Source organism: Patiria miniata, unplaced genomic scaffold, assembly GCF_015706575.1.
Source record: "Patiria miniata isolate m_02_andy unplaced genomic scaffold, ASM1570657v1 HiC_scaffold_22, whole genome shotgun sequence".
NCBI classification, from domain to species: Eukaryota; Metazoa; Echinodermata; class Asteroidea; order Valvatida; family Asterinidae; genus Patiria; species Patiria miniata.
The window spans coordinates 447,268-506,997 of NW_024037061.1; the positions used below are offsets into that span (position 1 = coordinate 447,268).

At 40.0% G+C, this 59,730-nt stretch overlaps 3 protein-coding genes across 3 annotated transcripts; 1 reads left to right on the top strand and 2 right to left on the bottom strand.

Annotated features, from left to right (window-relative positions):
* Positions 1–6,963: 6,963 nt before the first annotated feature.
* LOC119729980 (transient receptor potential cation channel subfamily A member 1 homolog) lies at positions 6,964–31,609 on the bottom strand. The gene is given in 25 exon segments (XM_038202769.1): positions 6,964–7,308; positions 7,930–8,115; positions 8,965–9,033; positions 9,518–9,742; positions 10,386–10,477; positions 11,301–11,409; positions 11,869–12,048; positions 12,735–12,919; positions 13,093–13,228; positions 13,971–14,104; positions 17,191–17,322; positions 17,826–17,947; positions 18,713–18,849; positions 19,846–19,957; positions 21,086–21,232; positions 22,201–22,289; positions 22,736–22,849; positions 23,556–23,739; positions 23,860–24,055; positions 24,590–24,683; positions 25,106–25,315; positions 25,543–25,820; positions 26,062–26,230; positions 30,816–30,880; positions 30,883–31,609. Coding segments are annotated over 25 exon segments (4,179 nt in total). The 5' UTR covers positions 31,514–31,609; the 3' UTR covers positions 6,964–7,125.
* A 3,852-nt stretch (positions 31,610–35,461) lies between these two features.
* On the bottom strand, positions 35,462–40,184 carry LOC119730251. Its single transcript, XM_038203058.1, has 6 exons — positions 40,074–40,184; positions 38,785–39,000; positions 38,388–38,579; positions 37,844–37,914; positions 37,545–37,675; positions 35,462–36,658 (listed from the first exon to the last, which is right to left on the bottom strand). The coding sequence occupies exons 1-6, from the start codon at positions 40,108–40,110 to the stop codon at positions 36,430–36,432; spliced, it is 876 nt and encodes a 291-aa protein (XP_038058986.1). The 5' UTR covers positions 40,111–40,184; the 3' UTR covers positions 35,462–36,429.
* On the top strand, positions 40,185–58,416 carry LOC119730250 (translocation protein SEC63 homolog). Its single transcript, XM_038203057.1, has 22 exons — positions 40,185–40,350; positions 40,924–41,029; positions 42,065–42,179; positions 42,589–42,701; positions 43,256–43,317; positions 44,254–44,312; positions 44,715–44,765; positions 45,052–45,160; positions 45,473–45,567; positions 46,076–46,214; positions 47,271–47,363; positions 47,731–47,861; positions 48,283–48,335; positions 48,913–49,007; positions 49,344–49,426; positions 49,770–49,841; positions 51,119–51,340; positions 51,722–51,813; positions 52,675–52,816; positions 54,307–54,405; positions 55,117–55,218; positions 56,114–58,416. Exons 1-22 carry the CDS (start codon positions 40,230–40,232, stop codon positions 56,246–56,248), a joined length of 2,289 nt encoding a protein of 762 aa, XP_038058985.1. The 5' UTR covers positions 40,185–40,229; the 3' UTR covers positions 56,249–58,416.
* Positions 58,417–59,730: the final 1,314 nt, after the last annotated feature.

The following is a 59,730-nucleotide window of genomic DNA, read 5'->3' on the forward strand; positions in this document are numbered from 1 at the left end:
CAAAAGAGACATAACAATTTCATAGATGTTACTAATATATATAATGTCATCATTTATTGGACATATTCATCATACCATAGCAAAGATATATCATATCGTTTCAGCCAACTATCAGCCACAATTGATGAAAATACATGTAATCTGCAATTATACACATTAGAAAGATATAAGAAATACAATGAACAACCTGAAAAGTGTTATACAGAAAACATAAAAGATTAGAAATCGCTCGGGTATAGTTCACCAAATATCGGCCCATTGAATCCGAAATTACGATATACGTTTTCAATGAACGTCTTAATGTTTTAAAATCGTGAAAGTCATCATCAATTGTTCACGTTTGGCCCATAATTACGAGAAAAAAAAAGAATACCACATCTAAAATCTGCAGCAATTTGTGTTTTCTCCAAATTCTATATGTTTATCCCGGCATCATAATACAACATCTGGGTTCCAACTCTTACAAGGAGATGGATCTCAAGATGCCAAAAAGTGGACAAGAATTTCTACAAAATAATCAACATATATATACACAAATTAACTTGACAAATATGTTATGTATAGATAGATACAGACTTTGATTTAAAGAATACATAGGATTTGCAATTATCCCAAAAGTAACCCACCGAACAAAAAGCTTACTTGGATTGAAGATCGTACGGGTACTAAATGCCCCATGGAATAATTCCGTCTGGCTTGCAGTCATTTAGAAAAAAAAACAAGAAATGTTGGTCGTCTTCCAACGATTAATCAATGTTGTTGTTTTTTCAATAAAGGGTGCTATCGACAAAGTCGCGTTTTGTGATCAAAAGGTTGCGAATGATTTTTTTTTTTTTACGGTTTTCTCAAAATAGTTTAATATCCACTGAGCTGAAACGCCAACAGATTAGGTTCTGAACATTCTTCTTTGGATTTTAGGTGGTGTAAGGCCTAGTATTGGAAACAACAAAAATGCACGAATAGCAAATGATCCTATACGCTTCAGTTAAGATGCAATAAACATTACATGTGTTTACATTTGAAAAGCATTGATATCGCATCATGTTTGTATTATTCAAGGAGTAGTCTCATCATTAGGAGTATCAATACTACATGTATTTACTAAGGCATGCTTCATGCTCGGTTGCTTGCAATCCCCAATACATGTACTATTTTATTTTTAACTTGGAGAAGAGCGTAACACTTTCTTTGAGTTTCAACGTACAAAATTGGCTATAATAACTTCCCGAAAAAAATAATTCCGAAAAGCTTTCCTATGCACAGCCTGTAGACTCAACTTTCAAAGTCTTTGAAAAATCTCTTTAAAACCAATTATTTAAAACTGAGAGCCCTTTGACATGCCCGTAAACAGCGCTATACAAATCTAATTAACTGTCATTATTGCTATAATAATAATTAGCAATTGTTGGCTGCTGTAATGTGGGATATATGACGTTCTGTATCTGTTTCTGTATCCCGTCGGGAAAAACATCACACTAACGAAGTTAGACTTAGAGCGAAGACGATGAGAAGTTTTAGAGGTGGGAGGAAAAGCCCAGCAGATATTCTGGGGAAAGCCCACGGAACCAGGTAGGGGCTGAAAACCCAATCCACATATTGACACGGTCAGGCGGGATTCGAACCCGGGTCACAGCGATGGAAGGCGAGGAAAGTACCGCTACGCCAACCACACCAATCAACCTGACATGCCTGACGTTATTAACAGCGTGCCATTTTGTTTTTATCATACGGTCACTTTCTTTTTGACTCGCCATGTATTCATCTTTTCATCTGTGATAAACACAAATTGAGCTACTGCCATGGTCACACAAAAATAGAGTCTAATTACCTGCCTCGTCTCCTTCCTAAATGTCAATTGCATTTGCATGAGTCGAGAAGAATTGTGTTCCATTAATCGCCATATGCTGTTAATGGCCATCACAATACTATTAATATATTGGCACTATGTCGTACGATGGCACGGTACAAAACACAGAGAGGCGTGCGCACTGAGCCATGAATCCTAAAAGTACATCTCGCCCACCACATTCAGTTTGTGACAGCGCCCTTCTATTGTGTCGGCCATATTCTCAAATAGGCTAATGGCGATGATGACGGCGGGCAGATTAACAGAAGATAGATCAGGCAAATATGTTCATCAATCTTCTATAGTATATGTAACGTTAGGCCAAAAAAAAGTCTCCGGTTTCTGGTATGGAGCTTGTCCAAAAAGTGGTGCGGCGACGCGGCTTTTTTTTTTTTTTACCTGACTTTTTTGCTTCAAATGTCGGCTGATGACTGCAAATGGTGCCCGACTAAACTTAGTGCAAATATATGGGAGTCCAGAGAGGCCACATAAAGCTTATTCTCGATCATAACCCCATCTAAAAAACACGTTAAAATTGTGCAGCAGCAGGATTCCGGTCAAACCAGAGAGTTTGGCGGTTTTGAGACATCATATTTCATTGAAAAAAAAACTTTTTCATTTTGCCGACGCGCATGGCTACGGCGACGCGCGCGCATACCAGAAACCGGAGACTTTTTTTTTTGGCCTTACGTACCTTTTTTTTTTTTACAAACTTAATTCATGATCGTTCTAGGCCACTGAAAATACAGTATTCAAGACAGAGGTATAACAAAAAATGATACTAAATTGCTGTCATGCTGATATACGTGTACATGTATATATATCTAGAAAATATCATGTTACATGTATTATGAAGATATACCAAAGCTTAAGTATACACCATATAAACTATATTTTTGGTTGATATTTCCAAGTAATTTACAATTATATGTATCAATATTACTTCTGGTATTGTCATAAATTTTCCGAACCAGAGATGTACCCCTTAAGTTGTCCAAATTTGAAAAATGAATAACACAACTATAATTTTCTTGAACAAACAAAACAAATTAAGTAAAGAATATTGAATTTAAGTAAAGAAAGTGGCGGTATACATTCCAACATAGTCACTGACCAAAAAGATATACAATTAAAATCACAGTCGATAGAAGTATGTACAAAACACTCACAAGGTTTACACAATTCGTTTAAAAAGTTCGAAATTGCATACATTTGTTATAAAAGTGATGTTAAAATATATCACTTCGCTCCATTTTCTACAAATTTACCAATTTTGGCCAAATACACAAACATTTGAAAAAAAATACATTAGTCTGATGGGCAGTTTACCAATGGTTTTAGATATGTTTTAGGCAAATTAATTAAGTTGATTATTAAATGGAATGGCCGTTAAGTAATCCTTAAGAATGAAAGCCTTTCAGGTATTAACAATGATGTTTCTCAAATCTTGAACGAATCTTTTGAATTTCTCAGTATTATTAAACGTCACAGCTTCCTCACTTAAGACGTGGCAGCACAAGAGATAGGAATGTTGTAGCCAGAGAAGGAATTAAAGCAGCATACCTAGACTGGAAATTTTTTTTGGAATACAAATTATTTGAAGGGTGATGCAGCAACAGAAACCCCAGCCCAATCCAGTCCAACGCATTCAAATCCAATCCACCCAACCCAGCCCAGCCCAGAACCCAGCCCAGCTCAACCCAACCCAGCTCAACACAGCCCAGCCCAACCCAACACAACCCAACCCAGCCCAGTCCAGCCCAGCCCAGCCCAGCCCAGCCCAACCTAGCCCTGCCCAGCCCAGCTCAACACAACCCAGCCCAGCCCAGACCAACCCAACCCAACCCAACACAACCCAGACCAACCCAACCCAGCCCAGCCCAACCCAACCCACCCAGCCCAACCAAGCCCAGTCCAGCCCAGCCCAGTCCAGCCCAGCCCAACCCAGCCAAACCCAACCCAGCCAAACCCAGCCAAACCAAACCCAGCCAAAACCAGCCCAGCCCAGCCCAGCCCAGCCCAACCCATACAATCGGATATTTACAATGATAATTCGCATTATAACCTGAAGCCCAGGAATGTATGACAGCTTGATCCATAATAGTTACCGACAGGACAAGGAGGATCCTTGATCCTTACAAAATGAAGCTGTTGTAGAATTTCTTGAGGTGCATTTATGTACCCTCATCAATATGGATAAAATCAGTTTCATGTTTCTAAATGTACAGACTTTTGGCGATTCTGCCTTTATAATTGAATAATCATATTAAAATATATTTGGTATTGATTGGAAGATATTGTTCACATGATGTCGGATGATGCATGGAACTATTGGTGATGTAAGAAAATAGATTATGCATGTACATTTCATAGAAATATATCACTGTATCATTAGTTAGTTGTCTCATGACTGCAATAAATATTTTAACAAAATTAAATCAGCTTTGGTAGAGTAGATCATTTGCAGCTATCCAAAAAGTAACTGACAAAATTATTGTCCAAAAAGCTTACTTGGTTTTAAGATAGTAATGGCACTAAATTCCCTGTGAAATTATTCTTTCTGGCATGCTGTCGTTTTGAAGAAAACAATAAAAGAGGGCCATTTCTTAAGATGCGTCAAGTGATGCATTTTTAGGAATCTCCGTGAGTAGTTGGTTTGCGAAATTTGGTGAATCCGTGAATGGGTGCGCGCAAGCATTGACATGACGCACACATGCGCGCGATTGTTATTATTCATCAGTTCAGCGCGTGACATCACGTAGCTGCAATTGGCTGAAAACGTGTTCTGTATGCTGATTTCGGGCGCAATTCAAAACATGACTTGGCAATTTTTGAATTGTTAAACACCCATCTTTAGATTTTGAGCACTTTTGTTGCTTCAAACAAACAAAATCATAAACAACAAACGATCTACCCTACCTTTCAAAACTTGAACAATATGACAATCCTCTGACAATCCTCAATTAATTAGAATTATTTGTGCTTACATGATTACTGTCTTTATAAAAAAATATTCCACTGTTGATAAAAGAAAGAATCATTTGTGCATTTTGGTCTTTTTACATCTCCACTTATACTTGTTGAATTGAAATAATCAACTTCATCTCGCTACACAATCTTGTCCGATTTTATTTCATACTCCCACTTGAGATTTTCATAAACTGCAACGTAAGCCGTACTGCTTGTTAAAGGCATAAGGATCATTCCCATTTATCCAAAAAGTGCCTTACCGAATTATTATCTAAAAACTTGCTTAGATTAAAGATCGTTCAGGTACTAAACACACGGTGAAATCATCCTGTCTGTCTTGCTGTCATTTAGAAGAAATATAAACAAGTCAGGTGTGTTTACAAACACAAATGCCCCGCAACCGTGACTGATCCCATGACATAACACCACTCTTTTAACATCAACTTACATGTACCTTGGTCACATGGAATGTTCATTGACAGCATTAGTGTCTTCTGTAGGTTTTATATGAATTAATCCCTAATCCCTATGATCTCAGAATAAATACAAGATTTCGATTGTTTTAGCCACTGTGCCCTTGACCCTTGACCCCAAATGCAAAAGGCTTCTTAGGATTACCAAGGACAATCCACAAACCAAATTTGAAGTTCATATGTAAAGTATTTCTCAAGTTATCGCGCTGACAAAATTTCTATTGTTTCAGCCACTGTGACCTTGACCCTTGACCTTTCGGCCCCAAATGCAATAGGCTTCTTAGGATTACCAAGAACAATACACAAACCAAATTTGAAATTCATATGTAAAGTATTTCTCAAGTTATCGCGCTGACAAAATTTCTTTTGTTTTAGCCACTGTGACCTTGACCCTTGACCTTTCGGCCCCAAATGCAATAGGCTTCTTAGGATTGCCAAGGACAATCCACAAACCAAATTTGAAGTTCATATGTAAAGTATATCTCAAGTTATCACGCTGACAAAATTTCTTTTGTTTTAGCCACTGTGACCTTGACCCTTGACCTTTCGGCCCCAAATGCAATAGGCTTCTCAGGATTGCCAAGGACAATCCACAAACCAAATTTGAAGTTCATATGTAAAGTATTTCTCAAGTTATCGCGTTGACAAAATTTCTATTGTTTCAGCCACTGTGACCTTGACCCTTGACCTTTCGGCCCCAAATGCAATAGGCCTCTTAGGATTGCCAAGGACAATCCACAAACCAAATTTGAAGTTCATATGTAAAGTATATCTCAAGTTATCACGCTGACAAAATTTCTTTTGTTTTAGCCACTGTGACCTTGAACCTTGACCTTTCGGCCCCAAATGCAAAAGGCTTCTCAGGATTGCCAAGGACAATCCACAAACCAAATTTGAAGTTCATATGTAAAGTATTTCTCAAGTTATCGCGCTGACAAAATTTCTATTGTTTCAGCCACTGTGACCTTGACCCTTGACCTTTCGGCCCCAAATGCAATAGGCCTCTTAGGATTACCAAGAACAATACACAGACCAAATTTGAAGTTCATATGTTAAGTATTTCTCAAGTTATCGTGCTGACAAGATTTGTCCGGACACACACACCCACCCACCCATACTTGTTTCACATGACTAGTGTGGACTTTCCATTGCTTTCGTGTAGTTAAGAAAAACCAGTGAAAAAACTCATTTTTCTCAAACTGTGAAAACTCTTTCAACCCAATTTTTTTTCTATGATTCCCTTTAGTGTTTCTCTTCATTCTGCTACAGATAAACCTAACCCAAAAATGCCTCTAAACCTGTTTTCCAGAAATGGGGAAACACTGTGTGGACGTGGGGTAAGTCCACACAACGTCGGTGCTACCTACATTATGTGGACGTCTTTTGTTCGGAAGTCCACACTGCGTATGTAAGACAAACTCACCCACACACACACCCACACACCCACCCACCCACCCACCCACGGAAGGACAAGGCGGAAACAGTATGCCCCTTCGGCTTCGCCGCGGGGCATAAAAATTTGGTGGTGTCCAACGATCAGTAAATTGACAGATTTTTAAAAAATAAAGAGTGCTATAGAAAATTGGTGCTTTGTGATCAAATTTTGTGCATGTTTTTTCACTGTTTTCTCAAAAAAGTGTAATATCCACTGAGCTGAAAATTCCCAAGTTAGGTTGAACATTCTTCTTTGGATTATGAGTGGTTTTATTATTGAAAACGAATTAAATGCTTGAAAAGCAAATGATCCTATATGCCTTTAAATACTGAATATCATCAATTGCTCCGTCATTAACACAGACTCAGTTGTTATGCACTGATGTACGTGACCTTTGACCTTTACTCTCCCACTTCTTCGGATGCCTCTCCTTCTTCAAAGTCCACCTCCGTCTTCTTGATCAGTGCTTCCATCATGGCTTCAATCCGATCATTCTGAGTCCTCATCATCTTCAGTCTGTACTTCACGTTCTTCAAGGTGCTGGCCAGTTCATCTTGTTGGTCCTTGATCTCCTCCAGCTCAGTCTAAAATTTGTGAAAATATCACTTTTTTAATAACAAATAAATATACAATTTTGGAGGGCTAATCATCCTTACTCGCAGCTGAGAAGCTGAACTGCGAAAGACACGGCTACACCGTGGTCGAGCCGGAGGCATGTAAAGGCGCCTTAGGCTGCCGCCGTACGACCCATGTCTGACCACGGAGCACAGCCAGAGATCAAGAGTGTTTGATTTTTGTAGAGGTAGGAAAAGCGGAGAACCAAGAGAAAAACTCTCGTGGCACAGGAGAGAATCAACGAATAACTCTTCTCACATATGACGAATTGGATACAGGATACAATGAACATGACTGAAATGGTGGCAGCATAGTAAAGGTCTATACGAGTCTAACACGCTGACCAACTGTGTCGCGTGGCCAATTTTCTAACTGGCTCATGAGCGACAAACAAACAATACGTAACAGATAATATTAGCTATTAAAATAATGAGATGTAGAAGTATTTTCTCCGTGCACGCAACACATCGATTTCTTTTTCTGGCCTACAAAAGGATGGAAACCTGCTTTTTTTAATCTCCAAAAATGAGCAAGTCGGAATTCCAGATTTTGGATTTTCTTCCAAACTCAATGCTAAAAGGATCACAAACCTTCGGTGGATTCAGAGCGGTCATGATTGTATCGCTCAGAAGCTCCTCACGTCCCGAGTACCAACGGTAAAATTGAGCGAATATGGTCCGACTCTGCTGGTTAGGATGCACGGAGATCGTCTTCCTAATGGAAAGCTTCCATAAGAATGACGGCAAAGCCTCTTGTACTTCCATTGCCAGATTGACCTAGTCATCCAACGAAAAAAAAAATATCATTACAAACAGATCATACAACAGAACTGAAATTTGTTATGAATTATAAAGTTGAACAAAGACATTGACTGGAGGGGGTTTGAACCTGCGACCTCCGGATTGCCACACCGATGCTCTACCAATTGAGCTAACCAGCTCTAGGTTGGCGGTTCCCATTTTGTCAATGTCTTTGTTTTTGTTGGTCCTGGGCTTTTGCTAGCCTAGTGACCTCTTTATACCAATCTCACTGCCTGACTCTCTAGTGACTTCTTCTTAAAATCTTCAGACTTTTAACTTCACAACCTATGGGCTCCGTGCACAAGTACCCCTCCAACGGCCAGAAAAGGAGAGTTGGGGGAGACCTAGACTGGTTCCCGGTCCATCCACTGCATATTTCAAATGATCGAGGGGGCGGGGATTAGCCTGGGAGACCATCGCAACGTATTTTTTTCCCACCGACAAAGCCTGACGCTCATGCGCAAAGACGCTATGGCTTAGCTTTGTGCACATTCAGGATAAACAAGTCGTGCGTACTTCGCGAGCGAATCAGTACAGTATTCACATGCAGTGTACCGTCCAAGGGGTTCTCAAGATGGAAAAAAATGCGCCCTCTTTTGTTGGCGCACGCAGCCCTGTAATTGAACACATAGGTCTGGCACCCGCTTTATTACATGTAGGGCTTTTTTCTATAATGAAGCTACACGGTTGGGCAAATTCAGAATAGAATTAGTTGAGTGTACTTCACCCTTTATGTGTGCGAACCACTGCGTGCCCACACTAGGCTAAGCCAGCAAAACCCAAAAACTCTTTTTTTTATTTCAAAATTTCTATGACACCACTTACCTGCATGCCCAGACGTTTCAGCTTGGCTTGTTCCTGGACTTCTTTAATGTCATCTACAGCCAGACCAACCTACAACCATCAATAAACAGAACAGGACCTGACTAAAATCAACACATAACATGATATGACTTAATTAAGACTTGTTTGTCTTTAACCATTCCCATGGTGGTGTTTTGGATTGCATTTTTTTTCCTTTTCTTCAATGCTTTGATACCCAAAACATAAAAATCCATGTTAATTTGGTAATTTGTAACAGGACATTCATCTGCTAATGCTCAAGAACATGGTACATTTTACTAACTTGGGAACCCAAAGGGATGTTATGTTACCCGTCTCAAATTCATATCAGGGACGAGTTCCAGAGAAGTTGTGAACATTGTATCGGGTAAACGTTGCAGAAGTTCGAACAACTTCCCCGCAATTTTCCCGGGCCAAAAGCCGAAATTATTTAGTACAGCTGTGTTCATTATAGCAACGTTTTGGTAAACAATAAACTTTCCAGAATTTACATCTTTACCTTTCAAAGACTCAAACTATACAGACCAGTACTAACCAGTAAGTTCATGATGATGATTGACATGATGATCACGAAGATGACAAAGATGACGTAAGTGACTCCAGCATAGTACACCTCCGCAAGGAACAACTCCTTGTCTTCCATAGCGTCCTGACCGTAGCGCAAGTAGTTCAAATTGTGGAAGATGCTGTCAAATTCAAATTCGCCAATCATCATGACAAAAGTCTTGACCAGGGCGTAGTGGACACGGTGGAAGGATTGCTATGGGGAAAAAAAACAAGATTCGGCAATGACCTGAATGACTCACTGAAGAATAAGATATCTTGACAATAAGTACCAAATGAGGATTAATCTTAAAAGTCAAAATTTAAACAAACTGAACGATATGCAACAATTTCCGCTCTGGTAAAATGAGACAGAACTGGGCATAGGCCGTAGTTGAGAAAAATTCCCAAAAGCAAACAGGGGTATTTTTTCCCGACTTTCAGATTTATTGATATTTGTAATCTTTGTTCTGTGTACTACACCTATTTTAAACAAATAATATAAAATCATTTGTTTTATAGAACACCTGAATATATCCTTGTCATCTGATCGGTCAGAGCCGCCAAAAGTATGACAATGGAACGTCCATTTACCGTACAATGGAACTTTTATTTTTGCCGTGTGGCTGCGCCGTGTGTTGGAACGAATAACTCAATGACATGTGATCAAGGATCCACCAATCAGATGATGGGGATCTATTCAGGCATTGCATAATAAGCAATAATAACTACACTACCATTTTATTCCTTTAAAAGAGTGGGGAAAACAAATGTACATGTATGTGAATTAAGTAAGGATAATTCAAAATTTTACACAAGAAACACCAAACTGTTTTAAGCCATTTTTGATCAGTCCATACCTGGTTCTGAAGGAGTGAGTAGAACGCCAGTCCAAACGCAATGATGAAGAGGAAGAAGACGATCGCAAACTGAAGGAACGTCTTCAGCACATCTGCAGTCAAAATTCAAGTTGGGGTCGTTTTAACGCATGCTATCTGCCACGCGTATCGCACAATGTGTCGGCGTAAAAGATTGCGATTTTCACCGTCTTTTCAGAGAAGTTGTTCAACCATATGTGACTGCTGAACATATCGTCGTGTCGTGCAACAAGGGCATTTTTTTTCTAAAATGGCGTGTGACATCATGCATGCGAAACGTGAGTTTTCAATGTCAAAAGGTTGGATCTCGCTAAAAACAACCCGGAGGTACACACAAAGTCAGTGAACGTCAAGATACGTGAGATACTACTTAGTTGCATGGAGCGTATTCGCGCGAGATATGACTTTGTTGCAGAATCGAGTTGCGAACTTGTTGCATTGACGTGAAGATATTTGTGTTTCAAAGCCACAGATATGAATTCTTTTATCGAAGACTAATATGTTCATGACACAATGCGAAACAATGGTAATAATGGTTGGAGATAGCTAAACGTATGCGACATGCACACGCATCCATTCAGATGTAAAACCTCTCCGTTCCCAACAATGGAAATTAATCAATGTGATGCGATCAAGCTAAATGAGTCGTTTGTCGACCCTGGTCATTTTTTTTTTTTTTTTTTTTTTTTAACAGATTTGAAAAGAGCACAATCTCAGCATTACTGCTGTGAAAAACGCATGCGGGTACTATCTTTAGTTACAAAATTATGGAAGTCGGAACACCAAGAGATGTGATGAAGTGGTCCTATTTTGGCCTGAATCTCCGACTGAAAATTCCCGACAAACGACTCATGTAGCCTGATCGCATCACAAATAGTTGTTTTTAATCTAGCCTACCTGTGAACATGACGATGTAAATCCCAAACTGTGGAAACTTCCTCAGGAACAGAATCAGGTTGATCCAGGCCAAGAACACAGCCACGCCCCCTAACTGCCACTGCCATGGCTGAGAAGAAAAGATAAAACAAGGCCATTTTTGGTTAGAAATAATTATATATTATTGGATGGCTTTGAGGGGGACACGAGCTGTTACAATATTGCACGAGTCAAAGACAAGTGCAATATTGTCATAGCGAGTGCAATATATTCTTATTTCCCCCGAAAAAAATTCATCGCGTACCTGCAATCAGCTGAATGAGAACGTGTCCCAGACGCTGAATTCGGGAGCAATTCAAAACATGACTAGGGAACTTCTGAATTGAAATCAAGATCCTAGAATATCGTTTCCTCGGAATATACAGCATTCACTGAGCTAAAAACGTCATCAGGTTAGTTGCTCAGCACCCTTCTTTCAATGTTGAGCACTTTTGTTGCTGCAAACGAACGTAAGTCACAAATTACAAATGATGGCCGCTACCTTTGAAACAGTTGGTAGATGAATTAGCTGTCTGAACAAGGGTCTTACCAATCGAAGCATGATGCAATTGGTGCCTGGTTCCACAATACATTCTTTTCCCTCAGTGCCATAAGGATAGTAGACACCAGACCAAGGGATCACGAACAGAATGGACAACGTGTAGATAGCCCACTCTAACAGATTAACCCAGCCAAAGTAGTTCAACTTCTGATGGTACAACTGCACGAGCTGGTAAGAAAAATCCAAAGAAATAGGAAATTAGCAAAAAACAATTTACATCGTTGAAAAGGCAAAACATTCTAGTTTCCGGAATGCAAACATCCATTCAGACAAAGTGTGATAGGACTCGAACCAGCCAGCTGACCCGGCAAGCTCGGTGGTCGAGTGGTGAGACGTCTGCACTAGAAAGCAGGAGGTTGTGGGTTCCAGTCCCACCTCGGTAAGCTTATGAAGTTTTCTCACAAGCCCTTTGATATGTTTGACAACATGAGTACAATATACATGTAATGTACAAACAAACAAAAAATATCGGAAAACAAAGTTTATAATCAAGTTTATTTTGCATGCCAACCAATTTTTTGTGTCTGCTAAGTAGTGCAATTTGTTAATCTCAGAAATGTAACGAAACAAGTTACCTGCTAAACTACAATGTACTTTGTAAGAATCAGAGATTCGAATCAAGCTATTGGCCATATGTGTCCTTGGGCAAGCCACTTTACCCCCACTTGCCTCTCTCCACCCAGGAGTAGAAATGGGTACCAGCATTAGCTGGGGAGTAACCTGCGATGGACAGGCATCCCATCCAGAGGAAATAGAAATAGTCTCAGTCGTTTCATTTTATTGACAAGGAAACTGTAAGGATGGGCCGGCTTGACAGGCCATATCAGCTCGTGACAGACTTGACTTTTTTTTACCTCTTTCACAATGTTGACCGCAGACAGGAAAATGATGACCCAGTGTCCCACATTCCCAAAGAGGTAATGAGTGGCCGAGCTGAAGCCTTGCTCCCAACGTTCCTTTCCGTCTGCTTTCCATTCAAAAGTTCCCGCCGTCAGATTCGCAGTGAAGTAAAATGACGGGGGGTTGGTCACAACGTAGCCTGTGCAACAACAAACAAAAACAATCTAATAAACAACGTTCATAAGATGGAATTGACGTCGGGGTGATGCAAATCACAGTAAGGTATTTCATAATAATTTGGTAGTTTTGTTTTTTGATGTTTACAAATGTTGGACATTCGATTAAAATGAAGGTGTCAGAAAGATTTCCTACCGGTCAGAAACACCAGGAACAGAGCATAGAATACCAGGGATGTGTAGTAGAAGAAGCGGCCGTAGCTGTCCCACTTATGCTGCATGAGGCTGGTGACCAGCGGGTGCCCGAGCAACTCGTCACGTTTGGAGTTCACCTGGATGTTGGAAATTCATAAAAAACAGTTATTGGTTACAATTCTTGATTTGCTAGTCTATTCAACTTGATCAACCAATCGAACTGCTGTCTGGATGTTGTAGCCATGGAAACCATAAGTGAAATTTGTAGGCTTTCTCAAAGAGTGAGCAGTTAGATCATATGTTCTTTTGAATAAAAAAAATGGTCTCATTTTCAAACGTTTGATTTTTCCAAAGATTCTTTTTTTTTTTCAAAGGGGTACTTTTACCCACACTGCCAAAATCCTACATGCCTGATTGCAATTTCCTTTTCTTTATATGAATTTTTGCAATTATTTGTATTTTTTCCTTTTTTTTATGGTCACATTTTCAAAGATTTGTTTTTTTCCAAAATTTCCTTTATTTTTTAAACGGGTACTTTTACCCACACCGCCAAAATTCTTTCATTGAAATTGCTTTCTTCCTATGAATTTTTCCTTTTTCGCAATTTCCCTTTCTAATTTCATTCATTCAGAAAATAAAATAAAAAGTTTGTACTACTGGCCCACCAGAATTCATGAGACATTTACATCTTAAATACAAATGAAACATTCACTAGAGTGTTAATGACATGGTAAAAATGTGGTTATGTGCCATAAAATGTCCAAATCTTGACATTAAACAGGCAACATGAAGTTTATTTAAGTTTTCTTTAAAAATATGATGCTACCATTTTCATCAGTTTTAAAAATTAATAAACCTGACATTTTGCGTGGACCGTACCATTATTGTCAGCGGGTGGTTCAATCTCAACACCTTGGCATTTGAGGAGTAGGGTGAGGCATTGCTGGAGAGTTTTCCGTTCTCCATGAACGGACTGTTGTCGTCCGAGCCTCCAGAAACCTCAGAAACGTTGTCTGGATTAGGGAGCAAGTTCAGGGCAATCTTTAGACAAAACAGTACGTGACAGTGGACAATAGTGCACTATATTCTGGAGGTTGTAAACCTGTGCAGGGTCACCAAAAAAAATGCAACCCTACAACATTTGCCTTAAAAAAAAAAAGAGGATCATTGGATTTTTATTTTTTCGGGTATCAGATTAAAACTGAGAGCTTTTTCTTTCAAATACTGAAGAAAAAAAAGTCATGAAAATAACACAAACTTTTCAGCGGTTATCCTATTACACGTGCGTGTTGCACGGAATGGCACGCACATTTAGAAAAGCACAATACGTAGAGTGGGGTATGGAACGAGGCTGTGCTACATGGTTACATGTAGTACGGCTTGTTACCATGGAGCGACCAATCAGGATCGAGGATTCCAGTTTACTTGAAGATAAACACTTATGCCCACCGGAAAACTTTACAAATTACTGCCGTATCATCTGATAATTTAAAATTACATATATTCCAAACAAAACGTTTTGAACAAATGTTGTATGAGGCACGAAGATCGTTTCACCCACCCCATATCCGGATAAAAGCTTTGACAAGAAATTTGCCATTTTCCAATCTCAATTTGTTTGTTCTGATGTAGTCTTTCCCCTCATTTCATCCAAACCACGCTCTTTTGAACGGAGCTATTTTAATAGCTCAGTGGGTACAACAACATATACATGTAGCTGCAATACAAATCTACACGATCTATAGTTAGCTGTTACCAGATGACTGCAACTATATGTACATGCTCAAAATAACTACTAAAATGCAAAACAAAACTTAGCACGTCAAAGCAACAATGTTTAATGGGTAATTCTGCAGGTTGTGGGTTCGAGTCCAGCCTGTGGCTACCGGTATATGGTGCATGTGCCCTTGGCACTTTGTCACTCATTGCTTCTCCCCACCCAGGAGTAAATGGGTACCTGTGTGAGGGCAGGGGTGGTTATTGTGACTGATTTTAGTTGCTTTGTGCCAAAATAGCTGAGATGGTATTTGGAGTGTTTCATTGGCCCAATGAGCAGGGTAATAATGATGTAGCGCCTTGAACACCAATACTGGTGGATATGTGCGCCTTTATTAATATTTAAACATTATGCACTTTTCAAAAAAACAAAATGTCTTGTATTTTCCTTGCACAAAAAAAAAACAATTACCGAACATTCACTTGTGCAGTTAACAATTTAATGTTTCTTAACGAGTTGGGGAATGGAGTTTAGTAACTTCTTTTGCAGTTGGCGAAATATTATCTTACAATGAACCACCTTTCTATCTACATTTGATCATCTGACACATCTTCACACGGTGTGAAATTTGCATGAATAAGGAAAGAATGCAAAATTAAACATGCGGTAACTCGTTGTTCAACCCTGACTCCCGAGGTAACCTGTAATACCTTGTTAAACCTCCAGGTGAACCTCCAGGTGAACCTCCAGGTAAACCTGACGGTAAACCTCACAGTAAACCTCACGGTAAACCTCACGGTAAACCTCTAGGTAAACCTCAAGGTGAACCTCCAGGTAAACCTCACGGTAAACCTCCAGGTAAACCTCACGGTAAACCTCAAGGTAAACCTCAATTTACCGCCTGTTTAATTTCACATTTTATCCTAAAAATACACCTTATGCAAAACAATCATATGTCTTGATACATGTGCATGGAGCAACAACATGAAGTCAACCATGTATGAATTGAACACTTTACAAACAAACAACGCTGCTTGACACTTTTCTTCTACGAAGCCCGACACCACTCACAAGTTACCTGGGGCAATTTTGGACGGTCTGGTATACATATATGTGGCTCCTGGCAAGGCATAAATAAAATGGCTCCATGCAGGTAGTTAAACAAATTGAATTCAGCTTTGTCAGGAATGGATAAATATAAACAGCTGAAGAACAAAATGATCTGGCAAGTTCCAAGGTCTACAAGGGCAGATCCAGAACCAAATTGGGGGGGGGGGGGGGGGGGGGGGGGGGGGGGGAAGCAACAGGATTTGAGTTGTTGTTTGTTTTTTCAAAAAAGGGGAAGGGATTTTAAAGTACACTCAACCAAGAAAGTCCCCCCTGCCAATATGTTTTTGTTTAACTCACAAACTACTGCGCACCTCTTACTCAAATAACAACTAATCAGTACAAAAATTCCTTAGCAAGCAAGATATACTCTTTATTTGGCCCAAAACAGTGATGTACAAAATTATGCAATTTATGACAAATGATACCGAAACAGTTGCACTTTTGTATGTACGTGCAAGTTGTGGTTCACACTCACCTTGCACGTATACCACAGTGCAACTTTTTCCGGTAGCATTTATCATAAATTGCATAATTTTGTACACATTATCACTGTGTTGGGCCAAATAAAGAGTATGGCTGGATTGCTAAGGAACTTCCGTACTGATTAGTTGTAATTTGAGTAACATGTGCAGCAGTTTTTAGTTTTAGACAAACTTGTATTAAGGGGGACTTTCTTTTTTTGTTGAGTGTATAGTTTAGTGACATGCATTATTTCCACATTGTAACATTATATCCTGAACATTTAAGACAAAAAGGCGCCTTCACTTTTCTGGTAAAAACTAAAACGAACAAATACATTGGGTGGGGGAATATGGACCTGGGGTGGGGGCGATTTCACACAATGGGATACAGGTAGTAGAAGTACACTGATGCATATTTATAAGCCAAACGCACTTCTTTCATTGGTTGATTGTCCAACATATCTGGAAAGTAACAGTAGTTAATATACCTCATGCATATTCATGAGCAAGAGCTGAATTTCTACAACTCCATTCACTATCAAGTGTCAACTTCATCAGGTGTCACCAATGGGGATGTCCCCCCCCCCCCCCCCAAATAAAATTATACAAGTGTGTAAAGATTTTAACAAAATGTATATAAAACTCGCAATAGCTTTAAGATATTGCTTGTCCGCCAACATTTTGGCACAGGCGCAACTGCAAAAGAATACAGCAGGAAATGCGGGAATAACGCGCATCAGTACATGCATACATGTTAGGACAGCGCCCTCTACAGTCACATTCTGCTTTGCTGGATATTTTGGGAGCATACCTGGGCTGTTATCGTCCCACTTGGAGAACATGTCATCCAAGAGCTCGTAGTCAAAGGTGATGCAGTACTTCTTGTGTTCGGCAGGGAATTCGTTCTCGGACACGCACCGGTTGAAGACGGCCTCTGCCACATCTACAAGTCCAGAATAAAAGATGACAAAACAGCAACTTAACAGCCAGTAGTGCAAAGAGTTACTTAAGTTATTGAATCTATATATTACAATGGCATAACTCCACTACTGCTGCAGTTTACAGTGCAAGTTGTGAAACAATCCGCATCGTGCAACAGTTCAGTTAGAAAACGTTCAACTAAACTTTCATAGCGTGCAAGTCTGTGACAAATTATGGTGTGACTTGTGCAGTCACTTCCCCCCCCCCCCTCCCCCTGCTGGGCTGGCCTCGCTGAAATTGCCAGCCAGAGAGGGAGGGTTACCTATCTCCAGCAAAATACCTGTCACACAAATCAACATTAGTTCGAAGTCAATTTAATTGTAATGATACTTCATTGGCAAATTAAACAGGTCAGGTGTAACATGGACATAACAATTTTGGCCCCCAAATTTACGGAGACCCAGAACGCTTGACAGAGTCCAGCCAGGCTAGCTTCACCTTCATCCTACCGTCTATTCTTCTTACCCGGCATCTTCTTGATCAGTTTGCGCATCGGAGTCGACCTGATCTTAGTAAACTTGTCCTTGCTGGTTGAATACATGGCATGCTGCCAATGCTTGTGGGCAATGATGGCGCGGGCCACTTGTCTAAAAACAGATCAAAAACAAAAGGCAACATTATTAAAAGTTCATTAGTATTTTTTCTTGGAGTCAAACACTAGCTTAATTTTTAACAACTCCATAACAGCAGAACTTCAGAGGCCCACATTTTGAACTTTTGTCCCCCCCCCCATCTTTTTATCAAGCTCTTGATAAAGTTAATAAATATTTTTAAAAATTGGATTGAATAAAAAATAGTTTGAATTTACATTAATTTGCGGACCTGATTTTCAAATAATCATTAGATTTTTCTTTTGGGAAAACTTGAAGAAATATTGTCGCGTCAGTGCAACAATGGTCGTAACTTGATTCTGCAACAAAGTCTTATCTCGCGCGAATACATTCCATGCAATAAGGTCGTATCTCGCGTATCGCGACGTCCATTGACTTTGTGTGTACATCCGGGTTATTTTAAGAGAGATACGACCTTTTGACATTGAAAACTGGCATTTACAGACGTACATGATGTCCCAAGCCATTTTAGGAGAAACAACCTTGTTGCACGGACACAACGATACAGGAATTTTCGTTCATTGTAGGCAAAAATAGGAAATGAAGAAGGGGGAGTGTTTTTTAATGTGGGGGGATTTTCAAACAAGAACTGGTAACATTTTGCTAAACAATAAAAAAAAATTAAAAAATAGTCTGGAGCAAAAATTGCATATTCTTTGCAAGGTGAGGGGCCTGAAGACAAACACGACTGTCGATATGAATATTCATAATCATGAGGTCATGAGGTCAAGGTGAACTTACTCATGTCCCTTGTCGATAGCAAGGTCCATGCAGTTGTGTTCATTCCCATCTTTCAGTGACAGATCCGCTCCCCGTTCACACAGCAGCTTGACCATGTCAACGTGGCCATTCTTGGAGGCCAAATGAAGCGGTGTAGTCTAAGGAAAGACACAAGACAGATGGTAAGGCATTTTAGTTATAATACAAATGTATTCATTTATATTGAGCGAATTCCATATGAATATGTTCGAATGCACATCACATAAACTATACTCCAAACATGTTTAGAGAGGGCACATTATGCAGCTGATCCAGAAACACCAGGGCAAAATTAAACCTTCTCTTTCACAATAAGTGTCCAGGGTGTTTTAAAGTTTTACGTCCCATCCGAAAGACATAAGGAGCCCTATCATGTCCCAGAAAAGCCACCAACCAGGACAATACATGGAATGGTCTCCCATCCAACTACTGACCACAGTCAATGGTGCTTAACTTGGCAGTTACACCACTAGCTCTTCCACTGAGCCAACTGTCTGGGACAGGGTACTCCCCTAGTGCAGAGACTGTATAAGAGTTGTTAACCCTCCTAGTGGGAAGTCAATATACAGAGCAATATGCAAAACCCTTTAAAACCTGCAGGTCAGTTTCAAGCAGGATTTCAAGCAGACCCAGGTGAAAAAAATAGAACAGTAGGATCAAAATTTAAAGGTGCAGTCCATCATTTGTAATTTGTGCATTTTGTTCGTTTGAAGCAACAAAAAAAACCAAAATCTAAAGAAGGGTGCTGAACAACTAACCTGATAGAATAATGCTGTGTATTTTGAAAAAAAAAAACATTCTAGGATCTCGATTTCAAATCAAAAGTTGCTGAATCATGTTTTGAATTGGGCCTGAATTCAGCATTTGAGATACGTTCTCACTGAGCCGATTGCAGCTACGCAATGTCGAGCACTGATCCGACGTATTATAGCAACCGCAAGCGCGTTGTGTCAACGCTTGCGAGAACTTTGCCGAATAAAAAAAACCAACTACTAACGGAAATTTCCAACGGTGCGTCTTTGCCACACAGAGGAAGTCATACTGATTGGGAGAAGCCAAACATGTGCACGACCTCAACACAGTCACTTCAGATAAGCCTAGGGCCTGAATCTTACCCTGGTTTTATCAATTGGATCAATGGGACTGTCGTTTTCCAGCAGAGCGGTGGCGCACTTCACCCAACCATTGGCTGCTGAGCAGTCCAACGGAGTCCACAACGACTGGTTCCTGTTGGAGACACAAACAAGATAAATAGTATTTGCCGACTTGTACTATCTCCAAAAATAGCTTGACCCAGACATGAAGTGTTGTGCAAACATTTTTAGCGGACCCTGATACGACACTACATGGCCTAAGTAATCATCCCATACATTTTGTCTGGGTAAATTATTTGTTTTGCCATTTAACCACAAACAATACAATTTTACAAGACATAACATTATTTACAACACACACACAAAAAACAAACAAAACATTTGACCGTGTGGGCACAGGACAGCAAAAGTGAAAAGTCACTGTAGACTTGCTTACTAAATTACATGTATATAAAAACACCAAAGTAAAAAAATATATAAAAAGCAAGGTAAACAGAAACATATTGCACATCAAAAACGATTAAATTACACCTAAAATACAAGTAACAATCCCACAAACCACAACTATGGTATGTGCAGATGCTGTCTTGTTTAATCATTGTTCGACATCACAGTTGACAACAGGAATTCAATCAAAGCTTTGGTGTTTTGAGTTGAAATTGACCGACAGTCAAATCCTATTGATATAGCCATTTGACGCGTTATATTTAACAAATATTGATTACACTTAAAGGGGCATGCATGGTGAGTCAAAACAGAAAGTGACCTGGATTAAGGCCAAAAAAAAAAAGTCTCCGGTTTCTGGTATGGAGCTTGCCCAAAAAGTGGTGCGGCGACGCGGCTTTTTTTTTTTTTTTACCTGACTTTTTTGCTCCAAATGTCAGCTGATGATTGCAAATGGTGCCCGACTAAACTCAGTGAAAATGTATGGGAGTCCAGAGAGGCCACATAAAGCTTATTCTCGATAATAACCCCATCGATAATAACCCCGTTAAAATTGTGCAGCAGCAGGATTCCAGTCAAACCAGTGAGTTTGGCGGTTTTGAGACATCATCTTTCATTGGCTACGGCGACGCGCGCACATACCAGAAACCGGAGACTTTTTTTTTTTGGCCTAATGATTTTGTTTTTCTTAAAAAGAAATCAAATTAGATACCCCAATGAAGTATGTCTTAAAAGAGCAAATATATTTTTTTGGAAGTTCCTGAAAAATGAAACATTTCAGTTTCTTGCTTTTGCAGTTCCACTGTTTGTCCCCCACCTTGCTTCAATATCGGCCCCTGCGTCAATGAGTGCTAGGACACACTTAGCATGGCCCTCGGAAGCCGCTAAATGCAACGGCGTGTTGGAATCCTCGTCTTCGTCATTGATGCCTGTCAAGTCGCGACGGACTAACTCCATTAGGGTGCTGTAGAGAAATGAATACATTCTACCCATTAGTCCTGGTACCGCCCAAAACTGCCCCGCCCAAAACTGCCCCGCCTTTTACTGCACATACCGCCAGAACCCCCCTGGCCACTCTATGGTTGTATTGATTCATTAGAACCCTCCTACGCAAAATACATTGGTGTCATTCAGCTATTGTGTGCCAAAAATATAGGATGTTTGTGGACATAACGCATGTCATACCATGCATGAATATTATACCGGTATGTCACAAGGATATGTCAAAATATATGTCAAAATTGTAAATACTGGCTCAAGACTCAGGAAAAGTTACTGAAGGCAAAAGTACTTTATATACCCTAATACAAAAATAAACTTTGTTTCTCGTGTATCCGTCATTGTTTCAAAAGCATTTCAAAAAACGTTCCCTAATTCAACAGCTGTAAATGGTCTGAGGTATATTGAGTACATTTTTAACCCATTACCACTTGTACAGCATTGTATTACATTGTATTTATTCACTTACCCTCCCACTGTTTGAAAAGCCACAGACAGTCAAAAATTTCACCCACTTCCCCTGAAATGCCTTTTACACTGGTTGGTCAGAAACGGTCAGATAAAACCAGTCCATAGGTTTTCATTCTCAAACTGCCAAGCAGCTAATTTGTTACGCTTTCAACAATGCCAATATTATTCAGTTTAGAAAACAAAAACATTTACTTTACTATGAGTGTACTAATAACAGTTCTGCTTTTGAATACCCTACCAGTACCTACCCTATTTTGACAGCCCTATGGGGGGGGGAATGATTAAAAAACAAATCTGAAAATCATCAATTACTACCTTTTACCCTTGACTACACGCAGACACCTCCACATGATCATACACACACAAAATTGTTTGGCCTAAGGTGCTGGTTGAAAGTTGTTACCGGTATGTCCATAAGCCTATTCAAAATTCTTACATGAAATAAATTTCCTCAGGACTTACTGAACTCGTCCGTGTGCGGCAGCGAGATGCAGAGCTGTCTGCTCCTCCTCATTCTTGGCTTCTAAACTTGCTCCTCGATCCAGTAAAATCTAGCAGATGTTGGATAAAATGATGTGTTATTCCTTAAATTATTCCTGCAATCGCTTTTCCTTATTAGGTTTTATTAAAATCAATAATGGATTATTAATCATAATCTTTTGGACAATACACTTTGTGCTGTGCAATGCCAAATTACCGACATTTTTACAACAATTGAAACCTTTTCAAATTAGTAAGTTAAAAACAAAAACACAAAAATAATTAAGGCTGATTCTAATTCACGCAAATGCGACTGCTAAGCGAAATTGACGTCACATATCATTTGCTGTGAAATACATGTACCTAACTAGAAATGCAATTGGGAATTTAAAAAGAAAACCAAGGAAATTCCAAACCTCAAAAGACTTTGTACAGTATTTTTTAATTTGTAATGGCATTCATGAGAAATACAAAACAAGAAAATCAGCGGATCTGGGGAAAAGTTGCATGCCTGTACCTTGACAATATTGATGTAGCCATGTTCAGCAGCGACATGCAGTGGCGTGTTGTTATAACGATCACTGGCCATCAGTAGTTTCTTAGCCTTGTGTTTGCGGTGGTCCAACAAAACCTGAAAACAGAAGCAATATTTATCATCAAGAAAAACTGAATCCTAATTGTGGTTTGATGAGTACACATACACTTTAACAAGTGTCATTTAAAGGTAGCGTCCATCATTTGTAATTTGTGCTTTTTGTACATTAGAAGCAGCAAACCTGCTCAAAATCTAAAGAAGGGTGCTGAACAACTAACCTGATGAACGTTCAGCTCATCAGTGAATGCTGCATATTCCGAGAAAACAATATTCTAGGATCTCAATTTCAAATCAAAAGTTGCTGAGTCACAGTTTGAATTGGGCCTGAATTCAGCGTCCGAGCACGTCCTCACTAATTGCAGCTACGCGATGTCGCGCCCTGAACTGACACATTACATTTACAGCAAGCGTGCGCGTGTGCACCGTGTCAACGCTTGCGCGCCCTTCACCGAATAAAAAAACGAACTACTGAGGGAACGCCTTTTTTCATTGATTTCTTCAAAATGACCGCATGCCAGAAAGAATAATTTCACAGGGAGTTTAGTCCACTTACTATCTTTTATAAACCAAGTATGTTTTTCAACAATAATTACGTCAGTTACTTTTTGGATAGCTGCAAATGATGGACTGTTAGATTTAAGTTTAACTTCTGTGGATTTTACACCTAGGTTTCACAGTTTTTGCCTGATTCATAACCCAAGCACTCTTTCTGCGATTCAGGAAATCAAATTTGTTATTTTACCGTCAATGCTTGGACTTCGTTTTCTTGGGCAGCCCAGAACATGGAGCTCTTCTCGTGTTTATCAACGGCGCGGATGTTTGCGCCGTACTTGAGGAGCACGGCAATGGTTGCGCTGTGTCCATTGCTCGCAGCGATCAGTAATGGCGTAAAGTTGTCCTTGTCGCGACGTTCAATTCTTGCACCGCTGCAATTCAATAAAGAAGAACAGTTTGTTTGCTATCGTTTCACTAGCATGTAAACAAACAAACATTAAAGAAGTTATGAAGCCTATTGCCTTTGCCTTTTCTAGGTTGACACGTCTTACCTTTTCAGTAGGTACTCCACAACTTGGTGTCGATTGAACGCGCAGGCACGGTGCAGCGGTGTGGCCCGTTCAATGTTGAGAGCATCCACGTTAGCAGACTTACTCAAGAGCAGCTTGACAATGTCTATATGACCTGCCCCTGCAGCGATGTGAAGTGGCGTGTTGCGCTGCTTGTCATAACTGTTCAGCTTGGCACCTGAAGGCACAAAGGCGAAACAACTTATAAGGGAATAATAGCATTATGGCACAGTAAAATTGAGTGGTAAGGGGTCTGGTTGTTGATAATACATGTATGGCCGTGGCCAAAGGAAGATATATAAGTGTCCTGCAACCTTTCTTCGCAATCGCGCAGCAACTCTTAAAACTCGGTCACAAAGTAAAACAGCAATTCTTTTACTTCAAACACAAAGAGTGTTGTATCAACCTGCAATGACGGGCTCCACGACGATTACAATTTGCTGGTAAAATAGTTCACTTACGCCACCTGAGATGATTGTGCAAGTTACGCCATAATTTGTTGTGCAAGTCGCATTCTTATGGACTATTTTAAAACTTCATGAAATTGTCATTACAGAAATGTACTTGCACAGCTTGAAATGTTGCACAACTTGCGCAATAAATTATGGTGCAAGTGGACTTGCCATTATGTAAAGTTTTTTTAAATCAGCTGCTGCATTACAAACGTTATTTGTACTCTTTGGATTTCTCTATGGATTTTCTTGAGCCTTACCTTTTTCGAGGCACATCTGAACAATTTGCTGCTTGCCGCTGTCCACTGCTACATGCAACGGTGAGTTGTCGTCATAGTCTGAATCAGTCAACATCTAGTGGGTAGAAGAAAGAAGTAAACTAAAATATTTGCCTGACTTATTTGTCAGTACGTGTTGATTTGGTCATTGTTAAAAGTCTGATCTGTTTAGTTGAACAAGGGAAATTGTGTAAATCAAACTAAAATCAGGTCATATTTGTTTACATAATTATTGTAACATAGCGTGCTCCTTCTTTGCACTTTTTAGCCAGGGGTGTCGCTAGAGGGGGTGCAGGGGAGTGACAAACCCCTGGAAACATTTTTATTAGCAAATTGTTGTGCTGTCGGCAAAGCTGTTTGTCCAGCAGCAAATATGTGCCATTAATGTCCCCTACTGATACATATTGTGTGCTTTGAACAGCGCCACAATTAGTCAGATTGAGACCAACTTCTGACCCCCCCCCCCCCCCCCGACAATGAAATGACCCGACTCCTTACCTGGCCTAGAACACCTTGCTGCCCACCGGCCTCAAACAGCATCTGGACGATCTCCACGTGACCCTCAGTGCAGGCCACCAAGAGAGGGGTGTTCCCTTCCTCGTCCGTGCAGCGCAACACCGCTCCTTTCTCGATCAGCATCTTAGCGATCTCAAGGTTGCCGTGGGTGCATGCCATGTGCAGGGGAGTCATCAACTGCTTGTCAACAGCCTGTAAAATTAGAGGGGCACGGGGAACAATATCAGCTACAGATTAACGTGAACAGGGAACAAAGGGGCACATCTGCGGTCTATCCATGGAGCTACGATGTACTGAACACTTAAACTTGTCAAGTTATGAAATTTGATGAATATCTAAGTATAACATTAGAGTTTGAGCACGAAAGTTCGTTTCCTGTTGCTTAATGTAACATTGGAATTGTAATTACTCAAACTGACCTCATGAAGGATTTTTTTCGAGTTCAACAGTTCCTTGGCAGCAACATCGTTCCCCCTCATGGCAGCAAAATGCAGCGGTGTCTGTCCATAGATGTCCTGAACGTTGACGTCCGCCCCTTGGGACTCCAGATAGGAGATGACACCGTCCCTTGTGTCATTATCCTCATCATCATCGTCATCGTCTTCCGAGCCTGTTGGGGATGCCTTGACGGTTGTGCGTTTGCAGCGAGCGGCGTAGTGCATGGGAGTGGTATTGTCTTCACCCCTGCACTGTTTGTCTAACAGAAGGAGATAAATTGACTTTTATTGATTGATGAGCCAGCTGTACCCACCATGACCCCTGCCTTTGTGTGTTGATGGAATTTGACTGGTCACAGTGCTTGCATGCTTAAAATATGATGTGACTGTTGGTGACTAGCCTGTGTACATGTATAACGAGGATTGATTTTTTGACTGTTTGTGACTGTTCAGACACCTTTTTTTTTTTAAGTCGGCAAGTTGACCACTGTTTTTGTTTACCTGCTTGATGCTTAATGAGCAGCTTAACGATCTCCAGGTGGTTGTAACGGGCCGCATAGTGGAGCGCGCTCAGATTGTTCTCGTCGAGTTTGTTAACGCGTTTCCGTTTGTTGGAGCCTATCTGGTCCAGGTAACGCCGCATGATGTCAATTGCTCCATCCCGGGCAGCCTGCATGGTGGAAGAGAAAAAATAGCGTTATACTCATCAACGAATGTACGATACATGTATAATCCACCAGTGGGGCAATTCAATGCAAAAGTGACCACAACTGGAAAGTGGAGACTGAATGAAATCTTTCAAACTACAAGCTTCACAACATCAAATGTGGCGTCAAATTATAGGGGACAACAAGATCTTTCATTTGAGTGGTGTGATTTTTGGTCCAAAAAACTTGGATTTTTGGCTAAAATAATGGATTTTTGGTAGTCATTTTGGCACCTTGATTTAACATGCAAACTATGACTGTTAGTGTTATTGAGAGTTTTTGTGTTTAAGGCAGAGAGAAGGTACATACATTTGTATTAGGCCCCTATAAGAAAAGGGTTTAAATTATGTTGCAGTTTATCAAACTCAGATTTTATGCCGTGTAAGAAACCATGAAGAGAAAGTAACGCTTGTGACGTAACGTGAGTGATGTAACATGAGTGACGTAACATGAGTGACGTTAACTCCTTGTAATATCCCTTGCATGTAAAATGTTGATTCAAAATGGGTTTTTATATCAGTAGCTATGGGTTGAATGAAAGGTACAATAATGTTACTTCTGAGTTGCAGACTACAGTTTGAGGAGACTGTAGCAACAAAATTGCAGGCCAATTTTCCATGTCCTTTTTTTTTTAACGTGATTGGCAACCAACAAAACACATGTTTTCAAAAAGTGAATGAATGGATTAGAAATTTATCTTTCCATTTGTAAGTACCCCTTACCCCAAGGTTGTTGTATGGCTGGTTTGATTCAGCTTGATCAAATATTTCTGAAGCAGTGAGAGGTCAAAGTACAGCCTCTTGGTATAGGTCTATACTCATACACATGTACATGTAACGTGAGTTGCCCACTGCAGTTTTATTAAAGATCTTAGCCACTGGACAAACGTGTACAATAGATTTTTTTTTAAATATTGGTAATTTGTTAGACTACTATTTACACAATGTTCAAACACAATCAGCATTTCATAATGTGAAATTTCAGGAAATTTATGGAGACATTTCATTGGATTTTTTTTTTCATTTTCCCTTTTTTGGGGAGGTGCCTATACATACATGTGTATACTGGTGCTCCATCACGTCCACAAACTTTTTTTTCCACTTCAGTTCATCTGAATACACCATGGAATACTGCTAATGCACAGGAAGTGTGCAACGGATCAGGGCAATAGGCAGATATAGGGCCTATGGGTTGAACAGCATTATCTGGGACAATATTTTGTGCAGATGTTCATGTACATGTACCAGATAATGGTACATATAGTTTACTATAGTGTTATTGGGTATTGGCCAAGGTTTGACTGATGATTCAACAACTTGGCTCCTGATTTAAATTTGAAGAATGTTCACACGTATCAAATCTAACTGTCATTTAGTGCAAAGTTGTGTACATAATTTAGCCTACATGTACAGCATATTTCATCCTGTACACACAAAATACCACAGTAGGGGATTTTCACTATATACCTAATTGTGCACAGTAGGCCTACTTATGTCCTAATAAATAACGCAGCACATAATGACAAACTAACAAACATACATGCAAAGCATGGCCCTGTACATTGTAACTTGTATCTTGAACGCTGTTTTACAGACAGGTTACTCCCTTACTGTATAACATTGTCAACTTATGTACTAGTATGTATGTGGACTTAATTATGATACCGGGTGGGGGGGGGGGGGGTTTAAGTTAAAAGATATACATGATGTATTTGCATGAATCATACCCAGTACTTTTCCAGTGTCACCTGTCAAGACAGCAAAAAACTACATGGGAAAACTATGATGACTCACTCAATGCCTAAACTAAAGCTGCTCGTAACGTGTGTACAAATAAAACAGTGAAAAATGCACTTTCAACAAAAGAACATTTGTGTAAAGGGCGCACCAACTATAAATAAACAAACAGACAAATTGGTTGGAATGAAGCATACAAGTTGAAAATTGGTATGGAGTTAAAAATAAAATTGAATCCGTTGAAAAGCACAGCAACTTTCATTGGGCTGCGATTTTGTTTGCACACATTTTAAATGTAAATTACATACTATGTGACTACGACTAATTCATAATGACACTAGATATATGCTCTCTGCAATTTAAGGGAGTTACATGTACATTTACCTACTTAAAATGAGCAACATAAAATTTGAAAAACAAACTGTCTTTTTTTTTTCTTTTTTACTAAAGAGCTTACTTGTTACAGTGGACATTGTCAAATTTCTCAGTCCACTGTAAATTTACGTCATGTAAAAAAAAATAACCAATTTCTCGTCTCCGTCTGCTTCCTTTTTACCCAGCTGCCATAATGGGTTTTTTTTATGTATAAAAACAATTGCAATATATTTTGTCCGCTCAAAGTCATTCAGGTCAAGCAAAATCTATCCAATCAGAGTTTAAATTCATCAGCAGTTCCTGTTTGCAGGGCAGGGGATACGAGTGCATACATTTTGCACAATATGCTTACATGTGTATAAATTATGTGTTCCAACAAAATTTCAGTAGAAAGCATCATTTTGTAACTTGTAAGGGCTCCTTAGGACACAATTTTGCATATAAAAAAACCAGTCAAGAAATCCTCTTGCCATCTTGGAAAGTCTGCCATCTTGGTGGGGGGGGGGGGGGGGGGGGGGGGAGTGCCCGCCTCCTTCATTAAGAAAAAAAGGCTGAAAGAAAAACTAGTTACTTATTTTAACTTGGCCTAAATATACAACTTGAATAGAATCAATGCTCAAGACAGCATTGCGGAAGTTGACAATATGAACATGTACCGGGGTATCTTGTTTTCACAGCGTAATACACGCTATGCATAACTGCAGACCATTGATGCATGCAAAATGAACTGTCATCATGCAACCCACATGTGTCATTATGCAGGAATAAAAAATTATTCTTTAATTCTTCCAATATACCGGCTACATGAATGGAAATTTGATTTATTTTAATAAATAACTTCACCTTTATAAATGCACTTTTTTAAATCAATATTTTTTACTCATGAATCAGTGGGCTTTATCATGTTTATGCAGTACTGCACAATTGTGTTCATTTCTTGCATTAGTTGTCCCACAGCCTTCAGGACAAATTTGTCATTTTTCCCCAATAAATACTGAGTTCGCTCTAAAAATTATTCATGATCCACGACAGAGTTTATGACCATTACAATTCAATAGGCCACCAGCAATTAGCATCCAATGAATTGATCTCTTAAAGGGCCAATGCAAATATGCAATTTTTTTTTTATGCAATCCTTGAAAATCCACCTTTGTGTCTCGTTTAACCTTATTTGCAATTGACCTATCGCAGCTTGTGAAATATTGTACAATTACATGATATTCAAATTGACGTGGAAAGCGCAACAACATCTGAGACAAACAAAACTTAGTGTACAAAAATTCCATTAGGTTGTCCAAGGGCGTGGCTAACTCGCAAATGGTTTTTAGGTCAATTTCTGTTTTGCCATTTTCAAGGGTATTTTGGTACCTTTTTGTTTGTTATATGCTAATGTGAGCAAAAGTGTGATGTCATCTCAGACAGAAACCTCACGTTACAGTTCTTTCAGTAAGTCAGATCGGTATTAGTCTAGGCAAAAGGTCATTCGGGATAAAATTGCTGACGAGATGTTACGCGAAGGCCCGTTGCGCTTGTAATTAACATGCACCTATCATTAACATGACCTATCATTGTGTGCATGCGCAGTTGGAAAACTAGCTGAACTGGCTTATTAAAAGTGAGGCTAGAAAGCATAAATAGTCAGGCACCATCAAATTCAACAATTCACAATTTATACACTCAGGGAACACGACCAACATGGCTTCCTCTTTCCATTTAATTATGTACTGAGTAGTTCGTTTTAAAGGTTTCAAATCATATACATGTAGTTGAACACAAATTACAGGTGTCTATACATGTACTTTCATTCTTTGCCATAGCTGATGAAACTGATTTCATTTTATGGAAGACACTGATCAACATGATCAATAAGATGATTACAATCATCAAAACGGATCTGTAAATTGAATTGTCTACTTTGCAGGTATGCCTTCAACACCATCTTCATCGTGACTACGAATGCAATCCAATCATCAAAGTACGGGTGAAATATTAAGCCTAATAATAAGGTTTGGGGAAGTTTTTAGAAATATTATTCTGGAACGTGTAATGATAAATTTATCTCAAGTCTTGGATTCCGAAAAAGTATTTCAAAAGGGGGCACGCAAAAAATAAATGTTTCCTTTGAACGATATCTGGCCATTACTAATTTTTCTCTTCACAGCTATCACTAGCAACACTGTCAGCCATCAGAAAGTGAAAACATGTCATAAAAAGTCAAATTTAGCAGGGAAAATATTGAAGTATTTACTGAGAAAACACTTGGAAATTGGGTTTGTGTACAGGCATGACAGGGTGACAAGTGATGGCCAGATATCCAATTAAACATCAGTGTGCATCTTGTAATTATAATTCGTCCTTTTCTTCAGGTTGTGTAAGACTTGAGTAAGTCAGTAGGAAGAGCATCCATGGCATTTTCCAAATTCTAGTTGAATCTTACCTGATGGATACTGATGAGAGTGCTCAGATCTTCGGTACTATCTGAGGTTGGCAAACCCCTCCCAATCCCTCCGCTTCATCCAGCTCTTCTGGAGTTGGCCAATTAGGGGCGTACTTCGGCATCTCCTGCCGTCTACGGTATTCCTTCATCTCCACCGTGTCCTCACGATCCAGCGCGCCGTCGCTCCGAGGCATGCTCCCCGTGGAGTTTGACAGCAATGACGCTGTCCCTATCGGAGAATGGATCGGTTCTGGACTCTCTGCAAGCCCGTTTTGATCGTTCTGAGGAGGTTCTTTCTCTCTATTTTCCGAAGGGGCAACCCTTGCTTGCCACGTAGTGGTGTTTTTCAAAGCCGGTAGCACGTTAATACGGCTCGCACTGGCTTCACTGTGTTCTGAGGGGGCAGAATCGGGCCTTGTTTGTACATGTACCTGTAGTGAACTGTTTGGTGGTGTCGTCCCAGTTTCCGAGGATTCGACCGCAGCGTCCTGTACACTGGCCACTACCGGGAGATCGTTGATTTCCAAGGGCGAGTGGTACGCGTGTGGGTACACGACAGGTGGTAAATCTTTGGCTGCCTCGGCCACTAACAAAGCTTCGGAATCGCTGTGCGAAAGGGAAACAGTTTTATTATTGCGATTGCTGGAACGTTTTCCGGCTGATGGGTTCATGAAGCTTTCGTTTTCGTCCCAATGCATAGGGCGTTGATTTTCCGTTCTAGATGGTCCAAGTCAACTTAGTGTGAATGTGCAGTGAACCATTTTATTTACACAATTTCATCCACGCCAACTAGCTGTGCTATACATGTGTTATGCATGCGTGATCGATCATATTATTTGCCTAATATAACAGCCAAGTGACCTTTGCACTGTTGACGCTCCACCCAAAATTATCAGTGACAATAATTATTGATTAGATCATGATAATTGTTGACACGAATATTTATTCTCCGACCAGTTTTTGTTCGGATTTAACGTTTTCTCTCATGTTGACTAAATCGCTAGGGATCGGGCCCACGAAGCTGTGAAGATGCGCGTCTGGGTATATCAAGAGATGACCTATATCTCTGCGAACCCCCCCCCCCCCCCCCCCCCCCGCTGTAATGCTCATATTTAAATTCGTATCACTGATCACACAAGTGATGGATTTTGGTGATGCATGTTGGATTAAAATGGTTATATAACACAGCTAGTGGAGTAGTTAAGGAGGATATATGAAATAAGGGGATAGATAGACTTTTAAAGGGGTAGTGGCAGTCACGAGATACGTTTTCTGCATGATTTTCTATTTTATGGCTCAAGGATGGACTTGTCAATTACCTACCCCCCCCCCCCCCCCCCCCCACACACACACACCCCAGGGTGTCAATTCACAAAGGCACGGTCAAATTGTTTCATTCAGAGTCTATATAGTTTGTCACAAATTAAAACAAAACAAATCAAAAGGTAAAATAGCTATAGAAAAATTAAAAAAAGAAAAATCGACAAGATTGATCAGCCCTCGATCCCTTTTATCCTCCCACCACAAAAAGGTTAAAAAATCTAATAACAATATATCTCTTATATTTCTGTGGGCCTAAGTTGTAACTGTCCAACAGAAAAAAAATCAGTCCTCTTTGTAATTGTATTTTCAACCAAAATTCCTCTTGATTCAACTGCCTACCTTCCCTTGCGACTCCCCCACCTAGTTCCGCGGATGACCCTAGGAGTAGAGGGCTGATGGTGGGCCGCAGCTGCGCCGGAGATGCGGGTTCCTCCTCCATCACCCACCCAGTGATGTCTTCAAGAAAGTCTGCCCTTTGGTAACTTACAACACCGCCATCTCAGGGTGCCAGTCATCCTTGGGGGAGAAATTTATCGGCCTTGATAGAATTATTTTCAAGTCACTTTGGAAACATCATTTTGGGTGGTGTTTTGTTTGTCTTTTTTTTTTTTTTTTGAGATGAGGAAACGTTTTTGTCCGCAAACAGGGCTATATTGATCTAGCTCATTGTCACTTTCCAGAAATTCCGTTTAACGCCTGAACACCGACAAGCCAGTAGGCTTCACCGAAAACGGCCTGTAAATTTCATTTAAAGCCTAGTGCAACAGGTTACTTAAATCAAAAATCTGAGGACCTTATGTTCTCGTCTGATGTCGAAAATCATCGTCGCAATACAAAAAAAAATTAGGTAGGTTTTGTGTGTGCGATGCACGTCTGTTATGGTTTAATATGCTATCTTAGACTATTTCTTGCTAAACTGTTACGTAATATTTACATACTCATCCCCGTTTCTATAGATACAAACCTACAGGGATAAAGGGATGCGTCATTCGAGGGCGCGAGGAAGCCCGCCTCAGGCTATCTTATTGTTACCAATATCGTCTGCTGTACTTTTCATTCAGCCTTACACATGAAACGGAATTATTAAATAAAGGTCATTGCGCAAAAAAAAGCGGAACCCAAACCCCCAAAAATATATTACATAGTTTAAAAAAATGTGTAGCACCAAAATAATAATGACTAGAAAACTAATTTCATGAACAACTTTTAGATGAAAAACATACTGAAATTGCTCAATCCGGCCGTTCAAAGAATATCACCATTTAAACGCAATGACCCTAAAACCCGTTTCATCCCCCCCCCCCCGAAAAAAAATTATTGTGTGTTCTGACTGTTCTAACTGTTTCAGGAACAACAAAGACAGTTGTGATTCTTGAAATCGCATTTTTGGACGAAAGATTTTTAGGGTCATCGCCTAAATGGTGATACTTTGAATGGATTGAGCAATTTCAGTATTTTTTCATCAAAATGTAGTTTATGAAATTGGCTTGCCAGTCATCATTATCTTTGGTGCTGCATATTTTTTTTATAAATATGAAATGCCATGTATTTTGGGGGTTTGGGTTTCGCTTTTTTGACTCACCCTGAATAACCACTTGCTTGCAATCGACAATTTTTCCTGCACGCTACTCGTAGCACAGAGAGAATCGCAAGACACGAATGGACCTTGTACCTACCTTTCTGTTGGCATCAACCTTCATAGTCACGTCCGTTCACGCCCCAAAAATTGTCTTGAACCATGCATACCCTGCGCACTATAGAACTACTAGAGAAAAAGCCACTTCAACAATAAATATGACACAAATGTAGGCCTATTCTGCAATTTTATTTCACACTATCTGACCTGCAAAAAAAATTGCCAGATGTCTTCGTATGGAAGCCATTATCCCACAATGCACCCAAATCGACTGCTCCCAGAATTTAATTAAACCGTCATCCTTTTTTTCCCCCGCAGTCGTCATGGTAACAATCAGTGAGGATGAAGCCAACCGTTCCTATTGTATTGATGGTTAAGCAACCTCCGAGCAACAGGGAGCACGTGTTTGCTCTCTGCTGTTTTATGATGCTGTAGCTCAGTTCAACACATGGGTATTCAGAGAGAAAACCCCATTCTGTTGATGCATTGTTGGGTGAAAATCATTGGCACAATTATTAGTTTTGGTAGTCAGCATAATTGTGTTTATACAGGGTGAGTCAAAAAAGCAGAACCCAACCCAACAAATACATTTCATTTCCTCTAAAAAATAGCTAGTGAAATTGGCTTTCCATTCATTGCTACTATGTTTGGTGCTACATATTTTTTTTAAATATGAAATATATTTTTGGGTTTGGGTTCCTGTTTTTTTACTCGCCCTGTAGCTTATAGTACAACGCGTGGGAGATCGGAGGGAAAACCCCATTCATGATGCATTGTTTGGTGAACTTCATCGGCACAATAAGTAGGTAAGTTATTGTGCCGATGAAGGAGTATTTGTGGTTCTCACAAAAGAGATGGTTCCACATGGTATTACCGCAAACCTCTCACTTACAGAATAATTGTGTTATACAGAGCGGATAAAAAAACGCCGAGATATTATTGCTAATTGGAACAGAAGTAGGGCACATGTGAATCGAAGGGAGATATCCTCCGTTAGGGTTGAATCTCCTCTTTAAAATGACACCCTGATCATGTCGTAACATTCACGGTTGACTGAGCAGTGACCAATATTATGAAAGGGTATATTTAGAGACTTGCGCCACTTTTCATGGTGAAATCTCTTTTTCCCCACCTGCCTTGATTGGAAACCATAGCGTTTCACTCGCTGACAATTGACACAACAAAAACCACAATTGAAAAGTGGTACAATTCTCTAATAGACCCTTTCATAAAATTGGTAACTGCTCAGTCAGCCGTGGAATGTAATGACACGACCAGGGTGTCATTTCAAAGAGATTCAACCTTAACAAAAGATATCTCCCTTTGATTCACATGTGCCCTATTTTCTGCTCCAATGAGCAGTAATATCTCGGTTTCGTGTTTTTTTTAACCACCCTGTACACAGCTACCTTCAATACTTATCTTTTGAATATTTCATTTCTTGGTTATCATATTTTTGCTTTGTGGTCGTGTTATACTGTCTAGCTACTTTTCACGCCAGCTAAATACAGGAATAAACAAAGTTTATATTTTTTCTCTTAGCGCCAGTTTTTTCACTGGTTACAAACTGTGAAAATCATTTTCGAGTAGGTTTTTTTCTTAAATTAATCCGATTAGCAAACAGTGATTACATTTTTTGTCAACATTTAAATAATAAATAAATGAAATTGATGCACAAGCAATATAGTTACTAAATGAGTGACAAGTTTTAAGATATAAGTTACAGAACTTGGTTTATTCTCCTTTCTTGAAAAAACTGTAAATAACCACACTGATAACATTTTAACATTTAAATAGTACGTTTGCTATAAAGATATTAATGTAATTCCGTTGAGAATATTGAAAAGTGAACAAAAAAGTAAATTGTCATGAAAATAACCACAAATGGTTATTTTCATGACAATAAATTTACAGGTGACTGATTTCCCTTAGTAATATCCATGTACATGTATTACATTAAAAAATGGGAAATGGTTTACACAAAAACACACGCAAACAACAATCCTTATCAGAAACAAATTGAAAGAAAAAACTTATTAAAAACTTGATAACACATTAGTTATACATTCACCCAACAATCACTGATAAATAGATTGCTGGTACAAGGAATATTGACTGTGACGACCATGTCCTATCTTACCAATAGACTTGCATTAGTCCTTCTTGAAAGAGTTTATCTTAAATTTCACAAAAAGGATTTTCATGGGCATCGCGAGGGAGGGGCAAGGGGGCAGCTTAAAAAACCTGGAAACGCCAAAAAAACAAAAAGAGAAGGGAAAAAAAAGACAAAAAAAAGAGAGAGTGTAGTCATAATTATTTGCTATTAATTTAATGCACTACAAAAATGGGCGTCCGCAGGCATGTCAATGGGGGATGGGCAAATGTCCGCACACCCACCCTCGAAAAAATGATAAATTGAGAAAATGCTAAAGAAAGAGCAATGATGTTGGGGAAAAAATGTGCTTTGCCCCCCCCCCAAAAAAAAAAATCCTGGCGACGCCCATGAGGATTTTCAAATTCAGAGGTATGCAGTGACTTCTAATACTGTGCTGGTAAGTACAAGTTTTTTATAAATTAACTCAAGGATCGTGAGTACAGTGAGCACGCATCCCAGAAGTAGTTATCAGTAGTGCACATCTTATTCCAGTTTCACATCTACTTGACCCTCTTGGCTCCTTTATCAAAGTCTTCTTTAGTTAGCCGATATCCCCAGTGCTGGAGGGTCTGTCTGACTACGGGAGAGACGGCAAAATTGTCGTAAGCACAACCGCTGCGCACACACTTGGCGATGAGGTTATTCCGCCATCGGCCTTTGAGGCCGGCGCATCGCGACCAACGCCCGATCTGTCGGTCGTCATCTTCAGTGCGTCTCCCAAGGTAGAACCTAAGACAACACAAACCAGAAGATTTATTAGGGGTGGATCAGCAATTGTTTTGTTCATTGGGAGGTTGTGTATTGTTTAACAGTACAAGGGAAAATTGCAGGTGCATATCATTATAGTAAATTAGATAAAATACTGAGGGGTAGGAATCCCATGTTTACATGTATAAATGATTGGTAAAAGTAGGCCATTAAGCGCCCTCTACTGTTTGTGAGCATAACCATAATTAGGCTCTGGTTTCAAATCAAGACAAAGAAGTTAAGGCCTAAAAACGAGTGGTCAATGAAAATGTCACTGAAACATACCTTCATTTCCATTGGAACCTACCTGTAGTTCCATTAGAACCTACCTGCAACACTATTGGCACCTACCTGCAGTTCCATTGGCACCTATCTGCAGTACCATTTGAACCTACCTGCAGTGCCATTGTTACCTACCTGCAGTACCATTGTAACCTACCTGCGGTACCACTGGTACCTACCTGCAGTACCATTGGCACCCACCTGCAGTGCAATTTATACCTTCAGTACCATTGGAACTAATTTGTGGTGCCATTGGAACGTACCTGCAGATCCACTGGAACCTACCTGCAGTTCCGTTGGAACCTACCTGCATTACGATTGGCACCTATCTGCAGTGCCATTGGAATACCATTGGCACCCATCTGCAGTGGGCACTTTATACCTACAATACCATTGAAACCTATTTGCAGTGCTATAGGAACCTGCCTGCAGTACCATTGGCACCTACCTGCAATACCATTGGCACCTACCCACAGCACCATTGGAACCTACCCACAGTATCATTGGAACCTACCCGCAGTACCATTGGAACCTATTTGCATTTGCAGTACCATTGAAACCTATTTGCAGTACCATTGGAACCTACCTGCAGTACCATTGGAACCAGCCATAAGGATCTTGTTTATGCATCCAGCCGCTGCTTTCCCACATCTCCAAACTTCCTCCGCACTTCACCTTGTAGGTGTTTGCCTCAGTGTCATAAGTAGAAGAGGAGACCTACAAAGACAAAGAGCTTTCAACATTTAATTTTCTCACCATTAAAACTGGATGTTTGGCCTTGTGGCTCTAATATTTGAGACTTTGGACAGGCATCTTGCAGACATTAATGACACATCACGACTGAATCCGCTAGGACTCCCCCTAAAAGTGCTTAATATTCCTGACCTGTTTCCCGATGTTGAGACCTTCAAGCCAGTCCTTTGGAAGTTCTTTCCAAACTCCAGAATGCCTTTCACCTTTTCACAAAAATACAAACCATAATCATCAGTTAAATATAAAGTCATAAACTAGTTTGGCCCCCAGTCATGTTTTTAGTATTTTCTAGAGTTAAATAAATAAATACATTAATTAATTAATTAATTGTAATGCTTGTATAGCGCTTGTATCAACAATCTCAAAGCGCTTCATAGGTACCCATGCATGCTCCTGGGTGGAGAGAGGCAATTGTAGTTAAGTGTCTTACCCAAGGGCACAAACACCATGTTCTTGGCAGGGTTCTAACCCACGCACCATCCTACATGAGTCAAACGCCGTAACCACTGGACCATGGCATTCTACTAACAATTAGCACCAAAACAATTAGCACCTAAAATACAAATTAGCACCTAATCTACTGTTTTTGATATTCGAGTTATTATAGGGGTAAAATAACTTCGGAATGTGTGCGACTGACAAAGAATTATAATGACAACATGTATTTGTTATTCACCTGTAACGCCTGACTTGATTGGCCGGAAATACGTCCCACCAAAGCTGCCAGCTTGTAGCACATCAGCTGGTGTCATATTGGGATGGATATCGGGACAGTCGGCAAAGACGAGGTCTCCTTTCTTATTGCGTTTGGGTAGAGAGGCCGTATAGCCCTCTCTCTTACGAATCTCTTCTTCAAAAACACTTGCACCTTGTGAAAAAAGTCCCAACTTTGAAATTAGTCATGTTTTGTTGGCCAACATGTATAAATACAGAACTTCCAAATATCAACAATCATCTTAGAAGAAATTTCAGTCAAGGTCTTGGACTGAGTCTTAGGTATTGGAATATTTAACTTAGACCAGTTGATTGATACTTTTACATTTGTTTTCTTAGTGGATCCAGAAAATACAAACCTCCAGATTTGGTCGGCTTTGTTGTTTTTACTTCCTTCACATCACTTTCTTCAATTGTTTTCTTTGTCCTTTTAACTTTACTCTGCGATGCATTCACTGGGGATGTGCTCGATGCTGTCTTTCTCTTGACCCCTTTCTTTGCATTGGTTTCTCCAGCTGCTGCAGCAGGTACTTTTCTTGGTTTGCCCATGCTGCTGATAAATCTTTGAAGGAAATCTGTTTAATCCGCAAATATAAGAAAGTTGATTTCTGTCCAAATGCCAACTACAGTTGGGCTGGTCCAACTGCAACATTATGGATGGTCCCATCCAAACTAACGGTACCAGTTCTTAGTAAAACGTCATACACGCATGCGCACCATGCGCCCACTGGATAAACACTCGAGTTAGTTTCTGGTTCCAATCATGGTTACAATGCTACTTAATCAAATCAGTGGGCGTGGTTTAAACTGAACTGATGTCACTAAGGAACTGGATAGTTGGGACTGATGCTATAGAAAGTGCTGCCTTTTTCAGATGTCTAATTTTCGTGAAATTTCATGTTGAAATTTTGATACGCAAACGTGTGCAAACAAATCTGGACGTTTCACGAAAAATCTGAAAAAGGCAGCACTTTCTGCTTAGCGTATAAAGAGGGTGAGTATGCTTCTATTTCAAATGCACTAAACTACAAACTAGACCTCAGCCATGTCAGCCTAAATGTGAAAATCAAAATTTGACAAAATTCGACATGTTTTTGTACAAACTAGACCTCAGCCATGTCAGCCTAAATGTGAAAATCAAAATTTGACAAAATTCGACATGTTTTTGTACATGGTGGAAGTGTGGCCTTTATTTACGGAGGTAGTCCAGTAAATTAGCCACATTTATGGGGCTACCCTCTGAAATTAAAAAGCAAACCAAAAAAAGGAGGGGGAAAAAAAGGAAAAAGTAAACGGGAAAAAAAAGGAAATTTCTTGCCACACAGTGCAACTGCAAACTAATTCATTTAGGCCCATAAATGTGGCCTATTAACTGGACTACCTCCGTAAACTAGTCCAGTAAATAGGCCACATTATATTTATGGGGCTAATTTAGGCCTACCCAGCTATAGCTACTACTCATTGTTGCCGTAGCTTACGTGATCGTGACACGTCAGTGCAGTGTGCACATTTTGTCATGGAGCCATTTATTACCTCAACTTTAGGATAAAGTGTGGGCTCACCCCCAACAATGCCACCCAAAGCCAACTTCTCACAAACAAACTGTAGCATTCTAAAAACATGTATGTTAAAAATTCAACCAAATTACCTCTGATTATCTTTATCTTCACCGAAGAATAGATCATTGATCGTCTGCAACAACAAAATAAGAATTGTTACCTAACTTTAACTTTACCGCGCTCAAACTACAGAGGGCGCTATATTATCGAGACGTGGAATTATTTTTGGCAGCAGTGGAGTCAAGATGGCGGCGCAGTTCGAGTACGACGAATCTGGTGGCACATCCCTGTACTTTCTGGTCTCTTTCTATGCTCTGGTTCTCTTCCCAGTCACTTACTATTTATGGCCTTCAAAACCAAAGAAAGGTGACTAAATAGTGTGCTTTACTTTTAAAAATAATAGGCCAGTGGCCAGTTTTTAGTTTTACATTGTTTGTAAATTACTCCAGCTGTCCATATGTTTTTCGCAGTGGCTATCGTTACGGCAGCCGTAATGCAATTGGAAAAAGTTCCAAACCTGGACATCACTTGACATCGTGATTGCGTAATGAAGGGATGGGGTGGGGGGGGGGGGGGGCCTCACGTGACCCTGACAGAAAATCTGTAACTTAAAAGGCATGGGGAGGTCAGACTCGGCGCATTTATGACAAATTTCTCTTTTTTTCAGTGAAAAGAACACAATTTTGGACAGAGTTTTAAAAACTGATAAACATGATAAAGCAAAGGGGACATTGAGCTGTGCAAAAGTTATTAAAATAATACCCAACATGCAACACACCAAGCTTCGAAAAAGTTGGAAAAGGGAAAATCAATTGCGAAAAAGTATTTTCTCGTGACCGCGCATGTAGCTTTGCCTTTCTTCAATTTAAAAAAAGCTGTGTTCTGTACTTTTTACCAAAAAAAATCTTAATTTTTCCTATTTCTATTTCCTTTGTTAAGATGACCCACAGAAGTTGAAGAAGCAGTGTCAGTGCGATCCGTGTGAAATCAAGAGAGCAATACTGCAAGCTCAAAAGCCTACTCAGAGACTGCGTCATGCTTTCAAGTATGTCGAAACTCCGGTAGATTCTTCATGTATTCAAGTTATTGGTCTGTACATTTGAACACTGGCATGACTGGCCAAAGCTTGACTTTTTGTAACAAGCTTGGCATGCATTCAGCATAACACAAACGTTTGTGAAAACAAGCTCCAAATTGCACAAGCTGCGGGCCAACAAAACTGTGTTCACCCTATTTTGACCTTTGACCCCATAGCTGTAGGTCAGCAGATGAAGAGGTCACCATGGACATTTTTTAATTATGATCGATCAGGGTGCAGACCAGTAAATCGGTCCGAAATTGCCTGCGCCGGCCAAATCACGATTTGCATGCCCTTAAAATCTTCGGTATTTGGGCATGCTTTGGGCCATGAACTTGAGGGTTTGTAAAAAATATGGGTGGAAGCCGTGCACAGGACTGGGAGCTTGCAGTTCTGTGTAATTTTGATGTAATTTGGACCCTAAAAGCGCTCTATTTTGCAATGGAGTGTAGGCATCGTTTTTCAAAATGGCGATGGGCTTCAGGACTATTTTCAGGGGTGATCATCTTCAGATGGAAATTTCCCCTAAAAGTCATCAGTTGACCCCCCGAAAATTGAAAAGAAAATGAAAGATGATGAAATAAGCTTTAATTTGATGTGCGTCTCGAACACCTTGGAGAGTTGTGAGTATTTTTCCCGAATTTTTGAAGTGGGAGCATTTACCATTGGGGTCTATGGAAGTTTATTTACTGGTCTGCTACCATCAAGGCCAACATGATGACAGTGCTATTTTTGTGATTTGAGCTTGTTTGAAATTTGACCTATTTTTGACCTTTGACCCCCATAAGGCCATAACTGTAGGTCAGACGAAGAGGTTAACATGGCACCAGGTGCCATGATTTTACAGAATGCTTAAGAATGTCATTCACTTAGTCCAGTAAGGTACATTGTATTTCATAATAATTTGGTAGTTTTTTATGTTTGAAAATGTTGTGTATTCCCTTTAATAAGAGAAATAAACAACCCCAAAAAAATGATCTGTTTAAATTTCATTCCAAACAGGTGGCTATTTCTGTTCGGTGCTTGGGCTCTGTTCATATACCTGGCCATCCAGGCATCTCAGGTGGAGCGAGATCACATCGAGTATGATCCCTACGACATTCTGGAACTGGATAGGGTAAGTGCTATCACCGCAAACCAGCATCGTCATATCGAAGTGCCAGGGACAATGGATTTTGCTTCAGAAGAAAAGGAACATAATTGGGCGTTTTTCTTGTGACGTAATACTACCCAGTAGATGCCCGTCCATTGTACACGGACATTGTGTTACTCTTGCTAAAGCTAGTACTCTTGGAGGAAGTGAGGCGAGAAGGGTAAAGTGGCTTGCACGAGGACACAACGCCTTGCAAGCAGCTGGCTCCAAATCCCTAACTCTTTGATAGTGACTTGCATAATAACCACATTCCCCTTCAGTAGATGTTGAACTCTCGTAAATATTATGTGAACCATTGCTATTTCGTTTCATTGTCAAGTCATTTTCCTTAAAAGTGTGTTTTTTTTGTCCTAATTGCTGTAACTTCATTCAGGGCGCATCACAAGCAGAGATAAAGAGGAAATACCGTCTTCTCACCAAGACCAAACATCCCGATAAAGGCGGGGACCCTGTGGAGTTCATTAGGATAGCCAAAGCCTATGCTGCGTAAGTTGCCTTACCCCCCCCCCCCCATCTTGACTCCGCCCCCTCTCAATCATGCAAGTCTCACATTGCACCTTAGAATAATGAGGCCTATAAGTGACAAAGTCTCATCATAAAATCTGTTAGTTTGGTTGAAAATCCATGTCAAATTTTCCATCAACCGTAGCGCAGGATTTGAAAGCTCTCATCTTAACCGAATATTTGTATTACCAAAGGTTGAATTATAAAGCAACTGTTACTGTTCCCTCAAAGAATTGTGCATGCTTTGGTCGAGACTGGCAAAATATGCTTGTCTAAACTGGAATCTCGTTTCTACCTGAGCACGTACTAACGAGGGTCGACCGCATATGCCACAAAATATGTAGATGTATACCATTAAAACGGAAGCAAACTTACAACGCGACATCAATGTTGAGCTCTCCGCGTTTCCTCATTGTAACCTTCATGTACGCCCTGGAGTAGGACATTATGAGCCCGAAAAGTTAAGCGACTTTATTTACTGGTGAGCACTAGGATTAATTAGATTATTTTTAACTGAAATTTCTTGTTTTTGACAGATTAACTAACGATGAATCGAGAGAGAACTGGGAGAAATTTGGCAATCCTGATGGCCCAACAGGTGGGTATGGGCACTGGCACAACTAGAATTTAAGTTTCTAAAGTCAAAAAGATTCCACATTTTATTTAAACATTCAAAATACTTTTAAAGTTTGAAGGTTTGCATGGTAGAGTCTAGTCTGAGTATCACCCGAAAACCAAGTCTCCTGTATAACGTCTGAGATATCAAAGCATGCAGATTTATGCGATCCCGCGCCTCAGCTAATCCGAGTTGACTTTACTAAAACGTGACGTCATTTCAAATCCAAATCAGAGCTAAAACTGTGATTGGTCAATTCGAATCCAGTGTTTTGTTATGCAACAACAGCTGCGCGCGTACGTGTCGCGTAACATAATAGCACGTGACCAAAGCCTTTGTTGCGGTGTCTAGCGGGGTTGTTTTTACCCATGTCTAGAAGCGACAAAGGTGAATGACATAGAACGCGCCCGCTGATTGGTCAAAATCTAGAGGTCAAGATGTGGTTGTCTTGCCTAATTAATCAGAGAATCTGTTCAAATGTTTATTACGTAGACTAGGTAGAATCAGCAGTAACAGCAAATTTGTGGTTGTACCTTTGTGACAAAAAAAAAATCTAGTTTGGTTCTGAAAAGAACTGACGATACGCTCTGTACTTCAGCAGCTTGTGTGTATACAAAGTTTGCTTACAGAAGGTAAACACCTTCACCTTGCACTTTAATTCGTAAAAGACATGATGAAACTTTGAAAAAAATGATGAAATTTCACATATCTGAGCTATAGTTGAAATTAAAGTTGCAGCTGCTGTTTTGGACAATCACTTTCTCAGTTTTGAATTTGTAATTAACATTTATGACTTGTACTTCAGATTAATTGTACCTAGTTAACTAATTCCAAAAACCCTCCATCCAGCGTTATTTACTGACTTTCCAGTTAAATTTTTTTTTTAATGTTGTTGTTTTTTGTTTTTGTATTTTACAGCTACAAGTTTTGGCATTGCCTTGCCTGCATGGATTGTGGATCAGAACAATTCAATTCTGGTAACCTTTTTTTAAAATCGGAATTAATGTGAATTATTATTTTAACATGTTCATAATTTCATTGCCTTTCTTAACCAATTTGTGCCGGGATTATTTTTGCCGAAAATTTCAATTTCAAAAGCAAAATATCGCAACCAACTTTTGATATACAGCCAAACGCCACAAATACTGATTCACAAGAGTATTTCAAAAGCATTTGTAGGATATTTCTTACCGCAACCTCAGAAACAGTGAAAAAGGGATTTCAAGAAAGTGGCAAATGATAGAGTACATTGTTTGCATTGCATATCTGCAGTATTTTCAACAAGTGTAATAGGAGAGTTCATGTGCATACTTGATGTGTACTGTATTTCCACCAATTTCCAATCTTTTAATTGTCTTTTTTGTGTCTTTTATGGACAGGTTCTAGGGATATATGGATTGGCGTTCATGGTCATTCTACCTATTGCTGTGGTTGGTATTAATATTTTTAATCAATTACAAATAAATTTACAAATGTGCAAAAATTTTACCAAACAAAACACAAATTTGTCGACAAAAAATTGAGTCAGTTATACAGGTAAAAATCCGGTCCGAGACTTGGAAAAAATGCCAAGGCTTGCACCCAGCCTAGAAACCTAAACTCCTCGAAAACAATGATATAAAAATAAAACTGATATTGATTGGACAACATTTGGTTAATGATGCTGTGTCTCATCCATTGAGCCGATTGTCAAATGGCCTTTTGTAATTTGTGCAGGGCACATGGTGGTATCGTTCCATCCGTTACAGCGCAGTGGAAGTTCTTCTTGATACGTCTCAACTTTTCCTTCACTTCATCTACAAGACGCCCTGCCTAAATCTCAAACGTAAGCTGCCACTCATCTATAGACATGTAACACATTACATTAAAGGGAATGTACACCATTTGCTTTTGCTGCAATTTTCAGAAATAAATGGATTTGGATGCTTAGTATGTTATAGCAAATATTGTTAAAGTGACTTGCTTCACGTTTTGGCTTGAAGATCATGGAAAAACCAAGAAAACCAATCGTGTTCTTGTAGTATGGTTCCCTGGCCCTACTTAAGATGAAACAGAGCAATTTATGGACTTTGGGGAATTGTGAGGTCAGAGAATCAGTGTGGCAAAAGAAACCTAACATCTGTGTTTCTGGTTGTAGGCGCTTTGATGATTCTGTCTGGATCCTTTGAGTTTGAGGAGAAGCACAACAATGAGATAGTTCTCCGTCCCAGCGACAACGAAGAACTGCCGCCAGTGAGTACTCATTGCCAACGTATTCTTGGGAGATTTCTAGAGCAATTATTTGTCTATCAATCAATTTTGTCAGCTTAAAGTGTAATTTGTGATCCATGGACAGAACTTTAAAATGGTGGTTGTGTTCAAAATTCGGTAACTTAAAAAGTACATGAGTGATTTGAATGATTCTTATACTAAATGAAAGCTTATGAATTGGGCTTTCATATTCAAGAATTTTGAAAGTACTACATGCAGAACTTCACTACAACAATAATCCCGACATTTGGGTTTCATTTTTTTTTGACTCAATTTTACAATTATTTTTCAATCAATCTTGTCAGCTAAAGTTTTAATTGACTAAATAATAATTCGTCGACCCTACACTGATACCGTGTTCAGATCAGTCTATAGGAAATTCAGCGCAGTGAATAGGTTTTCCTAGGTACCAGCGCTTCCTAAGTTTTTGCTATTATTATTATTAAATTCAAGTTTTCATTCACATGTCTATCTGGCTCTTGTCTTGTAGTTGATGCGAGAGTTTGACAGCGAGTACGGCAAGAAGAGCAAGGAGAAGCCCTTCGTCTATCCTTACAGTCGTAAGGCTCGTATCTTACTCTACGCTCATCTGGCCAGGACCGACCTGCCTCCTGACACTCTGGAAGTTGGTAAGTATCCGCTCCGTTCACAAGTACCCCCTCACTGGCAAAGAAAGTACAGTTGGGGGTGACCGACCGACGCCATCTTGCCTGACTGCAATTCATTTGTCACGGAGCGCGGCCACTGCGTGTGCATAGTACAAATCCCCTGGTGTACATGCGTCACACACAAGGAACAGTGCGCGTCAACCAGCGAAATGTCCCACCCATGGGACGTCGTTGCTAGGTAAAAGGGCGCCCTCTTTCGTTGCCGCACGGAGCCCATGGAGGACAGGTAGAGCTGTGCATCGGAGCTGGGTACCCGACTGCTGATGTTTGGAACCAATTTCAGATTGAGGGATCGAGCACCCATAACCAACTTTACAATGTACTAGGGCTGCATCTGAATTAGCCGTCTAGAGCTAGGTGTAGATTGAAAATACGTGTTCAACACGTCCTGTTGCAAGGCTGCTGAACTCTTCTTAATTTAACATCAGTCTGAAAGTCATCTTATCTCAGTAGTGCGTGCGTTAATTTGTATATCGTCTGGACATCATTGTCATTAAGGACGAGTGTCGGCCTAGACTTAAAGATTTGAGAAAGAAACAGCTGTTGAAACAGATTTTTGATACGTGAGTAGTTTTAATAAAAATAGCGTTGTTTAATTTAATTCTACGTCAACACCTAGTTGACTTTTTAAAATAGAGTGCTAAACGGGGAGCAAGAATGATTCTGTTGTATCCTGTGTAGAACAACCTTGCTTGTGAATTGTATTGAGTAGAATACTATTGCTGGCAAAGGTTTGTGTCCTATGCACGCGCGCGTGCGGGAAGTTGGTTTTGCATTTTTCTTTTCAATGACTGTTTCGTCAAGCAATTAAAATAAACATGAAACAGCCATCCAATTGGTAGTTTTGATGCGTCTTGCTTAAGATGGGTTTAGTGAAATGGGTCTTAGGATGCGTCTTAGCTGAGATCCATCTTAGAGCGGGGACTCGTCTTAAGTCCTAAGATGAGTCGCAAGATAAAACGACTTTCATGAAATTGGCCCCTGCTAAACGTGTTGAGTTTGTTTTTTTGATGACAGATAAGAGATACATCATCAATAAGTGTCCGCAGTTGATTCAAGAGATGGTCAACACAGCCTCTCAGCTGGTCACCTGGAAAAACTACGGCAGAGGTAAGGAAAGATAAATTGACTGGAGCGGGGTTTGAACCTGGGACCTCCGGATTAGCATTCCGGTGCACTACCAACTGAGCCATCCAGGTCGATATTGGCGGTCTCCCATTATTTCAATGTCTTTGATCAAGGCGCCTAGTCAGAAGCCATAAACTGCGTGGGTGCTGACTCAGTGGGCAAAAGTGCTTATGCAAAACTTGAAGGGTTGTGACAGCAGAAGACTTGGAAGATTAAGACTGAGATCTCACTTGATTTTCAATAAAGAAATATCTTCTTTTTGTCTCACCAGGAAATGTTTGTTGCTTTTTTAAATTATTTGTATGTTAAAAGAAGGCGAAAATATTAATTACTTAATTTTTTGTTCCAGTGGCTAAGGAGCCTCGTCTGGAGTCCATAGAGTTTCTCATGCGTCAGAGTCCGATGATTGTCCAGGCATGCTGGGACAAGGCGCCGTTGCTACAACTGCCACATTTCACCGAGGATACCCTGCGGAAAAAGGTACAACATCCTCAAATGTTGGACTCTTTCAAATAATCTCTTAGCCTGCTGATGTTTTATTGAAAGGAATTAAGCACTAAAGGTAGGATTTGAATAATAAACTTTTAAAATTTATTTGTCCTTTAAATACATGTTTTGCCTGTAGTACAGATGGTTAAAAGAGGTAAAAAGGCATTTCACTTATCTGGAGAGAAAATAATGCGTTTTGTAGAAATGCTTAAAAAAAAACTTGATCGATTTTTACTGAAGTAAATAAAGTCTTAATTAGTCAAAAATTTAAGGAGTAACAGTGCATTAGACTTTGAATGACAATAAAATTAAAAAAAACACTCCGTATCCGCTGGTTAAAACCAGTTTAAAAGCCATCGTTGGAAAAGTTGTCAGATAGCATCCTTAAACAACTATTTTGTTCCTTTTTTAGCGCCACATTAAAACTCTCGGCCAGTTCGTCAAAATGAAGGACGTGGATCGAAGGTAGGACACTAATTCGGAGAACTTTCAACTTTATTGTTATACAGTGAGTTCCCCTCCCCTCCCCCCCCCCTTTTTTTATGCACAGAAAAAAATTCAATCATTGAAAATTTGCCCTTTAATGGAACCACCCTTAACCAGTTGATGAGTTTACACGCAAAGGTTTTGCAGTATTTGGAATGGATGACAGATAAACATGCGGGGAGCGAGGCTGGAAATATCTGTCAGCGACCCGCTCGCAGCGAGCGAGGCCGGAAATATGAGTGTGCTGCCCGAGGGTGATGGCTTCAACCCGCCTGCTTGAGGTCGAGTGAAAAGTAATCCCGCGCCTCATTCCGTTCTTGTCAAAATGATATCGGCGTGAACTGGTTAATGAGTCTTACTTGCTTTTCAATGACTCAATGATTCAATGATTTTTAATTCCTTGTGCACAAACTGTTAAAAAAAGAAATCTCCATTGCTATAAAGAAGCCACTTTTAAAAGAAGATACCTTATATTTAAACTCAGGGCCTGGTGGATTACGACAGTAAAACACAGTGATCGTCTTATTCTTTGAAATTATGTTGCATCTTTTGACAGGAACATACTGCGTCATCTTCATGAGAAGCAATACCAAGACATCATGAACGTCTTGAAGTCACTGCCCAGACTGGATGCTGATGTGGAACTAGAAGGTACATCGGCATTTCTTCACGATCATCCTTATAATTTATTTCTTTTTTACAAGAGACATCAGTATGATTTTTTTTAATCTCAGTTGTTTAAGTTGGAAAAGTATTAGATGGTGTTCCCGTATTATCAGAATTTTTGGTAACTTGAGAAATGTAATAGACTTTTTAAATCTTTGTTATTGGATTTACGGTATTTGCCTTGGTATTTTTGTTTTGGGTGTGTTTTGGGGATGGATGGGTTGTGCACCTTTAAACCTGTTGCAGTGGCCATGTTGAAAAACTGAACTGCTGTTTTTTGGCGATGTTTTATTGGAAGTAATTTGATTGGCTATTTTGTAGTTCTTGCCGATGATGACAAGAAGACGATTACAGCAGGATCTCTGGTGACAGCCACAGTCACGTTGAGGAGAGGAACCTTCCAGGTATGTGGTCAACTTCAACTTCTCAACCCCCCCCCCCCTTCTCACCCCCACTTTTGAACTCTTCTTTTGATGTGATGATCTCACCGGGTATGCGTTTTCACATTGCCATTGCGAATTCTCAAAAAAAATTGGGACGTTTTCTCAATTTGTAAATTCATCCAAGTTGGCTGCTTGATATTTTTTTTTGCAAACCGCCAAAAAAAGCAAGATAACTTTTTTCAAACTTCGTTACTAAACCATTTGATTTGTAATGAAGAAAATACTTTCCTTTTATTTTGAACATAAACTTTTACCTCTGTGCCCACTGTCGTTTATCATGCATCATGATTCCATTTTGTCTCAGGTATCGGAGCAAGAGGTCAATGGTGCCATTGAGGCGGTAGAGGAGGTCGAAGAGACACACGAAGAAGAGAAAGTAAGTTTTCCAGGGAGGTTTATTTTTCAAAACATCTGCTCATCACTGTAGTATTTGTTTTCGTCTCAGTAACTGACCTCTAGACAAAAACGTAATGCTGTTTGTGCATACTAAATACTCTATACATTTTGCACCCCGAAATTCCATTGCATGGTAATTAAAGGGAATATACAACATTTGCAAACATCGAAAAACAAAACTACCAAGTTTTTGCGAAATACCTTAATAGGATGTTGGTAAATGACAGTCTAAAGCATCCTGTAAAATTATGGCACCTGGTATACTGTCATTTTCAAGAAAAGTGGTATTTTTGTATCAATTTCCAACGCTGATCGGCCGATCAGCGTTGGAAACAACTGGCTTTTTTTCAAATACCGGCCCCAATTGACCATTGCACTTGTTTGCAATCGATTACAAACCTATGAACGGGTACGAGCCAGCTAGACTGGTTCCCTGACCTTACAATTCCCCAATGTATGTAAACTGCTCTGTTTCTTCTTATATGGAGTCAGGGAACCAGACTACAGGAAAATGATCGTTTTTCTTGGTTTTTATAGCATTTTCAAACCCAAAACCTTCAAAAAGTCAGTGCATCTATATTTGCTTCATATTTCCAACCCCCCAATTCCATCCATTTCTGAAAATTACAGCAAAAGCAAATGATGTATATTCCCTTTAAACCATAACAGCAAATTTCCGAGGTATAGTAGTGTTAGTTTCATATCCTACTTTTTAACCAGTTCGCGTCGGAGGCCGTGTTAACATGATCTGGCTGTTTTTGTACACAGGCACAGCTGACGGGTTAAAATGTCAAGCGTGCCTCGACTGGCCTGCAGTGACGTTTTAACACGCCAATCCCTCTTGCCTTTTGTACACACAAAGTTCGTGAAGTCTGTGGAGGCGGACTGTGTGTTGATCTTGAATTGGCCGCTGTGCACGGCCTATTGTTCAACAATTTACGCTCCGTTGCACACCCCAGAGTGTTGAAAAATATGAGGTTTCGGCAAGAAATATTCGTTCAAATACTGTTGAAATGACTCTTGCGAATCAGTATTTGTGGCGTTTGGCTGTATACCAGAAGTTGCCTACTGTATTTTCCCTTTTTTTGGAAAATTTTCGGCAAAAACAGTCCCGGCGCAAACTGGTTAACAATTTTTCAAACTATCGTTTCCTGGATTTTTCTGTGAAAGGTACACCTTAACACACATGTCAAATAAACAACATTGAAGTTGATCAGGAAAACGTAAGGACGTTTTACGTGTTTGGTTTTTCATCAGACTGATTCCCCGCTTCCACACAAACCCAAGACCCACGTCTGGGAAAAACACCGGAAGAAGAAAGGAAAAGGAGGAGGGGGCGGGCCCAAGCACAAGCCCAACAAGAAGGCGGCGACCAAGAAGGCAGCCCCAGCCACAGCAGCAACGGGCAAAGCAGCAGAGGACTCACCCCAGCACAACGGCAAGGGGGCTGCTAATCACGTTAGTAACAACACCAAAGGGGTGAGCTTGAAGTCTGTCAAGAATCGCTGTGCATCATAAATACAAGAATGTACACAATGCCCATTTTTGTTTTCTTTTTTAATTTCTGAGACGTTCTAGCCATTGCGACAGAGCTGTGCAGAGGTCCAAATGGGGTTTGCGGATATAAGGAAGAAGAATACAATGTTCCTTACAATACTGTTTGTTGCACTTCAATCAGACTTTCCTTTGACAACTGTTTTGGGGGGAGAGAGTTGCATGATGAAGGTCACTATTATTTTGCATTGTGAATTCGCAAGACGGCCTCAGCTTATTGGGCATTCGCACTTGTTTTTTAAACAAAAAAATAAAATTTGAAATCCTGCTATTTTCTTGTTTTTTTTTTTTTCTTTTAATATCCAGGCAATCCAGGACATTGCAGTGAGCAAAGATTCTGGGGACAGTGGGAGCGAATCAGACAACGAGCAAGAAGACAACAGCAAAAACTCTGGCAGGTTAGTCCAACCTATCGAGGATCCTCTTCTAAATTTTCCTAGTGGTTCAAAAGTTTTCGGCTTAATCGGGTTGTTTCTGAGTTGCCGTGCGTTCAGCAGTCACATCTGGCATTCTAAGGTTGACGCACTCACCACGAATTGACAAATTGAGAATTTACGCACCATAGAAATAAAGCAGGGGAGGGGTTGGGGGCTGGTCACCATCTGACTAAAGGGGGCGCTGTTCAAAACGGATGGTCGTGGACACTAGCGGACAATAGGGGGCATTCTTTGTTGTGATGTATAAGGACCATAGTTAACCATAGTTTGACTAACTCTGAATGAACACACTAGTCGACATTAGTTAGACTAGCCTAGTCTATTCAGGACCAGCCTACCGCAGCAGGTTGCGCCATGATTTATAGCTGGTTATCAATAGCCATTTGTCATAGCACAGTGCAGAGGGAACCAACTATCCAAAAAATTTGGCGGAAAAACAGAAACTGTGAGTGTTGAATTTCATTTTCATTGCAAAGTTCCTGCATGTTGTCACCATTGTACAATAATAACGGCGATTATGTATTAGGTGTCTTAAACAACACAACTATTATTTATGTAAATTAACAGAAACATCAAGTGTTGGAAAAGTGTTTAGCCGATTAACTTGCGATGTTCAGCATCATTTCTCATAGTCACTGACAATAGTTAGATAGAATCTTTGCACTTCAACTTCAGTGCCCATGCGTTAGGTACATCATGAACCAACCAGCTGACAAGACAACGATTATCTCAACAACAACGAATAACGAGGGGGCGTGATAACCGATTTGCCTTCAAATAACTGACAGACTTTATTTTTCCTGTCTGGGTGTGTCCAAACAGTGAGGATAACCTGAGTAGTGATGGAGGTGAACAAGAAGAAGAGGAATGGGAGAGGTTACAGTCCGGCATCACTCGCAAAGAGAAGGTCCTCGAAGGAACCTCAAAGGTGTCTCATGAGGTTCATGCTCCATACTTTCCCGAGGTAAGATTAAGAGAAGTGTCTTGAGGATACGAGGTTCATGATAAGACCTCAAAGGTGTGTCATGAGGTTCATGCTCCATACTTTCCCGAGGTAAGATTAAGAGAAATGTCTTGAGGATATGAGGTTCAATGTAAGACCTCAAATGTGTTATGAGGTTCATGCTCCATACTGTCCCGAGGTAAGATTAAGAAAAGTGTCTTGAGGATATGAGGTTCATGATAAGACCTCAAAGGTGTGTCATGAGGTTCATGCTCCTTACTTCCCTGAAGGAAGATTAAGAGAAGTGTCTTGAGGATACGAGGTTCATAATAAGACCTCAAAGGTGTGTCATGAGGTTCATGCTCCTTACTTCCCTGAAGGAAGATTAAGAGAAGTGTCTTGAGGATCCGAGGTTCATGATAAGACCTCAAAGGTGTGTCATGAGGTTCATGCTCCTTACTTCCCTGAGGGACGATTTAGAGAAGCGTCTTGAGGATACAAGGTTCATGATAAGACCTCAAAGGTGTGTCATGAGGTTCATGCTCCTTACTTCCCTGAAGGAAGATTTAGAAAAGCGTCTTGAGGATATGAGGTTCAATGTAAGACCTCAAATGTGTTATGAGGTTCATGCTCCATACTTTCCCGAGGTAAGATTAAGATAAATGTCTTGAGGATACAAGGTTCATGATATGACCTCAAAGGTGTGTCATGAGGTTCATGCTCCTTACTTCCCTAAAGGAAGATTTAGAGAAGCGTCTTGAGGATATGAGGTTCAACGTAAGACCTCAAAGGTGTCTCATGAGGTTCATGCTCCATACTTTCTGAGGTAAGATTAAGAAAAATGTCTTGAGGATATGAGGTTCATGATAAGACCTCAAAGGTGTCTCATGAGGTTCATGCTTCAAACTTTCCCAAGGTAAGATTAAGAGTAGTGTCTTGAGAATATGATGTTCAAGATAAGACCTCAAAGGTGTGTCATGAGGTCCATGCTCTTAACTTCCCTGAGGGAAGATTTGGAGTTGTGTCTTAAGAATATCAGGTTTAAGATAAGACTTCAAAGGTGTGTCACGAGGTTCATGATCCTTACTTCCCTGAGGAAAGATTAACAAAAGTGTCTTGAGGATATGAGGTTTAAGATAAGACCTCAAAGGTGTGTCATGAGGTTCATGCTCCTTACTTCTCTGAGGTAAGATTTAGAGCTGTGTCTTGAGAAGATGAGGTTCAAGATAAAAGCTCAAAGGTGTGTCATGAGATTCATGCTCCTTACTTCCCTGAGGTAAGATTTAGAGTTGTGTCTTGAGAATATGAGGTTCAAGATGAATTCCTCAAAGGTGTGTCATGAGGTTCATATACCTGATGTTCCTCAGGTAAGATTTGATTGCAGTGTCTTGAAGATATGAGGTTCCAGGAAATACCTTGAGGGGCCTCTGAGGTCCAAACTTGTCCGTTCTCTGAGGCAACATCTAGAATTGAATCCTGAGAATTCTGGGTTTTTTTTGGATGTCCTGCAGGTCAAGCAGGAATGGTGGTGGATCTATCTTGCTGATAGGAAGACGCATCGCATCGTCACACTGCCTCAGATGGTCTATGATCTGGTAGACGAGAAAGATGTAAGAAAACTAGCAGTGTAGTTAAACATAAGCTTATGGCATAATTAGAGAAAAACAATTTGTATTTAAAAACTTTTGTCCTGAAACCGTGTTGTAGTCTTTTTTAAATGCTTATTCGCCCTGAACAAGGCTTAAAGCCACTCCAGGTACAGGGCTACAAGAAAAATGAAAAGAAGATTAAGTACTCAGGAAAACTGAAGGTACGAACGAACATTCCTCTTGAAACAGGACAGATCATAGGTTGGAGGGAAACAAGCACCAGGCAAGGAATTCCAACGAGATGCAGCATGTGGGAAAAACTATTTGAACATCCTTATAGATTGACAGAAGCTGTCGTATGGGCTCCATGCACAAGTACCAACGGCCAGAAAAGCAGAGTTGGGGAGACCTAGACTGGTTCCCGGTCCATCCACTGGGTATTTTTTGAATGATCCAAAGTTATTGGGGTCAGGGATTAGTCTGGCAGACCATTAAACGCATCCGCGCGCCGCCGACACCTGACGCACGCGAAACTGCTGTGGCTAATAGCTTTGGCACATTCAGGAAGTCGTGCGTACTTCGCGCGCGAACCACTAGAGTACAGTACGCACACGCTGTGTGTACCGTCCACGAGGCTCTCAAAAGTGGTATAAAAGCGCCCTCTTTTGTTGGCGCACGGAGCCCATGATATTTGATTCCTTCTTCTGGATTTGTCTGTTGTGATTTGCACAGGTGGAGTTGAAGTTCCCGGCACCTCATAAAGGTCTGTATCAGTACCAACTATGTGTCCGCTCTGACTCCTATCTGGACGTAGATTACATCAAAACGATTAAGGTACGTCTCAAGTCTTTCCTTTATAACGCCTTCCTTGTGAAATGCATTTTTCAAATGAACCATACACCCCGACTAGGTGAACTATAACAATTGAAAAGATGAACTGGAGATTGACTGGAGTGGGGCTTGAACCTGTGACCTCCGGATAACCATTCCGGTGCTCCACCAACTGAGCGCCCCTTGAACAAAGATATTGACTAATTGGGGAACTGCCAACATAGGGCTGGATAGCTCAGTTGGTAGAGTACCGGAACGGTTATCCGGATGTCACAGGTTCAAACCCCGCTCCAGTCAATTTCTTTGTTCAACTTTTCAAAAATTGTTATAATTCACCTAGTCAGTTTCCCTGTGTGGTTCATTTGGAAATTTGTAACAAAAACATTGTATCCTCTTCGAGTGATCCCTGTTTGCTATTTCCAAGGTCTGCATCGTGACTTGGGGCGGGATCCCTGGCTGTATTGCATACTGGTTTACGGCTTCTGACTAACGCCCCTTGAACAAAGAAATTTGCATTAGCATAAAAAGCCAAAAGACACAGAAATGTTCTTGAAGATGGCAAAATGAAAACACGATTGTTATCGCCAGTTAAAATGGTACAATCTTATCCCACCAATATGCATTATCACTTTACATATTTATATGAGGAAATTAGAAAGGAAAGGAGTATTTTTGAGAAGGTGTGGAAGTTATAATTACGATGACCGTGAAAACACATAATGCATGTTGGAAATAACAACACCAACTACACGATATAAATCCATTACTAGCCAATTGCGAAATCGAATCAGGATTGGAAATGAGGTTGGAAATAAAGTAAGCACTGGGGACGAGGTTCGAACAGGAGGACTTGTGATGGACTGAACTACATCCCTGCCTCTTGGAATTCTCCCAACAGGTGGACGTCAAAGAAGCCAAGAAGATGGAGGAGACGCACCCCCAGTGGGACATCTCAGATGATGAAGAGAAGGAGGAAGGCGACAGTGACGTCTCAGATTACACCACCGATGATGAGGGTAGCGATGAGGAATAGATCCTAGAATCCATCCAGTATAGGGAGGGGGTCGGTCAGGAGCTCTTGAGAATCCATGCTGTATAGGGAGGGGAGTGATGGAGAATAGACCCTTGAATCCATGCAGTATAGGGAGGGGTTAGTGAGGAGCCCAGGAGAATCCATGCAGCAAAGGGAGACAATTGAATGGAGCACTAAGGTATCCACGCAGCTGTGCTGTACTCGTATTTGAGTACATTTTTTTGGTACTCGTACTTGTACTTGACCAATCACCGTTTGCGAGTTAGCCACGCCCCTTAGACAACCCTATGGAGTTTTTGTACACTATGTTTGGTTCGTCTGAGATTTTGCACGTTCGGCGTCCATGTTGTATATCATGTAATTGGACAATATTTCACAAGCTGCGTTGATGCGATTCTAACGTGATTCTACCGTGATAGGTCAATGGTACTCGTGCTCACGACAAAGTACGCGTACTCATACTGTGCTCTTGGTAAAGTACTCGTACTTGTACTCATGAAAATGTACTCGACTACAACACTGCTATGTAGGAAAGGGAGATGCCAGTAAAGGGCGCTGGAGAATCCATACAGTAAAGGGAGATACTAGGACAGAGCATGGGAGAATCCATGTAGCACAGGGAGGAGTAGAGGTGGAGCAAAAGTCGCGTCTTTATCTTTTCTCTGATTATCATGCATCCTTAATAATTTAAAGTTCTAATTCTTTTTAGGGTATGAATTATTTGTATATGTTAGATTTAGCTGTAGTTGGATAGTTACTCGAGCGATTGGAATAATTACGTTTTGACCTGGGGTGAACCAAACGAATGGTCAGTCTGGTGGCAGTACTTTTTGTTGTTTTACCGGTTGTAGGGGGTCTGCTCTTATGTCCGACGCCTCATAGGTCCGACACCTCAAAGGTTCGAAATTTCGGACTTATGAGGCGTCGGACTTCTGAAGCGTCGGACTTACGAGGCATACAATTTATTTATTCCACCTCAAAGGTCGGGCGCCGCATTAGTCTGACGCCTCATAGCTCCGACACCTCATAAGTCAGTAACAGCATTTGTCCATTGTCGAACTTATGAGGCGTCGGACCTATGAGGGGTAATTTATGCCTCATAAGTCCGACGCCTCATAATCGGACTTATGAGGCATCGGACCTATGAGGCATCAGACTTATGATACGGCCCCGGTTGTAGGTCAACCGTGCGTCGGGAAATCGTCTAGAGTAAAAAAAAAAGGCAGGTTCGGATGAGGCCTGACGGTGAAAAATTCTGGAGGGAAATTGGATTTTATTTTTTGAATATAGGAACATATCTAACATTTTGTGGGGAAAAAATTACAAATTGGAAAATGTTGGAAAAATTGAATTGTATTTTTAGAAATGTTGCTCTTTAACCAGTTGGCGCTGGGATTATTTTGTCTTGACGGGACCCAGTTGCGGGATATTTTTCACAAACCTCGATACCAGATGGGTTCAGGCCGTCATCTGCGGGTAGCCCAAAACCTTTTTGTGTATACAGGTCATCCGAGATGAACTGGTTAGCAATGACTATAAAGTCTTGCCGATCTGCGCCTGTTGTGCACTGTAGGGCTTACTGTGATGTTTTTATCGCAACAAGGAATTTCATCAATATTCTTGATTTTTTTGGTATGAATATAGAGTATGAACTAAACGCCAATGGAATATTAAATGCACTCTATCTGCTTTTCATGAGCTGTCCATAGACTTCTCCGTTCAACCAAAATTAACCATCATCTGCCTCGAGATTTTCATAGTGAAGGCAAAAACAAAACAAATTGGCATTTGTACATATTAACAGATTGACAAGTACAAGTTATGTAAAGAAACAAAATCTTATTTCTTGGGAATTAACAGTTGCTTCAAATATTAATAACATTCGTGTTTATTAACTTCCAATTTCTGCAAGGAAAGATAATTTAATGATTTATGTCCATTATTTTGTGACTACTTTTGGTCAGTTTAAAATTAACGATTATTTAGGGCTGATGTTCCCAACTGAGCTGATGATCACTTTGTCGATTGTATTTTGTTTTTCTTCAATATCAGAGAGTTCCTGTCATTGTACTTGTAACTGCAAGTTTATTTTCAATGTTTTGTGTCATAAATGGACAGTTTTAAGCAGATATGATAATAAAATACTTGGGCAATGACGTATAAATTCACTTTCGGTCGAGTAAAGGTTTCATATTTTGGCATGTGATTGTGCAGTATTCATATGGATTCAGGACAATACAATCCAATCAATATTTCCCTTAACAAGCATGATGCATTAAAAGTATCACCAAACTAGTCAGTAAATTCCTTTTGATGCACAATAGCCATAATTCAAACAAGCATATTTTGCAAAATTATGGTCAACATTTAAAAATGAGTGGGGAAAACCTATTAATATTTTTGACCAATTTTCCCCCACATTTGAGAAGGGGTTAAACTTATATTTTTTGAAATTTTTGGCCAAAAGTCGACTTTTCTCTAAAATGTTCAGAAACGCCATTGGATGATAACTCAATATTTCCTTTAAAAGGCACAGCAGAGCAGTACAGGAGTGGAAACGTGCTCTACGGACCGCGAGGCAGCATCTCAACAAGTTTCAAGAAAATTCATTTTTTTAGCCAAAATTGAAAAAAAACCAACGGGTTAGCCTTACATTTTTGATGATTTTTGCCCAAAATTGAGTTTCTCCAAAATGCTCAGCAATGCCTTTGGATGCATCAGAACCATAACTCAACACTCAAAGAAGCATATTTAGTAAGATTTTGGTCAAAAATTTAAAAATATTGGGTGAAAAAAATGAACATTTTTGACCAATTTTCCCCTTAATTTTCGATGAAATATTTCCTTGAAAGGGCACAGCAGTCCAGTATGGGAGTGGAAACGTGCTCTACGGACCGAGAGGCAACATCTCAACAAGTTTCAAGAAAATTCATTTTTAGCCAAAATTGGAAAAAAAAAAAGGGGTTAGCCTTACATTTTTGATGATTTTTGGCCCAAAATTGAGTTTCTCCAAAATGCTTAGAAATGCCTTTGGATGCATCAGAACCATAATTCAATACTCAAAGAAGCATATTTAGTAAGATTTTGGTCAAAAATTTGAAATTATTGAGTGAAAAAAAATTGAATATTTGGGACCAATTTTCCCCAAATTTTCGATGAAATATTTCCTTTAAAAGGCACAGCAGTCCAGTACAGGAGTGGAAACGTGCTCTACGGACCGCGAGGCAACATCTCAACAAGTTTCAAGAAAATTCATTTTTCAGCCAAAATTGGAAAAAAAACCAAGGGGTTAGCCTTACATTTTTGATGATTTTTGGCCCAAAATTGAGTTTTCTCCAAAATGCTTAGAAATGCCTTTGGATGCATCAGAACCATAATTCAATACTCAAAGAAGCATATTTAGTAAGATTTTGGTCAAAAATTTGAAATTTTTGAGTGAAAAATAAATGAATATTAAATTTTTCCCCAAATTTTCGATGAAA

What these genes read in the sequence shown, in the direction of transcription:
- LOC119730251 (XM_038203058.1), bottom strand. Translation starts at nt 40,110, where the DNA reads ATGATCTATTCTTCGGTGAAGATAAAGATAATCAGAG. An exon ending in AAAGCCGACCAAATCTGGAG is followed by an intron (nt 38,580 to 38,784) that starts GTTTGTATTTTC and finishes TTTTTTCACAAG; the next exon opens with GTGCAAGTGTTTTTGAAGAA. An exon ending in AATCAAGTCAGGCGTTACAG is followed by an intron (nt 37,915 to 38,387) that starts GTGAATAACAAA and finishes TTTTGTGAAAAG; the next exon opens with GTGAAAGGCATTCTGGAGTT.
- LOC119730250 (XM_038203057.1), top strand. Translation starts at nt 40,230, where the DNA reads ATGGCGGCGCAGTTCGAGTACGACGAATCTGGTGGCACATCCCTGTAC. An exon ending in AGGATACCCTGCGGAAAAAG is followed by an intron (nt 47,862 to 48,282) that starts GTACAACATCCT and finishes TTCCTTTTTTAG; the next exon opens with CGCCACATTAAAACTCTCGG. An exon ending in TGAGGAGAGGAACCTTCCAG is followed by an intron (nt 49,427 to 49,769) that starts GTATGTGGTCAA and finishes ATTTTGTCTCAG; the next exon opens with GTATCGGAGCAAGAGGTCAA.